The sequence below is a fragment of the Triticum urartu genome, chromosome 2A (assembly GCF_056163025.1).
Source record: "Triticum urartu cultivar PI428250 chromosome 2A, HENAU_Tu73, whole genome shotgun sequence".
Classification (NCBI taxonomy): Eukaryota; Viridiplantae; Streptophyta; class Magnoliopsida; order Poales; family Poaceae; genus Triticum; species Triticum urartu.
This window is the reverse complement of record NC_141874.1, coordinates 615307565-615379653: the sequence shown is the minus strand read 5'-3', so window position 1 is coordinate 615379653 and position 72089 is coordinate 615307565. Positions and strand designations below refer to the sequence as shown.

General features: G+C 45.5%; 2 protein-coding genes and 1 pseudogene across 5 annotated transcripts; 1 reads left to right on the top strand and 2 right to left on the bottom strand.

Moving 5' to 3' along the window:
• The first annotated feature begins 25629 nt into the window (after nt 1-25629).
• LOC125539206 (uncharacterized) lies at nt 25630-32020 on the top strand. 3 transcript variants are annotated; one of them, XR_015617111.1, is made up of 8 exons: nt 25631-26524; nt 26615-26761; nt 26858-26998; nt 27094-27249; nt 29223-29454; nt 30737-30877; nt 31000-31082; nt 31744-31760. XR_015617111.1 is itself a non-coding variant. In XM_048702576.2 (7 exons), the coding sequence occupies exons 1-7, from the start codon at nt 25724-25726 to the stop codon at nt 31810-31812; spliced, it is 1629 nt and encodes a 542-aa protein (XP_048558533.1). In that variant the 5' UTR covers nt 25632-25723; the 3' UTR covers nt 31813-32020. The 3 variants fall into 3 exon arrangements, 2 of the variants coding, with proteins under 2 accessions (XP_087400689.1, XP_048558533.1); XM_048702576.2 differs by lacking the exon at nt 30737-30877 and having other exon boundaries at nt 25632-26524; nt 31744-32020; XM_087544563.1 differs by lacking the exons at nt 29223-29454; nt 30737-30877; nt 31000-31082; nt 31744-31760 and adding an exon at nt 28390-28677 and having other exon boundaries at nt 25630-26524.
• A 27-nt stretch (nt 32021-32047) lies between these two features.
• On the bottom strand, nt 32048-35596 carry LOC125537519 (NAD(P)H-quinone oxidoreductase subunit M, chloroplastic-like; annotated as a pseudogene).
• Nucleotides 35597-38576: 2980 nt separating this feature from the next.
• Nucleotides 38577-40361, bottom strand: LOC125533790 (homeobox-leucine zipper protein HOX14). 2 transcript variants are annotated; one of them, XM_048697141.2, is made up of 3 exons: nt 40005-40357; nt 39523-39878; nt 38587-39444 (listed from the first exon to the last, which is right to left on the bottom strand). In XM_048697141.2, exons 1-3 carry the CDS (start codon nt 40063-40065, stop codon nt 39205-39207), a joined length of 657 nt encoding a protein of 218 aa, XP_048553098.1. In that variant the 5' UTR covers nt 40066-40357; the 3' UTR covers nt 38587-39204. The 2 variants fall into 2 exon arrangements, with proteins under 2 accessions (XP_087396132.1, XP_048553098.1); XM_087540006.1 differs by having other exon boundaries at nt 38577-39878; nt 40005-40361.
• Between the last annotated feature and the right edge of the window lie 31728 nt (nt 40362-72089).

Below are 72089 nucleotides of genomic sequence, written 5' to 3'. Positions count from 1 at the left end.
GCACGTACACATGTTCCATTCCACAGCTGTAAGAGTTCTTCAACTAATGGCCTTAGGTACACATCAATGTCGTTACCGGGTTGCTTAGGGCCTTGGATGAGCACTGGCATCATAATGAACTTCCACTTCATGCACAACCAAGGAGGAAGGTTATACAAACATAGAGTCACGGGCCAGGTGTTATGGTTGCTGCTCTGCTCCCCAAAAGGATTAATGCCATCTTAGACCAAACCATACGTTCCTTGTGTCATCTGCAAACTCCTTTCCGTACTTTCTCTTGATTTTTCTCCACTGCGACCCGTCAGCGGGTACTCTCAACTTTCTGTCTTTCTTACGGTCTTCTCTGTGCCATCGCATCGCCTTGGCATGCTCTTTGTTTTGGAACAAATGTTTCAACCATGGTATTATAGGAGCATACCACATCACCTTGGCAGGAATCTTCTTCCTGGGGCGCTCGCCCTCGACATCACCAGGGTCATCGCGCCTGATCTTATAGCACAATGCACCGCATACCGAGCAAGCGTTCAAATCCTCGTACTCACCGCGGTAGAGGATGTAGTCATTAGGGCATGCATGTATCTTCTGCACCTCTAACCCTAGAGGGCAGACAACCTTCTTTGCTTCGTACGTGCTCTCGGGCAATTTGTTGTCCTTTGGAAGCATATTCTTTATCATTACCAGCAACTTTCCAAATCCCTTGTCAGATACACCATTCTCTACCTTCCATTGCAGCAATTCCAGTGTGGTGCCCAACTTTTTCTTGTCAGCTTCACAATTCGGGTACAACAATTTCTTGTGATCCTCTAACATGCGCTGGAACTTCTTCTTCTCCAAATCACTTGCGCAGTTTCTCTTTGCATCAGCAATGGCCCGACCTAGATCATCAGCGGGCTCATCTAATGCCTCTTCTTCAGCTTCTTCCCGCATTGCCGGCTCAGCTTCTTCCCCCATTGTTGTATCATCGTATTCAGGGAACCCATCATGGCTAGGATAGCTGTCGTCGCCCTCTTCTTCTTCATTTTGTTCCATCATAACCCCTCTTTCTCTGTGCTTGATCCAAACATTATAGTGGGGCATGAAACCGTATCAAACAGGTGGACATGAATGGTTCTTGACTTAGAGTAATTGTTATCATTCTTACAGCCAACACATGGACAAGGCATAAAACCATTCGCCCACTTGTTTGCCTCAGCCGCAAGCAGAAAAGTTTGCATGCCATTAATGAACTCGGGAGAGCATCGGTCATCGTACATCCATTGTCAGCTCATCTTCATTACACAACACCGAAAAGACCAAATTAATACAAGTTCATACATAAAGTTCATACAACACTTAAATGCAACAAACAAATAACTCTCTAGCTAATGAATTTAAATGCAACAACAAATGCGATCAAGATCGCAACTAAGGTAACAATTGATCCAACAGCATAATGATACCAAGCCTCACTATGAATGGCATATTTTCTAATCTTTCTAATCTTCAAGCGCATTTTCTCCATCTTAATCGTGTGATCATCAACGACATCAGCAACATGCAACTCCAATTCCATCTTCTCCCCCTCAATTATTTTCAATTTTTATTTCAAATCCCCATTTTCTCTTTCAACTAAATTTAACCTCTCGACAATAGGCTCGGTTGGAATTTCCGGTTCACATACCTCCTACATACAAATATCTATGTCGCTTGATGGGCATAATTTGTCAAAAACACGAAATGCAACAAATAGTTTTAAAAGAGAATATACCACATCCGAATCATAACCCGGACGAGGGCCGACGGGGACGGATATCAAAACCATGGCACTATGTATAACAAACAACGTACGGGTAAGATAATTATATGATTAACTATATATCCAAATCATACAAACATCAATTTTTTTATATAAAACCTTCATGAACAAGAGGCTCACCACAAGGTGGTGCCGGCGACAGGACGGTGCGGGCGATCGACGGTGGTTACGACGGAGATTTAGAAGGCACTAAGTAAACCACACCTACATATGCAAACTAAGTGTTATTTTTTACCTCAAATTGCATATAAATCAAATACTAGCACATATATATAATTCCTCCCAAACTACTAAACTCACAAATCAATCACTATATAAAGCATTGCAAGAGCTAATCTAGCAATGAGAGATGAAAGGACAAAGTTGCTAACCTTTGTGATCATTTGAATGTATGGGGGCCTTCAAATCTTGACAATTTTTGGGCAAAATGTGTGATGAGCTTGAGAGGAAGAGGGGAAGAACAGAGAGGAGAGGGGAAAGGGGAAGAACAGAGCGAGCTCGGGTGGACGAAGGGTGTATGTAGGACAACCTTTAGTACCGGTTCATGATACGACCCGGTACTAAAGGTGCTGGAGGGGCCCCGAACTGACAACATCCTGCCACCACTCACTTTAGTACTGGTTCATGGAACGAACCGGTGCTAAAGGTTCACCACGAACCGGTACTAATGAGAGCAGACGGCTAGCCGTTGGAACCGGCACTAATGCACACATTAGTGCCGGCTCAAAACCAAACCGGCACTAATGTGCTTCACAATTGATCCTTTTTCTACTAGTGGAAATACTTACACTGCTTTACTGCATTACCCTTTCCTCTTCAAGGGAAAACCAATGCAGTGCTCAAGAGGTAGCAATAAGTATTTCGGGTGTCGTTGCCGGGGAGATCTATGCCAAGTCAAGACATACCAAGTAGCCATCACAACTCTTATCCTTTGCATTACATTATTTGCCATTTGCCTCTCGTTTTCCTCTCCCCCCACTTCACCCTTGCCGTTTTATTCGCCCTCTGTTCCTTTCGCCCTCTCTTTCCGTTTGCCTCTTTTTCGCTTGCCTCTTGTTGCTTGTTGCCTTTATGGCTTTACCAAAAGGAGTTGACCCTCACCTTAGAAGGTTGGAAGAAATCGAAAACAACGTTAGAAGTTTTATGTCCTTGCAGTTTGAGCATAATAATTTCTTTAGAAACAAGCTAAAAGAACAAAAAAGTTTTATCGGTTTCATGAATAAAGAGCTCGATGATATGTCTAAGGAATTTTACGGTTTAAAATCTCAGCTTGCTCATCTTGAAAAATTAGTGGCTGAAATCTCGGATAAGCAGGCCACCTTAGTTAATAAGATGGCCGCTAAACCGGGAAGTTTTCATGACAATAAAGATGAAGATTTAAAAGTAATTGATGCATCCCCTATTAAATCCTTGTTTTGCAATTTGAATCTTGATAATGATGGGACTGGAGATGAGTCAACTTAGTTAGAAGGCGTCCCAAAAATTCGGAGTTTTTAGATCTAGATGCAAAAATTGGTAAAAGTGGGGTTGAAGAGGTTAGCAATGAACCCACTATCCTGGATTTCAAGGAATTTAATTATGATAATTTCTCTTTGATAGATTGTATTTACTTGTTGCAACCCGTGCTAAATTCTCCTCATGCTTATAGTCAAAATAAAGCTTTTACTAAACATATCGTTGATGCTTTGATGCAATCTTATGAAGAAAAACTTGAGTTGGAAGTTTCTATCCCTAGAAAACTTTATGATGAGTGGGAACCTACTGTTAAAATTAAAATTAAATATCATGAATGCTATGCTTTGTGTAATTTGGGTGCTAGTGTTTCCATGATTCCAAAAACTTTGTGTGATTTGCTAGGTTTCCGTGAATTTGATGTTTGTTCTCTAAACTTGCACCTTGCGGATTCCACTATTAAGAAACCTATGGGAAAGATTAATGATGTTCTTATTGTTGCAAATAGGAATTATGTGCCCTTAGATTTCATTGTTCTTGATATAGATTGCAATCCTTCATGTCCTATTATTCTTGGTAGACCTTTCCTTAGAACGATTGGTGCAATTATTGATATGAAGGAAGGGAATATTAAATTCCAATTTCCATTAAGGAAAGTCATGTAACACTTCCCTAGAAATAAATTTAAATTACCATATGAATCTATTATGAGAGCCACTTATGGATTGCCTACCAAAGATGGCAATACTTAGATCTATCCTCGCTTTTATGCCTAGCTAAGGGCGTTAAACGATAGCGCTTGTTGGGAGGCAACCCAATTTTATTTTTATTCCATGCTTTTTGCTCCTTTTAGTAATAAATAATTTATCTAGCCTCTGTTTTGGTTGTTTTTTTGTGTTTAATTAGTGTTTGTGCCAAGTAGAACCGTTGGGAAGACTTGGGGAAAGTCTTTTTGATCTTGCTGTAAAAAACAGAAACTTTAGCGCTCACGAGAATTGCTGCCATTTTTTATTGGAGAGTGATATTTAGTTAATTATTTTTGAAGATGATTAATAAATAAATTCCTCACGTCCAGGAATTTATTTTAGAATTTTTGGGGTCCCAGAAGTGGTCGAAACCTACATATTACTACATACTTTTCTGTTTTTGACAGATTCTGTTTTTCGCGTGTTGTTTGCTTATTTTGATGAATCTATGGCTAGTAATAGAGTTTATGAACCATAGAAAATTTGGAATAAAGTTGGTTTAACACACCAATATAAATCAATAATGAGTTAATTACAGTACCTTGAAGTGGTGGTTTTTTTCTTTTACTAACGGAGCTCACGAAGATTTTCTTTTAAGTTTTGTGTTGTGAAGTTTTCAAGTTTTGGGTAAGGATTTGATGGATTATGGAATAAGGAGTGGCAAGAGCCTAAGCTTGGGGATGCCGAAGGCGCCCCAAGGTAAAATCCAAGGACACCTAAAAGCCTAAGCTTGGGGATGCCCCGGAAGGCATCCCCTCTTTCGTCTTCGTCTATCGGTAACTTTACTTGGAGCTATATTTTTATCCGCCACATGATATGTGTTTTGCTTGGAGCGTCTTGTATGATTTGAGTCTTTGATTTTTAGTTTACCACAATCATCCTTGTTGTACACACCTTTTGGGAGAGACACACATGAATTGGAATTTATTAGAATACTCTATGTTCTTCACTTATATCTTTTGTGCTATATAGTTTTTCTCTAGTGCTTCGCTTATATCTTTTAGAGCACGGCGGTGGTTTTGTTTTATAGAAATAATTGATATCTCATGCTTCACTTATATCATTTTGAGAGTCCTTTAGAAAAGCATGGTAATTCACTTTGGTTATAAATTTTGAATGCTAAGAGAAGTTGGATGCTTGATAGATGGTTTTGAGATATAAAGGTGGTAATATTATAAGTGAGCTAGTTGAGTAGTTGTGAAATTGATGAATACTTGTGTTGAAGTTGGCAAGTCCCATAGCATGCACGTATGGTGAACGTTATGTGACCAATTTGAAGCATGGGGTGTTCTTTGATTGCTTTCCTTATGAGTGGCGGTCGGGGACGAGCGATGGTCTTTTCCTACCAATCTATTCCCCTAGGAGCATGCGCGCAGTGCTTGGTTTTGATGACTTGTAGATTTTTGCAATAAGTATGTGAGTTTTTTATGACTAATGTTGAGTCCATGGATTATACGCACTCTCACCCTTCCACCATTGCTAGCCTCTTTGGTACCGTGCATTGCCCTTTCTCACCTTGAGAGTTGGTGCAAACTTCGCTGGTGCATCCAAACCCCGTGATATGATATGCTCTATCACACATAAGCCTCCTTATATCTTCCTCAAAACAGCCACCATACCTACCTATTATGGCATTTCCATAGCCATTCTGAGATATATTGCCATGCGACTTTCCACCGTTCCATTTATTATGACACGCATCATCATTGTCATATTGCTTTGCATGATCATGTAGTTGACATTGTATTTGTGGCAAAGCCACCGTTCATAATTTTTTCATACATGTCACTCTTGATTTATCGCAATCCCAGTACATCGCCGGAGGCATTCACATAGAGTCATATTTTGTTCTAAGTATTGAGTTGTAATTCTTGAGTTGTAAGAAAATAAAAGTGTGATGATCATTATTAGAGCATTGTCCCATGTGAGGAAAGGATGATGGAGACTATGATTCCCCCACAAGTCGGGATGAGACTCCGGACGAAAAATAAAAAATAAAAAGAAAGAAAAGAGGCCAAAAGAAAAAAAAAGGGGGGAAAGAAGGCCCAAATAAAAAAATGAGAGAAAAAGAGAGAAGGGACAATGTTACTATCCTTTTTCCACACTTGTGCTTCAAAGTAGCACCATGATCTTCATGATAGAGAGTCTCTTATTTTATCACTTTCATATACTAGTGGGAATTTTTCATTATAGAAGTTGGCTTGTATATTCCAATGATGGGCTTCCTCAAATGCCCTAGGTCTTCGTGAGCAAGCGAGTTGGATGCACACCCACTTAGTTTCGTTGATGAGCTTTCATATATTTATAGCTCTAGTGCATCCGTTGCATGGCAATCCCTACTCCTTGCAATGACATCAATCGGTGGGCATCTCCATAGCCCATTGATTAGCCGCGTCAATGTGAGACTTTATCCCTTTTTGTCTTCTCACATAACCTCAATCATCATATTCTATTCCACCCATAGTGCTATGTCCATGGCTCGCGCTCACATATTGCGTGAAAGTTGAAAGAGTTTGAAAAGGATAAGTATGAAACAATTGCTTGGCTTGTCACCGGGGTTGTGCATGATGAGAGCATTTTGTGTGACGAAAATGAAGCATGGCCAAACTATATGACTTTGTAGGGATAAGTTTTCTTTGGCTATGGTATTTTGATAAGACATAATTGCTTGATTAGCATACTTGGAGTATTACTATTTTTATGTCAACAATAAACTTTTTATCTTGAATCTTTTGGATCTGAACATTCATGCCACAATAGAGGAAAATACATTAAAGAATATTCTAGAAAGCATTCCACATCAAAAATTCTGTTTTTATCATTTACCTACTCGAGGACGAGCAGGAATTAAGCTTGGGGATGCTAATACGTCTCCAACGTATCTATAATTTTTGATTGTTCCATGCTATTATATTATCTGTTTTGGATGATAATGGGCTTTATTTTACACTTTTATATTATTTTTGGGACTAACCTATTAACCGGAGGCCCAGCCCAAATTGTTGTTTTTTGCCTATTTCAGTGTTTCGTATAAAAGAAATATCAAACGGAGTCCAAACGGAATGAAACCTTCGGGAACGTGATTTTTGGAACAAACGTGATCCAGAGAACTTGGAGTGGACGTCAAGCAATCAATGATGTGGCCACGAGGCAGGGGGGCGCGCCTACCCCCAGGGCGCACCCTTCACCCTCGTGGGCCCCTTGTTGCTCCGCTGACCTACTTCTTCCTCCTATATACATCCATATACCCCGCAAACATCCAGGAGCACCACGAAACCCTATTTCCACCGCCGCAACCTTCTGTACCCAAGAGATCCCATCTTGGGGCCTTTTCCGGAGCTCCGCCGGAGGGGGCATTGATCACGCAGGGCCTCTACATCAACTCCATGGCCCCACCGATGATGTGTGAGTAGTTTACCTCAGACCTTCGGGTCCATAGCTAGTAGCTAGATGGCTTTTTCTCTCTCTTTGGATCTCAATACAAAGTTCTCCTCGATTTTCTTGGAGATCTATTCGATGTAATCTTATTTTGCGGTGCGCTTGTCGAGATCCGATGAATTGTTGGTTTATGATCAAGTCTATCTGTGAACAATATTTGAATCTTCTCTGAATTCTTTTATGTATGATTGGTTTATATTTGCAAGTCTCTTCGAATTACCAGTTTGGTTTGACCTACTAGATTGATCTTTCTTGCAATGGGAGAAGTGCTTAGCTTTGGGTTCAATCTTGCGGTGCTCGATCCTAGTGAAAGAAAGGGAAACGACACGTATTGTATTGTTGCCATCGAGGATAAAAAGATGGGGTTTATATCATATTGCATGAGTTTATCCCTCTACATCATGTCATCTTGATTAAGGCGTTACTCTGTTCTTATGAACTTAATACTCTAGATGCATGCTGGATAGCGGTCGATGTGTGGAGTAATAGTAGTAGATGCAGAATCGTTTCAGTCTACTTGTCTCGGACGTGATGCCTATATACATGATCATGCCTAGATATTCTCATAATTATTCGCTTTTCTATCAATTGCTCGACAGTAATTTGTTCACCAACCGTAATACTTATGCTATCTTGAGAGAAGCCACTAGTGAAACCTATGGCCCCGGGTCTATCTTCCATCATACTAATCTACCGTTATTTCCATTACTGTTTATTTTGCAATCTTTACTTTCAATCTATATCAAAAATACCAAAAATATTTATCTTATTATTATCATCTCTATGAGATCTCACTCTTGCAAGTGGCCGTGAAGGGATTGACAACCCCTTTATCGCGTTGGTTGTGAGGTTCTTATTTGTTTGTGTAGGTATGATGTGACTCGTGCGTGGTCTCCTACTGGATTGATACCTTGGTTCTCAAAAACCGAGGGAAATACTTTCGCTGCTTTCCTGCATCACCCTTTCCTCTTCAAGGGAAAACCAACGCAGTGCTCAAGAGGTAGCAGTTGGTATTCGGCGTAAGTAGCCGCTTTGTCTCGCCCACGTGGTGGCCGGTCTGGTTCATCAACGCGGTCATATCTTGACGGTATTGTCTCAAGGGCCTCGTTGTCGAATTGTGGCAGTAGTCGACGCTTCGGATAACTCTTTGTTGGGCGCTCGAGGCCATATTCTTCGCTAGCTAGGACCTGGGTCCATTTGTCATTGCGTGTATCTTGTTCGGCCTGAAGCTGTTGTTGTTTCTTTTTTAGGCTCCTTGCAGTTGTGATGAGCTGTCGCTTCAAGCGTTCTTGTTCGAGGGGTTCCTCTGGCACGAGGAAATCATTGTTGCCGAGGCTAACATCCTCCTCGGAGATTGGTAGATAGTTACTATCTTTCGAATCCTCGTTCCCGACCAGATCGTCGGGGTTAACTTGTCCCTCCTCCCATTCATCCGCTCGGATGCAGGCTCGACCGGGTCTTCGGGGTCTTCAGCATCGGCTGGAGTGTTATTATCTCCGGTGATGGTATTGCTTTCTTTTTCGTGGCGCGATTTTCAACGGTGCTGCTAACGCCGATGTTTTGGTGGTGCCTCGACGGGCTTGTCTTTGCTTGTATCCTTCCTGCCGTCGTCTTCGTCCTTTTTGGGTGTATCCACCATATACACATAATATGTGGAGGTGGTCATCCAACACCCGGTAAAGGGCGGGTCTTGGCCTAGTTTGTCTCTGGCGTCGTCGTCCATGCCGTCGATGTCTTCGGAGGCATAGTCGAGCATGCCGGTTAAGTCTTTGACAGTGGCTACAAAGTGGGTGGTGGGTGGGATGCAAAATTCCCTGTGCTCAGCCCCTAGTTTGGGCTGGACATGGCTCGGAAGTGATGCTTCTGTAATGGCAAGGGATTGCATTACGTCCAAGGCCTCGCTTAAGAGAGAAGGCCGGACGGGGAACCGAGGACCCGCGGGGCTAGGCATGGCGGATTCTACCAGGCTGTGCTCAGTAGACGCAAGCCTTGAGAGTTCGGAGTTGGCATCCAGAGGCGAGTTCGGCTCTCTGATGACAGGGAGAGTCCTGCTTAACTCCAGGTTTGCCGAAGACATAGTTGCCTCTGGGCCTTTGGAAAAGAGCTCCGTAGAAGGAGAGAGTTCGGTGGGTTTCAGACACCCATCTTCAGATGAAGTGATCTTCTCTAGATCTAAGGCTAGGGCAGGGATGATAGTTGGTCTTTGAGCGGTGCCTGATGACGGATCCGATGAATTTCCTTCTTAGAGATGAGGAATAGTGGTCGAGGTCGTGAACCCTTCGAAGATCAAGTCTCCTCAGATATCGGCAATATAATTCAGGCTCCCAAATCTGATCTGATGACCAGGGGCGTAGTTGTCGACCTGTTCAAGGTGACCAACTAAATTGGCACACGGAGCGAAGCCGCCGAACACAAAAAGCTGACAGGGGAGGAAGATTTCCCCGGAAACAGCATCGTTGTTGATAATCGAATGAGCCATCGAACCTTCTGTCGACGACACAGTGGAACTCTCAATGAAAGCACCAATATCGATGTCAAAACCGGCCGATCTCAGGTAGGGGGTCCCGAACTGTGCGTCTAAGGATCGAAAATAACAGGGGACACAGTAAACACAATGTTTACCGAGGTTCAGGCCCTCTTAACGGTGGTAAAACCCTACGTCCTTCTTGATTGTATTTGGTGAGTATAGGGGTTACAAGAGTCGATCTACCTCGAGATCATAATGGCTAAACCCTAGATGTCTAGCCTATATGAATTCTGATGATCCCTATGGACTGACCCCTCTAGTTTATATAGACACTGGAGGGGCCTAGGGTTGTACAGATTCGGTTTACATACGAAGGAAACTACACATCCGGACGCCAATCTTGCCATCCACGCAAAGGAGAGTCCCATCCGGACACGGGGGAAGGCCTTCTACCTTGTATCTTCACGGCCCATCAGTCCAGCCCATAACACACAGGACGGACACCCAAGGACCCCTTAATCCAGGACTCCCTCAGCTGGCCCATTTAATATTTATGGGCCACTTTTCAGTCGGTCCACGTGTAAACATATCACAGGTCGTGGCATCTGTGCCAACGCAGAGCTGACGCGTGATTCCGTCCGCCAATGGGAATTTTACACGTGGAAAATCGCCATTGGTCGTCACTGTTAGCGGGTTATCGGATCCAAAACCGGACCTGATAGCTTAACGTGACTCGTTTACGGTGGATGCCACGTGTCGGTTACCCTTGACGAAATCACTTTGATAACGTGCCATTTATCTTCATGAAAATGGACACTTCCGTGATGATAATTTTGATAATGTCATGGAACACTTCTACGACAGCACAGGTATGACTATCTTCATTCTGTCACAAAATCGTCATGGATGTACATGCATGATAGAAAACGTGACCTACTGTGACAAACACGTATCATCACGGAAGTGTATTTTTTTTTGTAGTGTGCGCAAAAACAGAAACTTTTGCTTCCAGTAAAAGAATTTTGTAAATTCACTGGAACGTGATAAAATTCTGAATTTTTGACACATGATTGATATACAAATTTCTTACGTTGTCCTAATTTTTCAGAATTTTTGTAATTATAGAAGCATGGTCATTGTCAAGATCATTACAAACTATTCTGTTTTTAATAGTTTGCTTGTTTTCTAGTTTCCATAGCTTATATTAAGTTATATAAATTGTGGAAATTATAAGTTACAGTAGGAATTGTGTGAGAACAATTATGAATCTTGTCTTTGACAGTAACAAAGTGAATGATTTGTCTTTATCATACTAACCTATCTCACGAAGTTTTGTTGAGTTTTGTCTGATTGAAGTTTTCAAGTTTTGGGTGAGATATCGATATGAGGAGAATAAGGAGTGACAAGATCCTAATATTTGGGATGTCCAAGGCACACCCAAGGTAATATTCAAGGAAGATCCAAGCAACTAAGCTTGGGAATGCCCTAGAAGGCATCCCCTCTTTCGTCTTCAACATTATCGGTAACCTCACTTGGAGCTATATTTTTATTCGTCACATGATATGAGTTTTGCTTGGAGCGTCATTTTATTTTATTTGTAGTTTCTTGTTGCTATTTATAATAATGTTTTGTATCTTTTACTTCAATAAAAATTTCAAGTATAGCCTTTACCATGCTTATTTTGCAAGTCTATATGTTGTTGTTTTGAAAACAGGATTTTTTCTGTCATTGTCTGAATTTTGAAAAATGTCAGAAAGTGATAAAATCTTGAAATTTTTACACAGTAAGATGTGTTAAATTTTCTACAATGTGGTAATTTTCAGAATTTTTGGAGTTAAAGAAGTATGAATCTTCTTACATCCTTTACACATTGTTTTGTTTAGACTGATTGCTATTATGATTGCATTGCTTGCATATGTTTGCTTGTTTAATGATTCTATTTGAGGACATGAGAATTAAATATGCAGAGCCATTTAGTATGCAATGTTAAATAATAATTTTAGTGATTTGCTATGGTAGAGAATGTTAAGTTTATTGCATTGATTTATACTAACTTATCTCACGAGTTTTCGTTGAGTTTTGTGTGGATGAAGTTTTTTAAGATTTAGGGAAATCGTGATATAAAAGGAATTAAGGAGACATAAAAGCTCAGGCTTGGGGATGACCAAGGCATCCCAAGATAATATTTCAAGAAGTCTCAAGCATCTAAGCTTGGGGATGCCCCGGTAGGCATCCCACCTTTCTTCATCAACAATTATTGGTTAGTATCGGTTGAGCCTAAGTTTTTGCTTCTTCACATGATTTGTGCTATCCTTTGAATGTCATTTTATTTTATTTTACCTTTTGTTTTAATAAAATACTTAGATATGAAATTTTTAAATGTGAGAGTCCTCAAATAGCTACCTATTTACTTAACTACTCACTTGATCTTCACTTATATCTTTTTGGAGTAGTTGTCGAACACTCTCATGCTTCACTTATATTATTTTGAGAGTTTATAATAGTGATGACAATTTGCACAAGCTATGAAATTGGAACTGATATGATGAATATCCAAGAAGGGTATAATAAAAACTTTCATCTAGATCACTTGATATGATAAGTTTGATTCCTTGCAATAGTTTTGAGATATGGAGAGAGTAATATGTGAGTCATGTTGGTGAGTAATTATGCTTTAGTAGGAATATTGGTGTTAAGGTTTGTGATTCCCTATGCAAGTACAAAAGTCAATGGTTATGCAATGAAGTTATATCCTACTTGTGGTGCATTATTCGGTGCTAGTTATGTTTAATGCTCGTTTATGATCGTTTTTGTTTCTTGGTTGGTCGCTGCTCAATCTATTTGCTAGCCTACATTTGTACTAAGTCAGAATACTACTTGTGCATAAAAATTCCTTAAACCAAGTTGTGCCATATGAGTCCACCATACCTACCTATATGCGGTATTTCCATGTCGTTCCAAGTAAATTTGTATGTGCCAACTATAATTTTTGAAATGATTTTCCTTTTTGTGTGCTTGTACTGCTCATGAAGTGGCAGGGGGTGGACAATATTTTTCCATGCTAGATGTGTTATTCTCAAGATGAGTGTTTATTCACTTGTCATTACACGAGAGTGTGGCGGTAATAGGGATGCTCAGTCCTGAAATGAAAAAGAAATTTACTTTATATTGTGAAATAATATTCCTTGGAAAGTGTTGGTATGGAAGGCACCCATGGATACGGCTAGCCATGGATTGTGAAAGAATGGTGGAAAAAGGAATAAACTTTATTTTATGTTTGGGAACCGCCTATCATGTATCCAGCATGGAAAGTATTGGGAATTCTCGGTCGTTTTCGTTGACAGGAACAACATGCATCTCAAAACAATTTTATATCTCGATTTAAGCTTTGAGCTCTGGCACCTCTAAAAATCTCTGCTTCTCTCTACGAAGGGCCTATCTATTTACCTTATGAAATTTTTATTTTTATTGAGTCTCCATGTTCTCTTATAAAGCACCAACTAGAAAACACTATTGTCATACTTGTGCATTGGGCATACTTAATATTCGAGTGTGTTTCATGAATGGATCAATGATTGAACATAATGGGCTAGGGATAGCTTTCTTTAGCGTTGATATTTTGGAAGACATGGTTGCTTGTTAGTATGCTTGAGTATTGATGTCTTCATGTCAAATTATAGAATATTGCTTTGAATCATTCAAGTCCAAATGTCCATGCTACAAAAGAAAAGAGTATATGATGAATATGATAGGTAGCATTCCACAACAAAAAATCTGTTTTCAATTGCTACTTTATAATGATGAGTTTTATGAGAAAGACTTACTATTATGATGTAAGGAAAAGTGATTGAAATTATCATTTATCAAACTTATGCACTATGCTAGCATTCACATTTCATAAATTATTTCTTTTTTCATTTACCTACTCAAGGACGAGTAGGAATTAAGCTTGGGGATGCTCATACGTCTCCAATGTATCTATAATTTATGAAGTATTCATGCCATGTTTACAAGAATTTTATATGGTTTTGCTATGATTTGCATGGAACTAACCCGGACTGACGTTGTTTTTAGCAGAACTCCCGTGGTGGTGTTTTTTGTGCAGAAATGAAAGTTCTCCAAACGCAACAAAACATTTTGACGATTTTTTGGAACAAAAGAAGCACTAGAAGCTTCGTGGGAGGGACAGAAGAGACATGAGATGGAGACAACCCACCAGGGCGGCCCACCCCCTCCGGCGCGCCCTGGTGTCTTGTGGGCCCCTCGTGTCCCATCTTCGCATGAAACCGACGCCAAAAAGTCCTATAAATACAGAAACTCCCAGAAATAACCCTAGATCAGAAGTTCCGCGACCGCAAGCCTCTGTAGCCATGAAAAACCAATCTAGACCCTGTTCCGGCACCCTGCCGGAGGGGGAAATCATCACCAATGGCCATATTCATCATCTCGGTGACCACCATGATGAGGAGGGAGTAGTCCACCCTCCGGGCCGAGGGTTTGTACAAGTAGCTATGTGTTTAATCTCTCTCTCGTGTTCTTCATTTGGCACGATCTCGATGTATCACGGGCTTTGTTAATATAGTTGGATTATATGTTGTTTTCCCCTCTCTATCTTGTTGTGATGAATTGAGTTTTTCCTTTGAGATTTTGTTATTATCGGATTGAATACTTTTATAGATTTGGGAGCACTTGATGTATGTCCTGCTATTAATACCCATGGTGACAATGGCGTATCATATTGATTCACTTGATATGTGTTTTGGCACTCAACTCGTGGATTCCCGAGGTGACATTGGGGTAATATATGCATAGGGGTTGATGCACGTTATCGGCCTTGTTTCTCCGGTAGAAATCTTGGGGAACTCTTTGAAGTTCTTTGTGTTGGATTGAGTATTATGAATCTGAAATTGTTTGATGCATATCGCATAATCAACTCACGGATACTCGCGGTGACATTGGAGTACCTAGATGACATTAGAGTTGGTTGATGTGTATCATATGGTATTATTTTAGTATGAACTCTTAGATAGATCGGTCGGAAAGGATAACTTGGTGTTATTTTAGTACGAACTCTTGGATAGATCGATCGAAAAGGATAACTTTGAGGTGGTTTCGTACCCTACAAACAATTTCGTCTTATGTTCTCCGCTAGATAAGAACTTTAGAGTGATTTTTCATCGCACATTGAGGAATGGTTATATGATCCAATTATATTAGCATTGTTGAGAGATTGCACTAGCGAAAGTACATACCCTAGGCCTCATTTTCAAGCATTGCAATACCGTTTGTTCTCCAATTTATCAATTGCTACCTTGCTGTTTTTTATTGTTCCCATTACAAAAATCAATATCCACTATCATTACTACACTTGTATCACCATCCACTACTGCAGGATGCTGCTAACGTGACACTACGATCAGAGACCCTTCGAGAAACTGTGTGCGATGCAATAATCGCAAACGGTGCTGTATGAAAACCGTCAGAAATGTATAAAACGTTTGCGATGACGGATGCATCAAACAAGGTTCAGGTTTTAGTTGCGGGTGCGATGAAGGGCATACGGTTCAGTTCAATTAACTGTTTGCGATGAGGAGGAACAAAAGAAACGGGTAGCCAGATGAAGGCATGTGCGATACACAGCATACCGTTCACTCGGATGAACTGTTTGTGATTAGGCAACACAAAAGAAACGGTCAGCCAGATCAAGGTGTGTGTGATTGAGGGCATACGCTTCAGAAGGATTAACTGTTTACGATTAGGCAACAGAACAGAAACGGGTCAGCCAGATCAAAGTGTCTGTGATTGATGGTATACACTTCACATGGATGAACTATTTTGCGATTAGCCACAACAAACTGAAACAGTTAGATAGATCAATGTGTGTGCGCTAGACGAGCACACACATTCTAATTAAAAGAACCGTGCACGATGGCGCTGACATTGCCTATTGCGGTGCACCCTATGGTGCAAATGCCACGTGCGCGGTCGAGAAGGCATACGTGCCCATGTTACGCCTTCCAGGAATAGTGCCGCACTTCTAACCGTCAATAAATTTTGAGCATGTGTCCCGTCACATTCCAAATTGCAAACCTGTTCACAACGATCAAAACCTAAACAGTTTCCCACTTAGGAGCGTATTACTACGCGATTATAAATACTACTACTCCAATATGACTGCACATTCCTCCTCAACTCCTCATCCACAAAAAGTCAAAAACAAACAAGTCATTCATCATCGTTCCCTTGCATCCGCCATGGCTAGCGTGAGTTCTGCGTCGAGAGATTGCCACCAGGAAGAGGCGAGCCTGGAAGCGGGAGCACGAGAGATGTCCCACCTCGCCACGAAAGCAGCAAACATGTCCCGCTGTATGACTGTAGCAGCAGAGAGGTCCCGCCGCACCGCCGAAGCAGCACGGAGGACCCGCCGCGCCGTCGATGCAGCAGACTGGTCCGGCCATGCCGCGGAAGCAGAAGAGATGTCCCGCCACACCGCGAATGCAGCAGAGATGTCCTCCCACGCCGCGACGGCCTGGGAAATTGCCTTGCGGGCAGGCGAGGACTCTTACAGGGGCATGTGTGCCCTCGTCCTTAGGCAGATGGATCAGATCTCCAGGTGGGCGAGGTTGCATGATGACCTGCAAGCCTCGTTTGAACAGTCTACCGACGTCATCTGACAACTAAATGAGAGCAATGCGAAGCTTCGGGCCGAGCGCGACCTGCTGAGGGTGAAGATCGTCGGAAGTGCGGAGGAGCAGGAGCAGACCACTGCCTTGTTGAAGAGGACCGGCGTCATCGTTGCAAAACTTATGAACGAGAATTCCATGCTGCGAATCGAGCACAGAAGGCTGGTGGAGGAATCCGTGGATGCTCTCAACCAGCATCTCGAGGACAAGAAAGAGCTCGTCGCCGCCCGCCGCGGAGACTAGTGCCTACTGTGGCTTCCTTCTTCTTTTGCCCTTATGTATATCAGGCATTACCTCATGTGGCTTTCTTAATTATGCTTATAAATATGTAAGACAATTATTATCCAATGTCATCGTCCTTATATTCATCATGCTTGCTATAAGTCATAGTCGATGCTATATAGGTCCGTCAGATCTTACATCAAGATCCGTGCAAAACTTTCTTTTCAGATTTTTATTTTTCTCTCTTAAATCTCAGTCCAGTGAGACATATAGCCACGCCGTAGAACAGGTGCTCGGGCACCATTAGTGGAGACGTTGGGAGGGAGGTGCGCGGCGGATAGTGCTCAAAAGGGCTCTCCTCCCGATGAGCACGCGCAGGGGTCTGATCGCATGCCTCCCATACTCAAATAGCTACCCCGCACGACACCTCCTAGCCAAAAAAAGGGGGATGTGTGGCCACACGTAATTGGTAAGTCGAATGCCCATGGTTTCAATAATACTTGCATTTCCGATTTGTAACGTGACAACACTTGTTCTAAAATGACTTTGTTGATTGTTAATGTGTGCGCCTTTCGCAAATCGGACAAAAAAATTACCACAATATGTTGGTGCTACCTCATGAGACCATGCCAAGTTTCATGATTTTTAGGCATGTTTTGGAATTACAGGAATAAAAATGAAGTTCCTCAATCTTTCCGGCCGAGCCACGATGCCCAAATGTTTAAATTTCACTCTCATCTCTTGCATGGGACCTAGAAATTCACCCAAGGACACACATGTGATTTTTCAAACAACTTTGGTGCACTGGAGCATGTGCTTGAAGTTCAAATTTGAATTATGCACATTAAATGCCCAGAAACTCAATTAATGTATAAAAAGGCCAAACGAATCCGGAATAATTCCAAAATTTAGCACGGTACTTCTATTTGGTCTAATCTGGCTGTGTAAAAAAATTAAGGCGGAAGAAGGCAATGTACATATGTTGTTTTGCACACGGAGGTGACATGTTCCCTCTCGGAACCACGGGCCTTCTTGAGGGAAGCTCCGGTTTGCAAGAAGTTTACACCAAAGCTTGTCCCAATTCGGCCAAAAATATTACCACAGCATGTTGGTGCCATGTCATGACACCATGCCAAGTTTCATGATTTTCAGGCGTGTTTTGAAATTATAGGAATTAAAAAACCAAGTTTCTCAATCTTTCCGGCCGAGCCACGACGCCAAGATGTTTGAATTTCACTCCAATCTCTTGCATGGGACCTAGAAATTCACCCAAGGACACACATGTGATTTTTGAAACAACTTTGGTGCACTGGAGCCTGTGCTTGTAGTTTAAATTTGAATTATGCTCATTAAATGCCTAGAAAATCAATTAACGTATAAAAAAGGCGAAATAAGCCCGGAATAATTCCAAAATTTAGCACAGTACTTCTATTTGGTCTAATCTGGCTGTGTAAAAAAATTAAGGCGGAAGAAGGCAGTGTACGTATGTCGTTTCGCACACGGAGGTGACACATTCCCTCTCGGAACCATGAGCCTTCTTGAGGGAAGCTCCGATTTGCAAGAAGCTTAGACCAAAGCTTGTCCCAATTCGGCCAAAAAAAATACCACAGCATGTTCGTGCCATGTCATGAAACCATGTCAAGTTTCATGATTTTCAGGCGTGTTTTGAAATTACAGGAATTAAAAAACCAAGTTTCTCAATCTTTTCGGCCGAGCCACGATGCCTAGATGTTTGGATTTCACTCCCATCTCTCGCATGGAACCTAGAAATTCACCCAAGGACACACATGTGATTTTTTAAACAGCTTTGGTGCACTGGAGCACGTGCTTGTAGTTCAAATTTGAATTATATACATTAAATGCGGAGAAACTCAATTAATGTATAAAAAAGGCCAAACAAACACGGAATAATTCCAAAATTTATCACGATACTTCTATTTGGTCCAATCTGACCGTGTAAAAAAATTAAGGCAGGAGAAGGCAATGTACGTATGTCGTTTCGCACACGAGGGTGACACGTTCCCTCTCGAAACCAGGAGCCTTCTTGAGGAAAGCTCTAGTTTGCAAGAAGCTTACACCAAAGCTTGTCCCAATTCGGCCAAAAAAATTACTGCAGCATGTTGGTGCCATGTCATGAAACCATGCCAAGTTTCATGATTTTCAGCCGTGTTTTTAATTTACAGGAATTAAAAAACCAAGTTTCTCAATCATTTCGGTCGAGCCACGACACCCAGATGTTTGAATTTTATTCCCATTTCTTGCATGGGACCTATAAATTCACCCAAAGACACACATGTGATTTTTCAGCAAACTTTGGTGCATTGGAGCATGTGCTTGTAGTTCAAATTTGAATTATGCACATTAAATGCCTAGAAACTCAATTAATGCATAAAAATACCAAACGAACCCGGAATATTTCCAAATTTAAACACGACGCTCATGTACTAGTTGCATGTTCACTGTACGTAAATGTTCTAGCAATTCAAACACCATCCTTTCCCTCTGTAACACCATTTTGTCTTTCAAAACATAATGAAAAAAATCAGGTATACCATAAACAGTTTACTAGAAAGAATCATGTGGGATGCGATATAAAATATCTTGGCGCACCGTCTTGTCTGGCTTACGTAGGAAGCTTCGTCGTATACAGTCCACCACCCTCGCTTGAACCACACTTGCGCGCCAGTTTCTCGCGGCACCGAGCGAAATTGTTTTGCCACCGCGGAAATATCTATCTCCCCGCCCCCTCCCTCCTACCAAAAGCCACATTTCCACTATTCCTCCTTGCTTTCCAAGTTCAAACCTTCATTGCTGCTTACTGGCAGCTCAGCCTCCTCGCCGGCGACCCTTCTTCTTGAAGCTTCGCCTCCTCGCCAGCTACTCTTCTTCTTGTAGCGCCGCCTCCTCGTCGGCGACCCTTCTTCTTGTAGCGCCGCCTTCTCGCTGGCGACCCTTCTTCTTGCTGCGCGGCCTCCTCGCCGCCGACCCTTCTTCTTGCTGCGCGGCCTCGTTGATATGGTCAGGTAATCCACACCCCGCCCACACCATCCTCCTCCTTTCCCGTCCCACATGCCCCGACTGACGGAGTGAAACCTTCCATCGAAATGACTGCCCCCTCCTCTAATTAAGCGCCGCACACAACCATTTTACACGCAGTATAACGTGGAGCTGAGTAGCATGCAGTCGCACGCGTGAACGAGGTCGCTGTGATTGACATGCGTGTCGACCGCCAGATCTTGGAGGAGCACCTCATCTTCGAGGCCACTGTCGACACCGCCGTGCGGTTGTCTACTTTAAAATACAGTTTGTGATGTTTTCTCGAGGCCACCGCCAGTGCCTTCTAGTGATTTGTTCTCTGTAATGTTAATATGCAATCTGATGTTCAGTTAACATTTTGGTCCTCTGAAATGTAATGTTCAGTTAACACTTTGGTCCAACAATTGCTGCATTTCGTAGTACTGTTCTCAATCATTCTTTGTTTTGTTAACTGTCTTATCTTCTAGTACATGTTTCTATTCTGCAATGTCGTGCTTAGTTAACTTTTTTGGTTCATTTGGTCTGCTATCCATTTCTATTTGGTTTCGTTCTACAATTTGATTTTCATTTGCTGTGGGTACAATTTTGTATTGTTATGCATGTGACACCAATCGAATTTGGCCGTACTCAATACATATTCTACTGGTAGTATGGCAACTCTTAGTCAACCTGATCAAGATCTTCCTTATGTGTGTTGCAGGGAAACAATGGGAGACATTGTTGTTTACCATTGAGGTTTGTTCAAGCAGGGTCCTTTGGCTAATAGAACATTATTGTGCAGTTGTAGGAATCATTCTAATATTTAGGTTTCTTACAATTTGGTCTTGCACATGTAGGTCCTGCTATCAGAGGCTTAGACCCACTGTTCGACCCATTTTGCATATGGGGAAATGAGATGTCCATGAATATCAGTCAAATCAAGAAACTCAGAAAGATTGTTAGGATGAAGAAACTTGCGATGAATAACAGCAAGATCTTTGTTTGCACAATGAAGAAGACATCATTCAACTATAGGATGGTACCAACTCTTTTACCTTGTTTTTACCCCTTGCACCATTTCAAAATTTACAACAGCGATTTATGCATAGCTTTGTTTTCAGTACTTTTCAAAGCAGTTCACCGATAATTACCTCTCAAACCACCTGCATGGTCAAGAGGCGAGGAAGGTATTCATTCAACACCCACGATACAATATTGAAGTCTTGCTGAAGAGGACGAAGGTTGGGCGGGCAATTATCCATAGCCATTGGCCTAAAGTTGCAAGGATATTCAACATCACTGAAGGCTCAATATTTTCCTTCCGCTTCTGCAGTTTCCCAGATGAGATTCATCTGTCTATTTACCGTGTATGATGCTACTTTCCAAAGGTTTTTGATGCTGCATGTGAAACTTGGTGTTGTTGTGTAATGGCGTAACTGAGTGCCGAAGCTATCTGATGTAATTCGATTATGAAACCCTGGTTGCTTTTATACGGATATGAAATATCTGGCGTGTTTTATAAGAAATATCAGTTTGATTAGTACATGGATTATCAATAATAGGCTAATTACCCTTCTTATTGGGGTTTTCTATTGCAAACAGTTACTCAGACAGCACCGTGGGCGATGAACTCAAACAACCCGCACGGTTTCTAGAAAGTAGGCGTGTTCGATCAACTAATAATCATACACGGCTTCCGGCAGCGAACTGTTTGCGTTAGGCCACCTTGCACAAACGTTTCCACACAAAGAACTGTGTGGGATGTACATACCTACGAAAATGTTTTTCTGGGATTCACTGTGTGGGATGTACATACCTACGGAAATGATTTCTAAGATTCACCGTGTGGGATGTACATACCTACGAAAATGATTTCTGGGATTCACCGTGTGGGATGTACATACCTACGGAAATGATTTATGGGATTCGCCGTGTGGGATGTACATACCTATGGAAATGATTGGGTTTCGATGCCTCGCCCGATCGCACACGACCCCAGCCTGGGTCCCAGGAGGGTCTATCCCCGACAATTTCTGGGTCGTGTGGGAAGGACACCCTATCACACACACTCACTTGGCGACTGTTCCAAATGCCGCCGCGGAAAGGGGTTTTAAACCGTGTTTTAGGACGTCACTGTACTAGTGATCTCTTCGCCGAACTAGTGCACTTATACAATTTACCATTGTATTTGGTTTGTTGGGGACACAAGAGACTTTTTATTATTTGGTTACAGGGTTGTTTGAGAGAGATCATCTTCATCCTACACCTCCCACAGATTGATAAACCTCGGGTCATCCACTCGAGAGAAATTTGCTACTCTCCTACAAAACTCTACAATTGGAGGCCCAACACGAGTCTACAAGAACAAATTATGTAGTAGACATCGCAGGGGGGGGCACAAGCTTGCAGGCCCCCCATAGGGCGCGCCCTGTGAGCTCGTGGCCATCCCGTGGCCCTTCTGGCCTCCTCCTGAAGCTTCAAGGGTGTTTGTGGTCCAAGAAAAATCATCAAAAAGATTCATTCTGTTTGGACTACGTTTAGTATTGATTTCCTGTAAAGGCAAAAATAAGGTAAAAACAGCAATTGGCACTGGGCACTAGGTTAATAGGTTAGTCCCAAAAATGATATAAAACAGCATAATAATGCATATAAAACATCCAAGATAGATAATATAATAGCATAGAACAATAAAAAATTATAGATACGTTGGAGACATATTAGTTGGCTCTCTATTGATTTGGGAATATTTGAGAATTTATGGAGTTAGAATTAGGTTAAACGGAGCTGTATGGGACCCACAAGCTCAGGGGGCGTGCCCCCCTAGGGCGCGTCAGGTGAGTTTGTTGCTCTCCCGAGATCTTATGGCCTCCTGCTAAACGTTCTAGTGTCCCTTCTGGTCCATAAAAAATCACTATAAATTTTCATCGTGTTTGGATTTCGTTTGATTCTGATTTTCTGAAAAGCCAAGAAAAGCAAAAAAACAACAACTCGCACTGGACACTGAGTTAATAGGTTAGTCACAAAAAATGATATAAAATTGCATATGAAGTATCTAAGATTGGTAATATAATAGTATGAACCAATAATATATATATAGACACACACACACACACACATTGAAGACGTATCACAAGGGTTGTCTGTGTCCCGTTGTCCTCGTAGTTAGAGGTCGGCAATGAGGTTGTCATATAGCTTGATGCGTACGACCAACCATCGGTCTCCTGGTCGATCTGGTCATGAAGGCGCTCAGTGAGGTCTGCTGGTATGTGGCTTCCCGGGGCCCGGGCGAGTGCGACAGTCTTCAAGTTGGTGGCGAAGATGCCATGGTTGATGATGGATGTGCCAAAATGATCAGGAGGCACATGCGGGATTGTCGTCGTCATTGATGACGAAGTTCATGACGCCGGCGTAGAGCGTGCGAACAGGGTGCGTCGGTGGGTTGATGTTGACCCGACCCGCCCCATCGACGATGAAGGTGAGGGATCCAAAGGTGAGGCTCTCCCCTAGTGGGAGCCCGCCGGAGGCTGGGGAAGATCCGATCTAAGATTTGTCTCCAACTGACGCGGCCCGTGCCTGGCACACTAACTGACAGTGCAAAAAATTGTCAAATCCTTCGGTAGCGGTCCTAGTGTAGCTGGAAGTCTCGGAACGGAGGTCGCACGGGGAATTTACATAGGTTCGGGACTCCGAAGAGTAATACCCTATATCCTGCTCATGTTTGTTATTTATGGTTGAGGCATACCTCGTGTGAGGGGTTACAAGAGCATATATGAGATTTCTACCAAGAGTTGTTCCTACCAGAGTAGATGGGAATGAGAGGTCCCTAGCCTCCCTTAGTTATATAAACGGTAGAGGCTAGGGTTTTATAGAGGAGGAGATGCGATCTAGGGTAGCCGCTGCCATAGCTAGAGGTTAAGTTGGTCGCTAGGAGCTTATCCTCCTCTTCGGGCTCCCATCTATTGCTAGGACTTGTGGGCCCTCTGACAGGTATTCTGTTGGGCTACCCTCGGACAGCCACCCCCATGTATGACACCGTCACAAGGAAGTTAAGAGGCTCTTTGATAAAAGGGATGTTTCTATTATTCATGCATGTAGGAATTAGAATGTTGTTAGTCATGCTCTTGTTGCTTTCGGTTGTACGGAAGGCTGGACGCTGTGTGGTTGTGCTTTGGACCCGCAGATGTTCCTTTACTTCGTAGGAACAAACTTGTCATTCGTTGAGCAATGAAATCCCTTTTAACCATGCAAAAAAAGAGAATGGATTCTTCATTTGATAAAATTGCTAGTGGTCGAGTCATAATATTTTTGTTGTCAGGAACATGACTTCACCTATTTATTTGGTTATAATTCCACTGGGAGATACATGCATTTTTTTATCAATGTTCTAACCATGAACAAAATATACAATGACCATATATCACTTTGCTATTATTATCATATAAATAGTATTGTCATTACCTGTTTCTTTTGTATGGTACATTTGACCGAGACTAATATCTCATTACATGACGTGTTTTGGTGTGCGAATAATCCTAACCTCCAAGATTTCATGAAATGTGTTTCATACGTGTATTGGATGCCGGAGTTTTGAAAAATGTTTGGCTAGGTCTCGCGAGCCTTCATGCAAGATCTCACGTGTATAGCATCGACCGAGACATAAATTCTAGCTCCACTCAGATTTAGGGGGTGTTTGTTTCCAGGGACTTTTCTATGTAGGGACTATAAAAAGTCTCTCTTAAAGACTTTTTTTACCAAAGGGGGGGGGGGACTTTTTAGGGACTAAACTAGGCATTTGGGACTAAATGAAGAAGACTCTCAAGGTGAGTCTTTTTTGGGACTTTTCCAACAATGCTCCTCCATGCATTTATTGGCCCGCCACCCCATGATGTTGTTTGATTGTTATTTCTCTATATACTAGGGCAACATGGTCATTTAATAACATCTAGGAAGGGACTAGGGACTTTTTAGTCTCTGGAAACAAACAAGGAGGGACTTTTTAGGGACTAGAGACTTTTTAGTTGGGACTAGAAAAGTCTTAGGCTGGTCATAGTGGGGAGTAACTTAGACTAGTGTCATATGCATGACACTAGTCTAAGTTACTACCCCCATAGTGCAAAGTATCGTAGTAGTAGTGTCATAGTTTGTTTCATTTATTGTCTTATACTCATTTTACCTCGGGAAGCGCTATGTTACAGTAACATATTAGGTTGGCCGTAATGGTAGTATCATAGCTAGTATCATGCATGCCAACTAGGCAATTTTGATGATGTGTCATAACATTAAATGAAGAAAAAGAGGGTGTAGTATCATATCATGATACCGTATCATATTAAATGCGATGCTACTTTGTGTCATGCATGGCAATAAATAGAGTACTACATGATACTAATATATGATACTATGCATTAGGGAGGTAGTATCATATACTAGTATCATATGCATGATACTAGTATATGATACTCCCCATTACAACCAGCCTTATGTTACTCCAAGCACCTTTCTTCTTATTAAATACTTGCCACATAAGCAAAATTGTCTTGAGATGTGTTAAGTTACTACGTAAGTTACCTCCGCTATGACTAGCCTTAGGACTTATGAACCAAACAAGGCCTTAGCAACACTGTTTCGGAAAATTATGAGTTGCTCCAAACCCAACTGAAGTGTCAAGTGTGCGCTCCACCATTGTTCATCAGCCAACCAGGCGCCGTTGGATGGTTTCCCAAAGCGGCATGTTTCGCTCCCCTGTCCAGCTGTCCCTGTGGCGTCTCTTCGCTTTCGCGGAGTACTCCACTGTGTCACGAGCGAGCCTCCAATTAATCGCCTGCGTTCCCACTTAGCTTATGCGTCTCTTCGCATTCACGGCCTAGAGGCTTAGAGTACCAACCCAGTCCCAAAAACCCCAACCATGCCGCGGCCACGCGCTCCGGCTTCCGCCGCCGACTTGGTCGCCGCCAAGCTCGCCGCCCAAGGAATCAGCGCCCATCAGGTTGACCCCGACTACCTCAGCCACCTCCAGCACCTCCACCCCAACGGCGATTCCTCCGCCGACTTGGTCGCCGCCAGGCTCGCCGCCCAAGGAATCAGCGCCCATCAGGTCGACCCCGACTACCTCAGCCACCTCCAGCACCTCCACCCCGACGGCGATTCCTCCGCCGACTTGGTCGCCGCCAAGCTCGCCGCCCAAGGAATCAGCGCCTATCAGGTCGACCCCGACTACCTCAGCCACCTCCAGCACCTTCACCCCGGCGGCCATTCCTCCGCCCTCGAGCGCCCTGCCCGCGGCCGTCCCGGCACCCCTCCCCACGCAAACAAGTGCGAGCAGCCCGAGGATGGCGAAGCCCGAAGCGCCCCCCTCCCCTCCCCAGCCCCGGAAGGAGGCGACCGCCCGGTGGAGGAGAAGAAACTCCCCGCGGAGATCCCTGGGAACGAAACCGCGGACATGGATGAGCACTACAGCACATTCTGGAGGCACACGCGGGTGGTTGACGACATGCTGGTGTTCGAGATGGACGGCGAGGTTCTCAGCTACGGACAGGTGGACAGGGCTGCTGGGACAGACAAGAAGGATGGGGAGGAAGCGGCTGCCTGGGCTGCTTCAGGGGAGAACGGCGGCGGCGTTAGGAAGGAGAAGGGGAAGGGGAAGAGGAAGGTGGGCAGGCCTGCGCTGAAGGCTCGTGTGCACGATTCCCCTCCGCATTGGCAAAAGGTAAAATCGTTTCCATTTCCCCCCTTCAGTTAAATGCTGCCGCCTGCCTAAAGCAGAGTAAGCGCATGTTGCATACACCTGTGCGAACAGGGCCGGAAGGAGAAGAAAGGAGCAAAAAATGGTGGTAAGAAGATCAAAGTGATGGAGGAAGAAGAAGATCAAGGTAGAGGAGTTAAAAATCGTGCTCAGAAGAACAAGTCTCGTATGCGCGATTATTCCCCTGCGCATCGGCAGAAGGTAAAATCGTGTGCATTTCCCCTCTGCAGTTAAATGCTACCGCGTGCCTAAAGCAGAGTAAGCTCATGTTACACACTTGTGCTAACGGTCGAACAGAGTAAGGGAGAGAAGGACGGAGGAGAAAATGGTGCTGAGAAGATCAAGGAGGAGGAGGAAGAGGAGAAGGTGCCAGTGATTAGCACGGGTAGGCCTCCGCTGAACGCTCGTGTTCTCGATTCCCCTGCGCATTGGCAACAGGTAAAGAAAAAATTGTCTCCATTTCCCCTCTCCTCCAGTTAAATACTGCCTACTGCCTAAAGCAGAGTAAGCCCATGGCATACCTGTGCGAACAGGGTTGGAAGGAGAAGAAGGGGGTGAAAAATGGTGCTAAGAAGATCAAGTTGGAGGATGATGAAGAGAAGCCGTCGAGGGGCCTGCCTGTGAAAACACTGAATACTGTGAACAGAGAAAGGAATTCAAGACATGATGCTGAGCCTCACGTTGCTTCGGTGAGGATTTGATTTCCTATGCCTTTTATTTTTGTCCCCAGTCTGCACTGTTGGTTAATAGTATAGTAGAAAGAGCAAATATGTGTTCAGCAGTGAGGAATGAATTTTCTGTGGTTTATACTTGTGGTCATCGGCAGATACGCGACATAAGAGTCTATCGACATGCTAGAACAGTATTATGTCTTGTACCAATGTGCCTAGTTGATGTTGATGTTGATGCTTCCTATAGCATGCCTGAAAACTACAATGCTGCATTTTGCATCACATTAGTTCTGAATAAATGAATGTGGTGTATAGTACTTGTTAAATATGGAGGGGCATTCATTGCATCTGTAACCATTCAATTTGAGCCGATATGATCAACTGTAGTTCCTCCAACTTACCTGTTTGAGAAAATGCCAGTTCGCTCGCCTTATTTCTTGATTGAAATGACATGCTGTTTACAAAATTTTGGTGGTACAGTGTCCTGGGGGGCAATACATGGCACTTCCTGATTATGACTTAATAAACTATTTAATGCACACCTCTCTTTAACATTCAGAACACACTTATTTTAGAGTGAATTCAATTATTTTTGTTTGTCTCCTTTGGCTCTACTTGTATTTTTTTTCTTGCATATATACACGCATTACAACCCTCTCCTAATATAAAAAAAGTACAGAAATTGGCATCAATGATCTGTTCAATAATGTTTTCGTTTGCTGCCTTTAGTGCAATTACGGCCCGTTATTATACCTCAAGCAAGTGGCCTAGGGAGGGAGGATTGGCATGAGCCATGGCATGCTTTGATCTGCCTCGAATAAATATCACGCAACCACGTCTGTGCTAATTTGGATGGAGCAAAATAGCATGCAACCAAGCCCAAGGAAGACTGCACGCTTGGTTTCATCACCTTTTGCTGTTTAGTGATCCAACAGGGGATCACTCTAGTATCCAAGTGAACATTCTGAGTTCATGGTGCTTTGCTTCTTTCAGCACACTTTGACTACACAAATACAGCAAATTGAATTTTTGAGACAAATCAAATATAGAGTTGTATTTCTTATGGAATTCTAAAACATGTTACATGTCTGTTTCTGACCAATCTGGACTTTTATAACATATAGTTGTGTGTGTGGTTTCCTTTTTCTTCTCTTAAAGTTTCAAGTAATGTTTGGCGATGCATCCATTTATGAGCGGATATCTCTACTACTTAAAAAGAACGTAAGGTTCCCATTTCACCTTTCTTTCGTCTAACCCTCCATATATACGTCCCACTCTTTCCTTATCCTCTTTGATTTTTTCCTCCCATATTTGATTTTTCTCTCATCCATTCAATTGTCTCATGTTTATTGTCTTACCAAAATAAACACATATTTTGTTGGCCAGTCATTAAATTCTTACCAAATAAGTGTTTAACAATAAAATGGCAGATAAATTATGGCGATTGCATACAAAGATTTGGTAAGATTTTAGCGTATCAATATAATAATATACGTGGATTCTCAAAAACAATAATACAATAATAGACGTGCAATCAGGGGCTAATCTACTAGAATGTTTATACTCCCGTTGCAACGCACGGGCAATTGTCTAGTACATATTAAAGACAGGATAGTTATCCGTTGACTACGGAAATCTGGACATATACCACCACCAGATATCCACAACATTTCTCTCATGTTAGGCTTCAGCTCAAGTTTGGGTAGCCTAGCCCAGGTCAATTTGGGGATAGCAAAAAGGAAAGAAAGTATGACGATGGTAGAGATGAGCACAGTAACATTAAGATTGACAAAATAAAGGAAAATTATCCACTTACCATATTATGCATGGCAGGTTTGCTCAAAAAGCCTATATGATCCAGTTAAAAATCTTTAGGTTTGAACTGATCATTCAAATATTTTGTTAGATTTTTCCTTATTATAAAAGTTTTTTAAACTATATTTCTCATATTCTACATACTCGTGAGTCGTGATAAGTTCATTTTTTCACAGGGCTTAGATGGTGTTGTATGGCCTACACATATCATGGAGAGGCCAGATTCAGAATTCAAGGAAAGGTTGATCCGTGTTCTCCGCAAACCATTTAGCCAGGGAGAATACGATATGCTGCTTGGCAATGCTAGAATTCGCCTTCCGGCAACAAAGAAAAGGCAGACGCGCAGCGGTGTGAAGTACTACGACTCTACACATGAAAGGGTGCAATCATATTTTGATTGTCACCCAGGTATGCTTGCTTTCATATTATGTGCATACTTTTTTTTGGTTCTTTGGATTTTTGTTACGTAATATTTTCCTTCTTGCTTTCATTGTTGAAGTATTTTCTGACAATTATTTCAATCACCTGGCTGAAGTAACTTTATGCATTGCATAGGATCAGAATCGCTTTTCCATGCTTACCGAACAGTCTGTCTTGTTATTTATTACACACTTGTGGTTGTCTTTGCTTGCAATTGTCATTTTCCTTTTGAACATTGTACCATTGCGCTTTTTCCGTGATTTGGCTTATACGGTTGTTAAATCTATGCCCAGAATAGCTTGCTGACGTTTTGCTTGAATCTATGGTGGACATACACTTTCTATAGATACACTTTAAACCCCTGTAAGCCTAGCTTAATTAGCAGGACTTTAAAACAAAAAGGGCTGTGGCATTTTCATAATTTTGTTGCACAAATTGTCATGTAATGCTTATTGTCTTCTTTGAGAAAATGCAAAGCTTGCATCTCGATGAATTTATAGAAAAGAAGTATCTGTACTAACCTTAGAGAGGCCACAGCTTAGCAACACAATTACGTTATGCACAATGACTGCATGATGCAGAGGCCGGGGGTGATCCTCCTTTTAAAAAAAAATAAAAAAAATCATCAGAAGTCCAGCTGCTGCTGCCCTGGCAGACACCTATGACCTTGCCTTAGACACGATGATTGAGAAAAGATCGCGCACACATTCCGTTGCTTCTGGGCTTGTCATGGGGCAAGCTGGATCTGCAAGGAGACCCCCTTCTGCTGAAGTTAAGGTGTCCTCATGACCATTTTCTTCGGGCAGTCGACGAAATCTCTGCTGACCAGTGGCCACTGAAGGTGTCAGGACCAAGCCACCAACCTTTATCCTGTAATGTTAGCATTCCAATGCTGAGTGTCCTCTGTATTCGTTTATGCCTAATATACGTGAGTAATGTGGTGCATTCATAACAAATGGCTCGTGGAGGGGTGATGACAGATGGCACTCCGCGACAACCTCAACAATGTTTTTCTTCTCAGTGCCGTGTGTGTCTTTGTGTAGGTGGTCAGGTCGGCAGGCCGATGTTTCCTGTGTGGGCTGTTGTGACGTTTTTAGCTCAGTTTTCCCTATGTTAATCGGACAACTCGGTTCTTCTTTTTTAATGAATCGAGATCCTCCAGGGCCGACTAAAAAAACAAATGCCTGAAGTAGTTTGTTGTGGAGTAATATATACTGATAACGAATGTGCTGTGTGGACTTAACAATTGAGTAACTTAATGAACTTTCAGCACATGTCCAAAGGTCCGTGGGAGTGCAAAGATAAATTCCCAACAGATTCATTATATTTGCTACAGAGTATAATAAATGGCTGTTTTGCTTGAGAAGTTGTCTTTCCCAATAAGACGAGAAAGTAGTAGCAAATCATATTGGTACGTACCTGGTTTGAAGTAATGTGGTATTTGGCTGTTTAATAAACACTGCTTATGTTCTCTAACGTGATGGATTACATGTTGTAGTATTAATTAACACGTTGTTTAATATTTAACTCCAGATCTTGCGAAACAAGTACGTGTAGAAAGCACCAGCAAACCCAATCAGCTAGCTCTGTTGCGTGGATTTTTCTTCTGGATGGAGGTAACCTCATTCATACCATTTCTTTGATTTTTTCGTAATAACCCTTTTTGCATGCCTGCATAGTATCAAGCCTCTAACAATAATGGCTCCACCGGTTGTTAAAGAACTGAGTTGTAATAGTAGTATCTTTTACCTGTTCCCAGTTAGAGCAAATCTATTTATTTTGTGTTTAGGTTACTTCTTTGTTAATGGATACAGCCCAATATTGACCTGTTAAATATCACGCCAGTATGGTACAAATCATTGCTAATGGTACAAATCATTCTTAATGATTTTATTTGCAGCATTAATCTGTCTTATCTTACTGGCATGGAGTTGCAAAGTACTAGCAGCCACGGTGCATCAGTATGGGTTTTTCCTGTTGCTAATTTTGAAAAGTTATGGTACAAACCTAGTTCACAACAGGGTAACTAGCGTGATGAGGATGGCCAGGACGGCACGGCATTGTGAATGAGAAGGACTTGGGAGGATTAGGAAACGATAAGGAAGAACTTTGGAAGACACAAAATTGATTCCTTCATATTGCTTAATTGTTAACAGCATGTGGCAGCTTCCTGTTCTTCTCATATAGTGCATTTTCTCTTAGTGGGTTATTAGATTAGATAGGGCTGACTACCCACTAACTTGTGTGTCCCTAACAATTTATTCTATTCCTCTGCAGAATATTACGAATGAGGACCAATTCAGGCCATGGAGTGACGATTTCAAACTTTACAAGATCATGGAATGAGAAACTGAGGTTTTCCCGTGGTATTGTTATTTGTCAGCGCAACTCGTAGAAGTGATGCTACGAGAAACTAGTAGTCTATCTTGGTACTCAGTCACGACCCTGTTTGCTCAGCATCTCTTTCAGATAGAAGGTTTATGGACGGCAAGATGTTGTCTGACAGACAATGTATTGTTTTGTAGTATAATGTGCATCAAGTGCGTAGATACAACCCGTCAGCTAGCATAGTTGTATGTATCTATTTCACATCAGGGATCTGGCTGCTGTTGAATTTGACGCGGGGTTTGCCCATGCTGAAGTTGAGCACTCTGGATCTCATGTTGTACTTGATCTCCCCGTCATAGAGCAGCTTGCGGATGTAGTGCTCAAGATCAGAGCCGATCAGACGAAGCGTGTACTCCGACAGTGGAGCTCCCTAACAACAGCAGAATTCAACTCAGTACAGTCCGACACTCCCACTAGTTTTTTTTAAATCAACATGGCACGACTAGTATATACCCCAGCATTTCTTGCTACCATGCTAGAAAATTCTGCTACATGAAGCTGGTTTCCAAATTTTTGGTAGATTTAATGTATCAGAAGTAGATGAACATGAAAATGTTCATTTTGCCACGTAGTGCACGAATGGTGGTATGGTTAGTTAGTTTACCTTGTAGTGGTCGACGAGGTCCTGGAACTCGTTGTAGACCATCTGGTAGGTCTCGTCGGTCCAGACGAACCATGAGCGTGAGCTTGTCCGTCTGCGTCTGGTCGAAGGCGTTGGTCTCCATGTGGATGTACGCGTCGTAGATACGCACGTGCCGCGTCGTGCAGCTCAGCCACTGGCTGCCGTACTCCCGCCCCATGTTCCTGCTCTCCGCCAGCGGCTGCCGCGGCAGCGACTGCGCGGGCCCCTAAACCGCAGCCGTCGCCGCCGCCGCCTACTCCTCCTGCAGCGGCGGCACCGTTGCCGCGGCCCGTGGGCTCCTCCTCTTTCACCTCCTGCTGGGCTCGCACCGGGAGGAACCGGACGCTTGGGTGTCTTTTGTTACACTATTAGATGTCTTTTTTGAACTACAAATTATATCTTTTATCTGCGGATTATCATAATTTGTAATTCTTGGAAGTTCATCATATGTCCTCCGACCAGTAAGAACTTGATTGTCAATGAAAAAGATTGGCACAAAGATAAATCTAAATATGATTTTATTTTTTACTCCCTCTGTCCCATAATATAAGAGCGTTTTTGACACTAGTGTAGTGTTAAAAACGCTCTTATATTACGGGACGGAGGGAGTACCTCTTAACCATTTTTAAAATGCTATTTATAGTGCAACCTTAATCCATAGCGCACAAACAAATTGGAGACGAAATAAATGTAGTAAGAGAAAAACCTTATCTTATGCCACGAGAGAGACGGCTTACGATTGACCAGATTTAAGGACGTTGTGGTTCTGTAAGCACTATGATCATCGTATGCGAGATTGTAATGATGGACAAATGGCAACAAGATGGGATGTCATGTTGAAATAAAGAACATGAACCTATTGGTTTCTTGACTTGTGATTATTTGGGTTAGAGGCATGTGGTATCTTTTTCTTCTGTTACAACGCACGGGCTGTTTTGCTAGTACTAGCAATATGTCATTTCAAATATCATGAATCACAAGATAACTTACTTGCAAAAACTGATGACAATCACGGAAAAAAATATAACATGACTATTTGAATTCATCTGTTGCTTTGGGTCGCTAATAGCACCAACACGAAAGTTCATTGCACACTCACACCAATTATAATCAGTTGTGTATTCACTCCTATAAAGAGCTGACCAATAGTCAACAATTGTGTAGACGATTCTGATGATGGGGTTATCAAGTGTCTCGTAATAAATATAACACTTGTTGCCTTTAACAATGTATTTTCAGCTTGACTCGATTTTATTGTTAACTCCATTCCCAAAAAGTTCTCAACTTATTCAAGACTATGACTATAATTTCCAATCATACCAATATTATCCTCGAAAGAATCGACATATATATGTCTAATCATCATGTGCATTGATCTATCTTTGTTCACAAGGATTTTTTTAACACTTTTTCCAAATCATTGCCATAAAGATTGACTTCCCTATCTTCTGACAAATTGCAACACTGTTCCCTTATATCAGTCACATTGAAGATATTTAATGTACTTAAGGTCAACATCTGTCAGGCAACTTCAACAATCCATCAAAGTTGATATATGTAACCATCGACTTTTGTACTCTGAACACCCATCCAAAACAGCTCGTACATGATCAACGTCTAATGTAGATTTTCAACTACACTCCTGATCTTTATTATCTGGAATGGAAACTTTAGTTTGGCTGACATCACTGTATCGTAATGACATGTTGTGTGAACAAGCTAACAAAAAGTAACCAAAACCATAAATTGATCAATTAAGTTTTGTTAAAGAGAACTCAAAATAGGTCATTAATACTGATATTTCTCCTAATTTGTTAGAACAATTACTAAATTGATCATAACAATGTGATACAAACTACACTTAGTAAATAAATATTTATATGTATCATGTGATAGAAGTAAATTTATTAATACACGGACATAACACTAAGTTTCAAGTTAAGACGATGATGATTACATTTGTGGATTAGTCCAATCAATTTCATTCCAATAGGGTAATTCCATGGCAGCATTTTTAAAATATTATTTGTCATGGAGTCAGATGAATAAATTAACTAAAAATTTCGTAAGTTTCATTGATAGAACTAGTAACTTAATACTAAAACTTTAAGTGTCACCCTCTATAACTTAATACAACTTTGATTTACATAGATAACTATAGGCCTAGCAGTTGTATTGCCGTTGTAAGTTTCAAGATTGTAATATTTCATAGTAGAGAGAATTAATATGTCGAACAGATAGATACTACAAACTAAACAAGCGAGTACACTGTAATCTTAGTAGTCATGAATTCAAACCAATAAACTAACTAAAATTTGAATAGATTAAGTTTCATCAAGACAAAATGGATGGTATGACTCCAAATATTATGTTTCAGTCTCTGTAACTTACCACAATTTGTTTTTAGATACATAATAACACGCGTAGCAGTATTATTCCCCTTGTAAGATACAATATCGCAGTACTTCACAGCACAACGAATTAATGTATCCAACATATTTGTACTACAAACTAAACAAGCGAGTTGAGTCATACATACCCAAAAGAAAAACATTAACGACAAGATTCGACCAGTATTATTCACTTCAAACTGCTATACAAGAACAAGCAGTTATGGACAGGAAATATACAAGCAGAACAAAGCCTTTTTAGCAAAATCTTCGGATAGAAGTCCACTCGTGTTGTTGATACCCTTAATGTACTTCAGTAGATGCGAAGAATAACAAATCTTGCTCCAGGGTGGTATTTCTTATAGGATGAGAGTGAACTAGAAGGACAGACATGAAAGGATGAATGGTCCGAATGAATGGTTTTGCTTTCGCTGTTATTTGTCTATGTTAGATTCACTTATTGTATATTAGACTACCCGATGTTGAGTAATGTGATTGTATTAGAAAATATAGGATAAACTAGAAATATTCTGGCTTGTCTTGTACTCCAAATAGATCATGTACTCCTATATATATGCCCACGAGGTTCAAGCAATACAACGAACTATTGCACCAATCCTCTCTCTCTCTTCTAACATGGTATCTATCGCAAGTCGATCCTAAACCATAGCCGCCGCCGCTTCCGCACCCGCGCGCTGCCCCTGGGGCGGTCGGCCTTCATGACCGCCATCGGGGGCCGTGCCGCCCGTACCTAGGGTTCGTCCGCCGGTCGTGTTGGCCAGCTGCCCTAGAGAGTCTTTTTTCCTAATCTTTTGATCCGGATTTTCTCTCTCGCCGGTCGCTTTGATCGGCGTCTCTTTTTTGGTTTTCTGGTCCATGTGATCCGGTTTGCGTCGCCCACCGTCGTCGTCGACCCCGTGCGCCTCTACTCCAACACCGGCGCGATCGGCCGGCTTCTTGACCGACCCGGCGGCCTCGCGCGTCGTCCGCGCGCGTCGTCCACGCGTCTGCCCGTCGGTCGCCCCGACCCGGCGGCCTCGCGCGCCGTCCTTGCGTCGGCCCGCCGGTCCCCCCGACCCGGCGGCCTCGCGTCATGCGGCGGCCCTTCACCGCCGCCGTTCGCGCGACAGCCCGCCCGTCGATCTACGACGGCCGTCACCGCCCTGCTCCGACCGGGACTCCTGCATCACCCCGACCCGGCGGCCTCGCGCCATGTGGCGGCCAGTCATAGCCGCCCTGCCGCCCGCCGCCGCCGGCTTCATCTCGGACTCCGCTGCCACCGCGCCTCCACCGAGCGGCGTCCCCGACCTCGCGCGCGATCGGATTGATCACCCGCCCGCCGCCGCGATCCGCCTCATCTACGCCGTGCGACCGACCTGGCCCGTTGGTTGCGCGCGCCTCCGCAGGCCCCGTGAAGACCATCCCGAGTTCAGCGCGCCCCTCTACCGATCGAGCAATGGGCTGCCGCTGTGTCGCCCCGTCGGGCCGCAGCGCCGCCGCCCCGTGGTTCTTCTCCTAGCTGCACCGACCCACGTCACCGATGCGTCGCCCCTTCGGGCCATAGTACCGCGGCCCGCGGTCCACTGCCGCCCAGAGACCGTCCGCTCCAGGTCGTCCCCGTGGCGGCACCGACCCTCGCGCTGCCACTGCATCGCCCCGTCGGGCCGTAGCGAGCATGGCACGCGGTCCACACCGCCATCCAGAGGCCGTCCTCGTGGTTGCACCGACGAACCGCACTCCTCTGCTGTGCCGCCCATTCGGGCTATCGGGCCGTGGCCCGCGGTCCCTGCCGCCGCCCCGAGGTCTTCCCGCCGTCACCCCGACCTGCCCGCCGCCGTTGCGTCGCCCCTTCGGGCCGTAGCGCAGCGGCCCACGGTCCCCTTCGTCGTCCACGCGCGTTGACTTCCCGTGGTATGTCTCGCGCCGCCTCCCTTGGCGCGGGAACGCCACCTCCGCGCCGGTCTCTGTCATGCTGTTGGGTTCTTCGCCTACTTCGAGCACCGCCGCCGCGCTCTTCTTCGGCCGCCGCCGCCGCAGCCGCCCGTCCACCCCCTTCGTCTTCGTCTAGCACCAGCCCGTCGCCAGCGTCGCCGTCATCTACCCCGACCGCTTCATCTACTCCGACAACTGCGGGCGACATTGGACCTGCGCCGATTGGCGCCGCAACTGTCGTCGAGTCCTTCTCTGCTGGCCTCTCCGACTTCTTCGACATGGCATACAGCTTGTGCAGGTCCCAGTCTACGCATGCCCGGTGCTGGCAACACCGCCGCGTGCCTTCATCCACGACGTGTCCCCGGGCCTGGCAAGCCTGGTCGGCGCTTCGTCAACTTCGTCTTCGTCCGTCTACGCATTCCCGGTGCTGGCAACACCGGTGCGTGCCTTCGTCCACGATGTGTCCCCGGGCTTGGCAAACCCGCTGCAACGCGTCGTCAACAACATTTTCTTCCCGGCGCACCCCTACTTCGACACCACTGCACCCATGCTAACTCGGCGCCCTCTTGCGCCCGCGGCTCCACGGCGACTTCCTCGACACCGGCTACCCAGACTCGACATCGACCACGGCATTCTTCGCACGGCTACCTCGACCACGGCTACACCACCCACGCTCTCGGCTACATCGACAAACGGCACAAAGGGCTACCGCCTGCTTGAGCAACCTCGTTGGTTTCCACTCCAGCCACGACTCCGCGATGCGTCGACCGTTAGGACTGTGGGGTTGTGTCCGTCGGCTTGCCTTCGGATTCTTCTCCAGTCTCACCGTCTACGTCGCTACCGTTGTGACTGCGGGGGATGTTGAGTAACGTGATTGTATTAGGAAATATATGATAAACTAGGAATATTCTGTCTTGTCTTGTACTCCAAGTAGATCATGTACTATATATATGCCCACGAGGCTCAAGCAGTACAACGAACCATTCCACCAATCCTCTCTCTCTCTTCTAACACCCGACACGAACAGTTACACAACCCCAAAAGGACAGGTATACGGCTTCGCTATACAATGCATTACACACATATATCAAATCTTATACTAGACAAAAATGCTATATACACAAACAGATTTATCAATCTCTGCGTGCCCCCGTCCCTGTTGCCACAAATCCCCTCCCCATCTCAAGCTTCACATCACCATAAACTCTCTTAAGTTTTTACTAAAATTTGATGCACAAACATTTCAAATTCAGCAAAATGCAACTTAATTACTCATTCGGTCTTGGGTTAGAAGAGTATTTTATGACAGCTGTTGTCTAATATTCTCCGTCTAGCTAGGGTTAAAGTCATAATAATCTGAGTTCCATATATTTTGCGACCAGTTCTTAATTACACTTGAATTTGTTGAAGTTAATCCATGTAAGCTCTACAGTCGCGCACTTAACTGTACCAAAGAGTTGGAGTATAAGTACGTACATAGGAGCGAAAGCACCATGTAGCCAGTAGTATGGGGAAATGAACTGATATAAATAAATTTCATGTTTTACAAAGTTATATTAGAACACAAGGGCTAATTAACACACAAAACTTTGTACGTTAGAGCATATAATCATCATTGGCCGTGAAAAATGTCATCCTTTTGGATTTTACATTGATTTTACCAAAACCAACAAATAATCATCATTTTAATATGTTATTACTGGACAGATTGAAATTGTATATTGTACTAACCAGTCACCACCAACAACATCATCATCAATATTTAGAGCTTCATTTGCAAAGATGATTGCCAACTTGTACATACATAGTGCTTCACTAAGAAGACAATTTACGGCTGAAGTAAAATATATATCAAATGATAACATATACACATCATCTCTGATCTTCAAGAGAGCGACCAGTACTACACTTGCTAGCTTGCAAGCTTTTGCCATTAATCAACACTCTCCATACATAATTAAACAGCACGCACGCATAGAGATCGTCCCAACTTAATTAATAATTAAAACTATGGCTAACTAGAATAGTAATCGATCAGCATGTAGTTGATGTCCAGCTCGTGTCAATTTCAAATCACCCCATATATACAGACTAAAAACCAAAGATTAAAATCGCCGGAGAAAGGATTTAGGGGCGGCCACTCTCAGCAGCTATAGCGGCCGCATAGCAGACAATCGCGGCAAATAGCAACAACTTTTCCGGCGGGACAGATGATTTCTAGAGGTTTTTGCTGATTCTGAAGCCCTTTGGAGGGATTTGTGGAGGATTTGGCGGCGGCAGCCATAGCGTAGCGGCGAGGCTCCCGAGCAGCTATAGCGCCTATTTTGTGGGAGATTTTATTTCATGCTAATTAAAAAACACTCGAACACGCTGCTATCGGCATAGCCACCATAAACTCTAGCTAATTCATGCGAAAAACCACTCGGGGACGCACATCATCAGGTCATCGTCCCGCCCCAGCACGTCTGCCCCGCTGAAACCCGGATGCTGCTGGCAGGTTCCCGTCGAGAAGGATGAGCCCGGGCTCCCGCCGCACACGCTAACGGCGCCAGCGGAGTCTCCGCCATTGGCGTGGATCCCAGCTGCCGACCTGAGGCGCTGCACCTCCTCCGCAGTCGCTCTCAGCTTCTCCTTCAGCCTCAGCACCTGGCTGGCAGTCAGCTTGTGCAAGAACGAAGAGGAATTTGTATGTACGCCAGTGTGAGTGTGTATGAGCAAGCTTACCTCGTTCTCGAGGTGGCATTTGTGGAGGATGGCTGCGTCGTGGGCGTGCTTGAGCCTGGCGAACTCCTGCTCGAGCGTCTTGCTCTTGTGGCGCGCCCGGCGGTTCTGGAACCACACGGCGACCTGCTTGGGGTCGAGCCCGAGCTCGGCGGCCAGATACACCTTCCGGCCGGTCTCCAGCTTGCGTTCCTCCCGGAAGCTCAGCTCCAGCATCTCCGCCTGCTCATCGGTGAGCCGCCGCTTCTTGGGGTCCCCTCCTCCGTCCATCTCCCAGCCGTTACCATCCCCTCCGCCGCATCTCGCGGCCCTCCGCCGCCTGCGCCGAGCCTTCGGCTGGCTCTCCCGCTGCGCCGTGCCTGCACACACACAACAACGACATGGAAAAAAGGGCATCACATGCGTGTCCTGGCCGGTGAAAATGAAGCTACTGCAGCTGCATCATCGCATGCGCAAACACCGGGGGCGCGCGGCGTCGTACGTACCATTGGCCGCGAAGAAACGCGTGTCCACGTAGGAGGAACCAAAGAGCTGCTGGTTGTCCATGCCTGCTGTTCGGAGCTGAGGAGGGGAGAGAAGGGATGGTTGGAATTGGAAGATTAGAGGAAGGGGAGACGCGGTGGGTTGCGCTCTTGGTGTGGTGAGGTGAGGAACTGGATCGAGGGGAGGACCAACGGCCGCAAAGCGCTAGTTGAAGGAGGGGAGAGTGCGTGTCTGGAGGGAGAGAGACCTAGGCGTACGTGATATAAATAGGTGGCAGAGGTGCCCAGCGGCAAGCGCCGGTGGGGCTCCGGCCGGCTAGGTGCTTTCCGAGCCAGGCCGTCTGGCCGGGGAGATGTGAGAGTGATCGGGGGCAAACGTTGGATCCAGCCAAGTACTTTACTGTTGCACACTCACACTCACTAGCTTCCTCACTCGCCCGCGCCATTATCTGCTCATTGCTGACGCACTCTATGCCACTTAATTTTGGAGACTCTGGATTTCTTTGGAGTACATAATTCTCTTTTTTCACAAATACGCATGTTGCGTATGAGGCTAGACATTACATTTGTAACATCGTCGTATAGCATACGCTAGAAGGCGCATACGGGAACACATTTGAGCAAAGAGAGAGGGTTGCTCATTCCCAAGTAGCAATGAAAATTTGATTACAGAGATAACGATTCTTAGAGCATCTCTAATAGGTGCCTTATAATAGGGCCTAACCGCTTTTTACATTGCCGGGGGACAAAAACGGTGCTTCAATAGATGCCCTATACACAAATTCTTTTACTCAAAATTTACAACACCTAAAATACAACACCAATTTGCAACACTTGGGTGGCTGGAGCAAAACAAAGTCGGTCACGCACGAGTCGCCAACCGTCACGCTGAAAGTTCCCGCGCCATGCGCATCCCCACCTGTTGCCGCTCGCATGACAACTGATGGAGCCCAGCCCATGGATGACCCCTCGAACCCCGCAGCCACCGAGCCGCTCTGGCTCTTCTGACCATGGCGGCATCGCCCTCTCCTGATACACCCTTCGCCGGCGCCGCCATGTCCCCCTAATCGGCACGGTGGATTTGCGTCCCCATGACCCACCGCCCCCACCGAGAAGGAGCTGCCGGTGCAGAAGAAGACCGCCGCGACCAATCAATGAGGCGGCGGCGGTGGGAAAGAGGCCTCCGCATGAACCCTTCATCCCGTCACCATGCCCCCTCCCCTCCCGCTCCATCGCCTACTGCGACTTCTTCGGTGGCGGCTGTTTCTTTTGGACTCCCCCCCCCACCTCCAGCCGTGGAGAACGAGCTGTCAACGCTCATCGCCGTCTTCGGTAACATGTTCGACGAAATGTCGGAGAGGTAAAACAATCCCTTGTTTTTCATTTTTTTTGTCAATTGGAGATGAGTGCAATGATGATGTGCATATGTGCTTATATTAAGTTTTGTGTGTGCATTTGTAGTGCTGATGATGATACATTTTTAACTTCACAAATGTTGTAAATAAAGAAAAAAAAGGCTTTTGAAAATGAAAGAAATGGGGTAGAGGGCGGCAGCCAAGCGGCGCAAGGCGGCGGCAGAGGAGAAGAGGCTGCAGAGGAGCGGACGGTGGAGCTCGAGGAGAGGAAGGTGGTTGTTGACGAACTTAAGGGCGCCAAGGAAAAAGCGAAAAGACTTATGTTCATGGACATAAGTTGTCTTGGCGTGAAGCAAGAGGCATACATGTTGATCTTCGTCGCGATGAAATGTTGGCAAAGGAGGCCATGCTATGAGCAACATGATGGGGGGCGACATGGTAGGAGGAATGGGTGGCAACATGGGAGGATTCACGGGTGGTTTGATGAACATGATGCATGGGAGGTGGCTTTGGTAAAAATGATAGGTGCCATGGGAGGTGCCTATGGTGGTGCGATGGGTGCTATAGGAGGTGGATTTTGTGGTACGATGGGTGGAGGCATAATGGGTGTCTTGGTGGAACAATGGGTGCCATGGGAGATGGCTTTGGTAACACCATGGGTGCCATGAGAGCTGGCTTCGGTCAAGGTCAAGGTGACGGCATCGATGGTGCACCATGTGACATGAACATGAAAAAGCCAGTGATGGCCATGAGGCCAATGTTCACAACGAGACCATTGTCGACACTGTGGCAAGTGACAACGGAGAAGAGGAAATTTGAAAGGCTATGATACCTTTATGTTTATGTGCACTTTTGTTTGCTTCTACGATGAACTATGTTTGATACGATGCACTAGACGCTATGGTTTGCATTTCAAATTAATATGTGGATTCGTTGGTTAATTTGATATTTTTTGAGTTATGTGTGATGATTTTGAAAAGTTCAAATTAGTCATAGCTCATATATTGGTGTATATATGCATTTGAAGACAAAAAAATTGTGGTGTGACTACCGCTTTCACTTTTATTTTAGGCCATCAATTGGACTTGAAGGGTTTTAGAGTTGTAAAAATGCACTTTATGGTGTTGCAAAGTTGCTCCAACCACCTTTTGGTGCCCTATTATAGGCCACCTATTGGAGATTCTTTTAGCCCTCTAGCAGTCAGTTTTGCTAAGTCAGTTTTGCTCAGCTGTGAGCTTCCTCCTGTATGGTGTGGACTAGGTGTGTATGTGATGGTGTGGCACCGTCAAAGATGCAGGCATTGCGATGCTTCTAGATTGTTCAAGCGGTAGGAGAAACAAGTGTCCCGAGGACCTTGCGATGGTGAGCCGGGTAGTCTTGCATGGCCAAGGACAACCATTCGAAGAGGCTAGCAGTGTCGCTGGGTAGCTGGATGGTGAGACGGAACCAGTTGAGGATATCCTGCACCCATTTATCAGTATGATCTAAGCCGATCGACCAGTGTAAGCCAAGTGCAGCACTCGACTTATGTGGTTAAAAGGCTCTTCGTTCAATATTTATCATGTATTTTCGTGTACTGTTTCTCTTACTTTATTGAAGTAGGGGTCCGAGGGGGGGGGGCACATATGACAGTCGTTAATTTCGAGGTTAGGGCATCTCTAGCAGATCCCGTAAACCGGGCCACCCGCAAAATAATCGCCGATTTACGGGATGCATACCATTTTGCCGGCCCGAATAGATGTCGTATATTCGACCATCCCAGAATTTTTTTGCGGGATCCTAGATACACCGGCCCATTTCCTCCATATATGTGGGATTTGAGCTCTTTTTTAGAGGGACCTGTAAAACATAGAAACTATTGGCGGGAGGGAAGTTTCAGCTCCCCGCCTTCCATCCTCGCCCAACCGCCACCGTCAGAGCTCTATTCCGGCCATCCTCGCCGCCGGTTCGCCCCCACGTGCAGCCCGTCATGGCGTCCGACAAGGCACGGGCGGAGCTCGACGCCCTCCGCCATCGTGCGTGCAGCCCGTCACGGTTTTGATGAGGCGTGGGCGGAGCTCGACGCTCTCCTCCGCGTGTGTGTAGCCCGTCACAGCATCTGACAAGGAGTGTGGCGGCATGGGGGAGGGGGAGAAGCAGAGCCTCCGACCGGCGAGGATGGGAGGAGGGGAGCTGCCAAGGGGAGCCGCCGCCACCACTGTGCGCCAGTCCGCTCGAACTGCTCCTGTACGTGGGCCGGCCAGCGATGGAGAGGAGTTGCTGGACACTGGCATCTTGAGGACCCAATTGTAATTTATATTCTGTGGTTCGGGTCTGTTGTGTTGTTTTGCATGGATTTATAAGGGATCTGTTCTAGCGAAACAAAAATCATACTATAAAAACATGAAAAAAAAGTTTTATAGTATTCTGCAAACCGATTTTTAAGTACAGGATATACCGGATCTGCTATAAATGCTTTTAGAGATGCGGCGTTGTTTGGATCGTGAGTTTTTAGGGAACCAGTTAGCTAAAAACGTGTTTCAGATTCTAACCAAGTAAAACTTTGTTTGGTTAATCTATCTATTCTTGGATAAGAAAAACTTGGTTCTCGTAACACTCATATTTTGCGTTTTTGGAAAAACGACTCAGAGACGTTTTTGCACAAACGCGTTTTGGAAAAAACAGGTTTCACCTCCGGTGTGTGGCGTGTTGTGGAGCTCCTGGATAAGAATGTCTTCCACCACGAGGCCGAGCGCCGGCGCCGACGTCGGGGACCTGCGGCAGCGAGGACGGACGGTGGCGGCCGACGGCTGTGCTGCAGGATGAAGCGGCGGCTGCGCCGTGTACGGCCATGGTGACGGCGACCTCGTGGTCCTCCCGGACGGCACAACATTGCCTGTTTCCGTCAAGAACCTCGAGCGTGCCGTCCCAGCGCTTGTAGTCTAGCCCCGGCATGGCCGTCGCCATGTGGTTGACTGCAATGGGTACGCACGACACCGTGACAACGGTGGTCTTGCCCGGCACTGAAATGCAGCAGCTTGGAGTAGAGTCTTCGTGTGGATGACGACCTCGACGACCAGGGGAAACGCCCTGCCGGCGGACGGACATGGAGTTGTGTTGGCCGGATGGAAGGTGAGCATCAGCCCAGGGCAGATTCTATGTCAGGGGCGATGACCTCGGCGACCAGGGAGGTCCGCTGGCATCTGCGAACGGGATCAGTGTGGCCGGAGCGGGACGTGAGCAGCAGCCACGAAGGAGTGCTAGGCTGGAGCTCGAAAGATTCATCAATGGTGGACGAGCGGGGAAAGTAGGAAGAGGTCTGCGTGACGTATGATAGGCTAATCATTGTATATCCAAACAAAGAATTATACAATGCCAATCAATTAGTTTTCGAACCCAAACACAATTTTCCATAGACCCGTCTTGATAAAACCCACTTGGAAAACGGATTTGGCTAAAAATCGGCTAAAAACTGATTTTCTATATACCCGTGGCTAACGCTCCTAATCCAAACCCTCCGAGGCAAAAACAAGAGAGCGGCTCGACAGGTGACCATTGCTACTCAATGAGCTTGCTCCAGGAAAGGGCTGTCGCTTTCATAGATCGGCCCTCCGGTCTTAAACTCGCTCTAGTTTATACATGCATCTTGTTTTGAATTTGATGCCTGGTGTACTAGTCCATGAGCTAGTAGTATAGCGGACCCTTCACTCTCCATGCATCAGCTATACAAAGCTGCTCGAAGTCAAATCTGTTCTGTCCGTTCGCAAAAAAGATGGGGGTGAGAACTCAACTCACATCTGTGTACGAGAACGTACACATGCACGCTCTGCGTTTGCATGATACATCAGATCGATCAGTACGGATAAGGGATAGTATCTACTCTGTATCCAATCTAGATGAAGTGCAAGAAGAGATCATTGGCAATTCGGCCATGACACACGCATGCGGTAACCTGCCTGCAGAATTTGCTAACCCATCACTTGAGCAAAATAAATTAGCTACCCCGCACGCCTGCACTCTGCAGGATACGTTGAACAAGGAGAGATATCCATGCATTTATGATTGTGCAGGGGCGAGCCTCGGAGATGAGCTGGGATGATCTTTAGTGGCCGGCGAGCGAGGAAGGAAGGAAGAAAGGGAAAGAAAGAGATCAAATCAAGGTCATGCAGCGAGAGGCGCAGGCGAGAGGGGGAGCTCAGCTGGACAGCGGGTGTAGCCCGGGAGACGAGGGGCCTAGGCACATGGCGCGCGGGCCGAGTAGGGCTAGGCGGAATCCCCCACGCGTCGACCAGCGGCTGGCTCCGGACTCCCCACAGCGGGACCATCCGGCCCCTGCCACCGTCTACGTGTCGGCACCCGCTAGGCGCGCGCCACCCTCCGACTCCTCCGTCCGCCCATCCATCCTTTACCCTAGTTTTCTCTAGGGCGGACCGTCATCTCTGCAAATTGAGATGCAAAGATGACAGACACACCAGGCACCAGGGACTCACTTCCTTCACACCCTGTGAGCTACTAGTATTTCTAGTCTCCGCACTGTCACTGACGGTGCCGCCACCATTCCTTTGTATCTCAACTGCAAAGCTGGCGGCCGGTGTAACTCGGCCGGATCCTGGATCGATTTGTTTGTTCGAATCCAACTCATTCACGACAGCCAATAATCTCCTCACGCATGCACATACACACTGCCCATGAAACCATTTCCCAATAAGGCTTATCTACGTACGCCTCCCTGTTTCGAATCTCAGGCCCGGCCGCGAAGCTGCGAGAAACATGTTAGCCTCCATGGACGTTCTTGGCTGCAAGTGTCAAGTATCAACACGTACACTTCCGGATCCGTGTGTGATCCGTATGCGTTGTCAATACAGCGTATGTTTCTTGCATGCATGCTCTCTCTACGTAGAAGATGGACACGCATCGATTCTGCAGGTTAGCACGAGAACTACGTACGTAAGCTGTAGAGTGCAGTTGTATGATACTGCCTAATTAGATTAAAGCCAAGAATTAAAGCAAGAGAACACAAGCTCAACTTCTGTCCAAACGAAGTACATAATTACAAGTATTAACTGAAGGGTGGGTAATTCCTGCTACTGGCTAAGTAGATTATACACTTGTATCTGTAGGATAGTATATGCATGGTTCAAGGTTTTCAAGGAGACAGTTGCTAAAGAATGGGTATCTTGCGACTTACATGTAAGGGCAGCTCATCAATGGGTATCTTAAATTGCCATCTTTCGACACTCGACTAATGTTAGCGATATGTATGCCTAATGTCAGCTTCAAGATTGTCACAGAAGTTGGTACGAACCGTCTGACACAGATCACTCATTCTGTGGTTCAACTATCTCAAGTTTCCTTCATGCATAGGTGGCACATACTCGAGGGAGTTTTCGTCCTCCATGAAATCCATTCGAAGAAACTTGATGGTGTGGTCTTCAACGTGGATTTCGAAAAGGCTTATGATAAAGTGAAGTGGCCATTCTTACACCAAGCCTTGTGTATGAAAGGGTTGGATGTGTCCTGGCGAAGGTAGGTTGAATCTTTTGTACAGGTAGGCAACATTGGAATCAAGGTTAATGATGATATAGGTCATTACTTCCAAACACAAAAAGGATTGAGATAGGGAGATCTGATGTCTCCTACCCTTTTTAATGTTGTCCTTGATATGTTGGCCGCTCTCATCAATAGAGTGAAAGAAGACGGCCAGGTAGGTGGTCATATCCTACATCTGGTGGATGGTGCGGTATCCATTCTACAATATGCACATTATTTTCATGGAACATGATCTAGCCAAGGCAAGGAATATGAAATTAGTTTTATGCCTTTTTGAACAACTGTCCAGGCCGAAAATTAATTTCAACAAGAGTAAATTATTCTGTTTTGGATGCGCCAAAGAAGAACAGAATAACTATAAACTGTTGATTGGTTGCGAGCTAGGTTCTTTACCTACCTGGGAATCCCAATGCAGAGTGAAAATGTATTGAAGATCGATTGGAAAAGAAATTGAGTTGCTGGAAGGGAAAACTCTTATCTTATGGGGGGCGGTTGGTCCTTATAAACTCGGTACTCACGAGCATGTCGATGTTTCTTCTTTCCTTCTTTGAGGTACCCGTAGGAGTACATAAAAAACTGGATTTCTATCGATCTCGAGTTTTCTGTCAAATTGACAAGAACAAAACCAAATATAGGTATGCCAAATGGGATATTATTTGTAGGCCGAAGGACCAAGGTGGCTTGGGCATTGAAAATCTCGAAGTAAAAAATAAGTGCCTGCTTAGCAAATGGCTATATAAACTGCGGGTGAAGACGGATGGGGTATGGATACAGCTCTTGCGTAATAAATACTTAGATTCTAAAACACTTGCACAAGTTATGGCACAACCGTCTGACTCTCCTTTTTGGAAGGGGCTTATGATAACAAAGAATTCCTTCTTTAACAGGAGCAAATTCATTGTAGGGAATGGACAAGATACCGGTATTTTGGGAGACATCTGGTTGGGTGATACCCCACTAGTCATGCAGTATCCTTCCCTCTATAACATTGTGCAACGGAAAGAGGTTTTTGTTTGTACGGTGTTGGGGTTTGTTCCTCTTAACATTAAGTTCAGACAATCATTAATAGGTGAATGATGGGATAGATGGCTGCATCTCGTGCGCAAGTTAATAGAGTTAACCTTTCTGATGCAGCAGACTCCTTTCATTGGAAATTGTCCGTGTCACGAGTCTTCTCAGTTAAGTCTACGTATAGAGACTTGATAAACACTGGGATCATCCCGAGGTCGATCCACATTTGGAAAATTAAGGTTTTGTTGAAAATCAAGGTGCTTATGCGGTTTATGCATAAGGGAGTCATTTTGGCAAAGGATAACTTGGCAACGCATAGCTGGGAAGGTATTAAACGTTGTTGTTTTTGTGATTAGGATGAAACAATAGAACACTCTTTTTCCCATTTGCTAAGTTACTGCGGCGGACCATTCATGTATCCTTTAACGTTGCTCCGCCCGTCTCGGTTACACATTTATTTCGGACTTGGTTGACTGGAATTGAGCCTAAAACTACCACACATATTCGAGTAGGAGCGTGTGTATTACTTTGACACATGCTCCGTGAACTACACTTGCACTAATTATAGTTATATTGCAATGTTTGCATTGACTTAAAAAGGTGTTTAACTAATGGAAGCGCCCTTACTCCTGGACAAGTCACGCTCCTGCTTCCCAACTTCCAACTGATCTCCATGGATCTGACAAAAATATGCAACTCAAAGTCTTGAATGGAGATGTAATCAAAGCCCTAAGGTCAAATCTTTTTCTTCTGAATGTCCAACGATATGGTATGGGCCTCTTGAGAAGGAAATTGAAAACAAAATTAGTAATAAGAATAACATAGGACTAAGATATTATATCTACTATGAATGTCTTGAAACAGGCTCTCCTCCCGGTTTATATATAAAGCACCGAACCAAATAGAGAGTACACGCCCGAACGATACAAAATGGTGAGGTAGCCCTCTTACAAAGAAGATTCTAAGATACTAGGTGCACGTAGAACGTAGGCAACTATGTTACCGACAGAAAATACAGGATGGTCTGAGTACAAAGCCACGGTACACCCAAGGACACCTAAGTTCTTGACAACGCCCTCGGGGAGGGAAATGAAGGAAATATGCCCTAGAGGCAATAACAAAGTTGTTATTTATATTTCCTTATATCATGATAAATATTTATTATTCATGCTAGAATTGTATTAACCAGAAACTTAGTACATGTGTGAATACATAGACAAACAGAGTGTCCCTAGTATGCCTCTACTTGACTAGCTCGTTAATCAAAAATGGTTAAGTTTCCTAACCATATACATGTGTTGTCATTTGATGAACGTGATCACATTATTAGAGAATGATGTGATGGACATGACCCATCCGTTAGCTTAGCATAAATGATTGTTTAGTTTTATTGCTATTGCTTTCATCATGACTTATACATGTTCCTCTAACTATGAGATTATGCAACTCCCGAATACCGGAGGAACACCTTGTGTGCTATCAAATGTCACAACGTAACTGGGTGATTATAAAGATGCTCTAAAGATGTCTCCAATGGTGTTTGTTGAGTTCGCATAGATCGATATTAGGATTTGTCACTCCGTGTATCGGAGAGGTATCTCTGGACCCTCTCGGTAATGCACATCACTATGAGCCTTGCAAGGAATGTGAGTAATGAGTTAGTCACGGGATGATGCATTACAGAATGAGTAAAGAGACTTGCCGGTGACAAGATTGAACTGGGTATGATGATACCGACGATCGAATCTCGGGCAAGTAACATACCGATGACAAAGGGAACAACGTATGTTGTTATGTGGTTTGACCGATAAAGATCTTTGTAGAATATGTAGGAACCAATATGAGCATCCAGGTTCCAATATTGGTTATTGACCGGAGATGAGTCTCGGTCATTTCTACACAGTTCTCGAACCCGTAGGGTCCGCATGCTTAACGTTTGATGTACCCGTAGGGTCTGCACGCTTAACGTATGCCTTTATGAGTTATGTGATTTGATGTACCGAAGGTTGTTCGGAGTCCTGGATGTGATCACGGACATGACGAGGAGTCTCGAAATGGTCGAGACATAAAGATTGATATATTGGAAGACTATATTCGGACAGCGGAATAGTTCCAAGGTGTATTGGGTATTTTTTGGAGTACCGGGGGGTTACTGGAACCTCCCGGGGGTTTATTGGGCCTCATGGGCCTATTGGTGGAAGAGAGGAGGCTGGCCAAGGCAGGGCGCGCGCCCCCCTAGCCCTAATCGAATTGGACTAGGGGGTCGGCCCCCCTTTCGTTCTCTCCTCCCTCACCTTCCCCCTTCTCCTTGTTGGAATAGGAAAGGGGGGTTGAATCCTACTTGGAGTAGGATTGCCCCCCCTGGCGCGCCTCCTCCCCTTGGCCGGCCTCCTCCTCCCTCCCCCTTTATATACATGGGAGGGGGGGCACCCCAAAGGCACCCGAAAGTTTCTCTTAGTCGTGTGCGGTGCCCCCCTCCACAGAAACACACCTTGGTCATATCGTTGTAGTGCTTAGGAGAAGCCCTGCGCCGGTAACTTCATCATCACCGTCACCACGCCGTCGTGCTGATGAAACTCTCCCTCGACATCAGTTGGATCAAGAGTTCGAGGCACATCACCGAGCTGAACGTGTCCAGATCACGGAGGTGTCGTACGTTCGGTACTTGATCGGTTGGATAGCGAAGACGTTCGACTACATCAACCGCGTTGCTTAACGCTTCCACTTTTGGTCTACGAGGGTACATAGACACACTCTCCCCTCTCGTTGCTATGCATCTCCTAGATAGATCTTGGGTGATCGTAGGAATTTTTTTAAAATACTGCATTCCCCAACAGTGGCATCCGAGTCAGGTCTATGCGTAGATGTTATATGCATGAGTAGAACACAAAGAGTTGTGGGCGATAATAGTCATACTGCTTACCAGCATGTCATACTTTGATTTGGCGTTATTGTTGGATGAAGCGGCCCAGACCGACATTACATGACCGCGTTCATGAGACTAGTTCTACCGACGTGCTTCGCACACAGGTGGCTAGTGGGTGTATGTTTCTCCAGCTTTAGATGAATCGAGTGTGACTACGCCCGGTCCTTGTTAACGATTAAAACAGCAAACTTGACGAAAAATCATTGTGGTTTTTGATCCGTTGGTAAGAACGGTTCTTGCTAAGCCCGTAGCAGCCACGTAAAACTTGCAACAACAAAGTAGAGGATGTCTAACTTGTTTTTGAGGACATGTTGTGATGTGATATGGTCAAGACATGATGAGGTATAAATTGTTTATAAGATGATCATGTTTTGTTAAAGTTATTGACAACTGGCAGGAGCCTTATGGTTGTCTCTTTATTGCATAAGATGCAAGCGCCATATAATTGCTTTACTTTATCGCTATGTGATAGCAATAGTTGCAAAAGAAATAGTTGGCGAGACGACCATGTGAAGACACGTTGATAAAGATCAAGATGATGGAGATCATGGTGTCGTGCCGGTGATGATAGAAATCATGACGGTACTTTGGAGATGGAGATCAAAGGCACAAGATGATGATGGCCATATCATGTCACATATTTTGATTGCATGTGATGTTTATCTTTTATGTATCTTATTTTCCTTAGTACGACGATAGAATTATGAGATGATCCCTTACTTCAAGGTATAAGTGTTCTCCCTGAGTATGCACCGTTGCGACAGTTCTTCGTGCTGAGACACCACGTGATGATCGGGTGTGATAAGCTCTACGTTCACATACAACGGGTGCAAGCCAGTTTTGCACATGCAGAATACTCGGGTTAAACTTGACGAGCCTAGAATATGCAGATATGGCCTCGGAACACTGAGAACGAAAGGTCGAACGTGAATCATATAGTAGATATGATCAACATAGTGATGTTCACCATTGAAAACTACTCCATCTCACGTGACGATCGGACATGGTTTAGTTGATATGGATCACGTGATCACTTAGAGGATTAGAGGGATGTTTATCTAAGTGGGGGTTCTTAAGTAATATGAGTAATTAAACTTAAATTTATCATGAACTTAGTCCTGATAGTACTTGCATATCTATGTTGTAGATCAATTGCTCGCGTATAGCTTCCCCATTTTATTTATGATATGTTGCTAGAGAAAACTATGTTGAAAGATTTTAGTAGCAATGATGCGGACAAGCTCTGTGATCTGAGGATTATCCTCATTGCTGCACAGAAGAATTATGTCCTTGATGAACCGCTAGGTGACGGACCTATTGCAGGAGCAGATGCAGATGTTATGAACGTTTGGCAAGCTCGGTACGATGACTACTTGATAGTTTAGTGCGCCATGCTTTACGGCTTAGAACCGGGACTTCAAAAACGTTTTGAATGCCATAGAGCATAAAAGATGTTCCAAGAGTTGAAATTAGTATTTCAGACTCATGCCCGTGTCGAGAGGTATGAGACCTCTGACAATACTTTGCCTACAAGATGGAGGGGAATAGCTCAACCAGTGAGCATGTGCTCAGATTGTCTGGGTACTACAATTGCTTGAGTCAAGTGGGAGTTAATCTTCTAGATAAGATAGTGATTGACAGAGTTCTCTAGTCACTATCACCAAGTTACTGGAACTTAGTGATGAACTATAATATGCAAGGGATGATGTAAAACCATTCCCGAGCTCTTCGCAATGCTAAAATCGACGAAGGTAGAAATCAAGAAAAGCATCAAGTGTTGATGGTTGACAAGACCACTAGTTTCAAGTAAAAGGGCAAGGGAAAGAAAGGGAACTTCAAGAAAAATGGCAAGCAAGTTGGCACTCCCATGAAGAAGCCCAAAGCTAGACCCAGGCCTGAAACTGAGTGCTTCTACTGCAAAGGAAATGGTCACTGGAAGTGGAACTGCCCCAACTACTTGCGGATAAGAAGGATGGCAAAGTGAACAAAAGTATATATGATATACATGTTATTGATGTGTACTTTACTAGTGTTCATAGTAGCCCCTGGGTATTTGACACTGGTTTGCTATGATTAGCAACTTGAAACTGGAGTTACAAAATGAACAGAGACTAGTCGTGAAGGAAATATGCCCTAGAGGCAATAATAAAGTTATTATTTATTTCCTTATTTCATGATAAATGTTTATTATTCATGCTAGAATTGTATTAACCGGAAACATAATACATGTGTGAATACATAGACAAACAGAGTGTCACTAGTATGCCTCTACTTGACTAGCTCGTTGATCAAAGATGGTTAAGTTTCCTAACCATAGACATGAGTTGTCATTTGATTAACGGGATCAAATCATTAGGAGAATGATGTGATTGACTTGACCCATTCCGTTAGCTTAGCACTTGATCGTTTAGTTTGTTGCTATTGCTTTCTTCATGACTTATACATGTTCCTATGACTATGAGATTATGCAACTCCCGTTTACCAGAGGAACACTTTGTGTGCCACCAAACATCACAACGTAACTGGGTGATTATAAAGGTGCTCTACAGGTGTCTCCAAAGGTACTTGTTGGGTTGGCGTATTTCGAGATTAGGATTTGTCACTCCGATTGTCGGAGAGGTATATCTGGGCCCACTCGGTAATGCACATCACTATAAGCCTTGCAAGCATTGCAACTAATGAGTTAGTTGCGGGATGATGTATTACGAAATGAGTAAGAGACTTGCCGGTAACGAGATTGAACTAGGTATTGAGATACCGACGATCGAATCTCGGGCAAGTAACATACCGATGACAAAGGGAACAACGTATGTTGTTATGCGGTCTGACCGATAAAGATCTTCGTATAATATGTAGGAGCCAATATGGGCATCCAGGTCCCGCTATTGGTTATTGACAAGAGAGGTGTCTCGGTCATGTCTACATAGTTCTCGAACCCGTAGGGTCCGCACGCTTAACGTTCGTTGACGATATAGTACTATGAGTATGAGTTATGTATGTTGGTGACCGAATGTTTTTCGGAGTTTTGGATGAGATCACAGATATGACGAGGAACTCCGGAATGGTCCCGAAGTAAAGATTGATATGTGGATAGTAGTGTTTGATCTCCGGAAGGGTTCCGGAATTCACCGGAAGGGGTTCCGGATGTTCCGCGAAATGTTTGGGCACGAGAACACTTTATCTGGGCCAAAGGGGAAAGCCCACGAGGCTTTTGGAAAGTGCAAAAGGAAGTTTTGCGGAGACCAGAGGCTAGACGCCAGGAACCCTGACGTCTAGGGGGTAGACGCCGGGAACCCTGGCGTCTAGCCCTGGAGTTCAAGAAGGACTCTTGCCTTTCGGGTGAAACCGACTTTGAGGAGGCTTTTACTCCAAGTTTCGACCCCAGGGCTCAACATATAAATAGAGGGGTAGGGCTAGCACCAAAGACACATCAAGAAACACTAATCCGTGTGCCGGCAACCCCGTCCCCTCTAGTTTATCCTCCGTCATAGTTTTCATAGTGCTTAGGTGAAGCCCTGCGGAGATTGTTCTTCACCAACACCGTCACCACACCGTCGTGCTGCCGGAACTCATCTACTACTTCGCCCCTCTTGCTGGATCGAGAAGGCGAGGACGTCACCGAGCCGAACGTGTGCAGAACTCGGAGGTGCCGTGCTTTCGGTACTTGGATCGGTCGGACGTGAAGACGTACGACTACATCAACCGCGTTGATATAACGCTTCTGCGAACGGTCTACGAGGGTACGTAGACAACACTCTCCCCTCTCGTTGCTATGCATCACCATGATCTTGCGTGTGCGTAGGATTTTTTTTGAAATTGCTACGTTCCCCAACAGTGGCATCCGAGCCTAGGTTTTATGCGTTGATGTTGTGCACGAGTAGAACACAAGTGAGTTGTGGGCAATATAAGTCATACTTCTTACCAGCATGTCATACTTTGGTTCGACGGTATTGTTGGATGAAGCGGCCCGGACCGACATTACGCGTACGCTTACGCGAGACTGGTTCTACCGACATGTTTTGCACACAGGTGGCTGGCGGGTGTCAGTTTCTCCAACTTTAGTTGAACGAAGTGTGGCTACGCCCGGTCCTTGCGAAGGTTAAAACAACACCAACTTGACAAACTATCGTTGTGGTTTTGATGCATAGGTAAGAACGGTTCTTGCTAAGCCCGTAGCAGCCACGTAAAACTTGCAACAACAAAGTAGAGGACGTCTAACTTTTTTTTGCAGGGCATGTTGTGATGTGATATGGTCAAGACATGATGCTAAATTTTATTGTATGAGATGATCATGTTTTGTAACCGAGTTATCGGCAACTGGCAGGAGCCATATGGTTGTTGCTTTATTGTATGCAATGCAATTGCGCTGTAATGCTTTACTTTATCACTAAGCGGTAGCGATAGTCGTGGAAGCATAAGATTGGCGAGACGACAACGATGCTACGATGGAGATCAAGGTGTCACACCAGTGACAATGGTGATCATGACGGTGCTTCGGAGATGGAGATCACAAGCACAAGATGATGATGGCCATATCATATCACTTATATTGATTGCATGTGATGTTTATCTTTTATGCATCTTATCTTGCTTTGATTGACGGTAGCATTATAAGATGATCTCTCACTAAATTTCAAGATAAAAGTGTTCTCCCTGAGTATGCACCGTTGCCAAAGTTCGTCGTGCCCAGACACCACGTGATGATCGGGTGTGATAAGCTCTACGTCCATCTACAATGGGTGCAAGCCAGTTTTGCACATGCAGAATACTCAGGTTAAACTTGACGAGCCTAGCATATGCAGATATGGCCTCGGAACACTGAGACCGAAAGGTTGAGCGTGAATCATATAGTAGATATGATCAACATAATGATGTTCACCATTGAAAGCTACTCCATTTCACGTGATGATCGGTTATGGTTTAGTTGATTTGGATCACGTGATCACTTAGAAGATTAGAGGGATGTCTTTCTAAGTGGGAGTTCTTAAGTAATATGATTAATTGAACTTAAATTTATCATGAACTTAGTCCTGGTAGTATTAGCTTATCTATGTTGTAGATAAATAGCTCGCGTTTAGCTCCCCTGTTTTATTTTGATATGTTCCTAGAGAAAACCAAGTTGAAAGATGCTAGTAGCAATGATGCGGATTGGATCCGTGATCTGAGGTTTATCGTCATTGCTGCACAGAAGAATTATGTCCTTAATGCACCGCTAGGTGACAGACCTATTGCAGGAGCAGATGCAGACGTCATGAACGTTTGGCTAGCTCAATATGATGACTACTTGATAGTTTAGTGCACCATGCTTAACAGCTTAGAATCGGGACTTCAAAGACGTTTTGAACGTCATGGATCATATGGATGTCCCAGGAGTTGAAGTTAATATTTCAAGCAAATACCCGAGTTGAGAGATATGAAGTCTCCAACAAGTTCTATAGCTAAAAGATGGAGGAGAATAGCTCAAGCAGTGAGCATGTGCTCAGATTGTCTGGGTACTACAATCGCTTGAATCAAGTGGGAGTTAATCTTCCAGATAAAATAGTGATTGATAGAATTCTCTAGTCACCATCACCAAGTTAGCAGAACTTCGTGATGAACTATAATATGCAAGGAATAACGGAAACGATTCCCAAGCTCTTCGTGATGCTAAAATCGACGAAGGTAGAAATCAAGAAAAGCATCAAGTGTTGATGGTAAAACCACTAGTTTCAAGTAAAGGGACAAAGGGAAGAAAGGGGAACTTCAAGGAGAACGGCAAACAAGTTGCTGCTCAAGTGAAAAAACCCAAGTCTGGACCTAAGCCTGAAACTTAGTGCTTCTACTGCAAAGGGATTGGTCACTGGAAGCGGAACTACCCCAAGTAATTGGCGGATAAGAAGGATGGCAAAGTGAACAAAGGTATATTTGATATACAAATTATTGATGTGTACTTTACTAGTGTTCATAGCAACCCCTCGGTATTTGATACTGGTTCAGTTGCTAAGAGTAGTAACTCAAAACGGGAGTTGCAGAATGAACAGAGACTAGTCAACGGTGAAGTGATGATGTGTGTTGGAAGTGGTTCCAAGATTGATATGATCATCATCGCGCACTCCCTATACTTTCGGGATTAGTGTCGAACCTAAATAAGTGTTATTTGGTGTTTGCGTTGAGCATGAATATTACTTGATCATGTTTATTGCAATACGGTTATTCATTTAAGTAAGAGAATAAATTGTTGTTCTGTTTACATGAATAAAACCTCCTATGGTCATACACCCAATGAAAATGGTTTGTTGGATCTCGATCGTGGTGATACACATTCTCATAATATTGAAGCCAAAAGATGCAAAGTTAATAATGATAGTGCAACTTATTTGTGGCACTACCGTTTAGGTCATATTGGTGTAAAGCGCATGAAGAAAATCCATGTTGATGGGCTTTTGGAATCACTTGATTATGAATCAATTGATGCTTGTGAACCGTGCCTCATGGGCAAGATGACTAAGACTCCACTCTCCGGAACAATGGAGCAAGCAACTGACTTATTGGAAATAATACATACTGATGTATGCAGTCCGATGAATGTTGAGGCTCGCGGCGGGTATCGTTATTTTCTGACCTTTACAGATGATTTGAGCAGATATGGGTATATCTACTTAATGAAACACAAGTCTGAAACATTTGAAAAGTTCAAAGAATTTCAGAGTGAAGTGGAGAATCATCGTAACAAGAAAATAAAAGTTTCTACGATATGATCGCAGAGGTAAAATATTTGAGTTAAGAGTTTGGCCTTCATTTAAAACAATGTGAAATAGTTTCACTACTCACGCCACCTGGAACACCACAGTGTAATGGTGTGTCCGACCGTCATAACCGTACTTTATTAGATATGGTGCGATCTATGATGTCTCTTACCGATCTACCACTATCGTTTTGGGGTTATGCATTAGAGACAACTGCATTCACGTTAAATAGGGCACCATCTAAACCCTTTAAGACGACATCGTATGAACTATGGTTTGGCAAGAAACCTAGGCTGTCGTTTCTTAAAGTTTGGGACTGCCATGCTTATGTGAAAAAGTTTCAACATGATAAGCTCGAACCCAAATCGGAGAAGTAAATCTTCATAGGATACCCAAAAGAAACTGTTGGGTACACCTTCTATCACAGATCCGAAGGAAAGACATTCGTTGCTGAGAATGGATCCTTTCTAGAGAAGGAGTTTCTCTCGAAAGAAGTGAGTGGGAGGAAAGTGGAACTTGATAAAGTAACTGTACCTTCTCCCGAATTGGAAAATAGTTCATCACAGAAATCAGTTCCAGTGATGTCTACACCAATTAGTGAGGAAGCTAATGATGAAGATCATGTAACTTCAGATCAAGTTACTACCGAAACCTCATAGGTAAACCAGAGCGAGATCCGCACTAGAGTGGTACGGTAATCCTGTTCTGAAGGTCATGTTACTTGACCATGACGAACCTACGAACTATGAGGAAGCGATGATGAGCCCAGATTCCGCGAAATGGCTTGAGGCCATGAAATCTGAGATGAGATCCATGTATGAGAACAAAGTATGGACTTTGATTGACTTGCCCATTGATCGGCGAGCCATTGAGATTAAATGGATCTTCAAGAGGAAGACGGACACTGATAGTGGTGTTACTATCTACAAAGCTAGAATTGTCGCAAAAGGTTTTCGACAAGTTCAAGGTGTTGACTACGATGAGAGTTTCTCACTCGTATCTATGCTTAAGTCTGTCTGAATCATGTTAGCAATTGCCACATTTTATGAAATCTGGCAAATGGATAAACAAAACTACATTCCTTAATGGATTTATTAAAGAAGAGTTGTATATGATGCAACAAGAAAGTTTTGTCAATCCTAAAGGTGCTAACAAAATATGCAAGCTCCAGCGATCCATCTATGGACTGGTGCAAGCATCTCGGAGTTGGAATATACGCTTTGATAATTTGATCAAAGCATATAGTTTTATACAGACTTGCGGTGAAGCCTGTATTTACAAGAAAGTGAGTGGGAGCACTATAACATTTCTGATAACTATATGTGAATGACATATTGTTGGTCGGAGATAATGTAGAATTATTCTGCAAAGCATAAAGGAATGTTTGAAAGGAGTTTTTCAAAGAAAGACCTCGGTGAAGCTGCTTACATACTGAGCATCAAGATCTATAGAGATAGATCAAGACGCTTGATAAGTTTTTCAATGAGTACATACCTTGACAAGATTTTGAAATAGTTCAAAATGGAACAGTCAAAGAAAGAGTTCTTGACTGTGTTACAAGGTGTGAAATTGAGTAAGACTCAAAGCCCGACCACGGCAGAAGATAGAAAGAAAATGAAAGTCATTCCCTATGCCTCAGCCATAGGTTCTATAAAGTATGCCATGCTGTGTACCAGACCTATTGTATACCCTGCCCTGAGTTTGGCAAGGGAGTGCAATAGTGATCTAGGAGTAGATCACTGGACATTGGTCAAAATTATCCTTACCGGAGTAAGGATATGTTTCTCGATTATGGAGGTGAAAAAAGGTTCGTCGTAAAGGGTTACGACGATGCAAGTTTTGACACTGATCCAGATGACTCTAAGTCTGAATCTGGATACATATTGAAAGTGGGAGCAATTAGCTAGAGTAGCTCCGTGCAGAGCATTGTTGACATAGAAATTTGCAAAATACATACGGATCTGAATGTTGCAGACCCGTTGACTAAACTTCTCTCACAAGAAAAACATGATCACACCTTATTACTCTCTGGGTGTTAATCACATAGCGATGTGAACTAGATTATTGACTCTAGTAAACCCTTTGGGTGTTGGTCACATGACGATGTGAACTATTGATGTTAAATCACATGGCGATGTGATCTAGATTATTGACTCTAGTGCAAGTGGGAGACTGAAGGAAATATGCCCTAGAGGCAATAATAAAGTTATTATTTATTTCCTTATTTCATGATAAATGTTTATTATTCATGCTAGAATTGTATTAACCGGAAACATAATACATGTGTGAATACATAGACAAACAGAGTGTCACTAGTATGCCTCTACTTGACTAGCTCGTTGATCAAAGATGGTTAAGTTTCCTAACCATAGGCATGAGTTGTCATTTGATTAACATGATAACATCATTAGGAGAATGATGTGATTGACTTGACCCATTCTGTTAGCTTAGCACTTGATCGTTTAGTTTGTTGCTATTGCTTTCTTCATGACTTATACATGTTCCTACGACTATGAGATTATGCAACTCCCGTTTACCGGAGGAACACTTTGTGTGCCACCAAACGTCACAACGTAACTGGGTGATTATAAAGGTGCTCTACAGGTGTCTCCAAAGGTACTTGTTGGGTTGGCGTATTTCGAGATTAGGATTTGTCACTCCGATTGTCGGAGAGGTATCTTTGGGCCCTCTCGGTAATGCACATCACTTAAGCCTTGCAAGCATTGCAACTAATGAGTTAGTTGCGGCATGATGTATTACGGAACGAGTAAAGAGACTTGCCGGTAACGAGATTGAACTAGGTATTTAGATGCCGATGATCGAATCTCGGGCAAGTAACATACCGATGACAAAGGGAACAACGTATGTTGTTATGCGGTCTGACCGATAAAGATCTTCGTAGAATATGTAGGAGCCAATATGGGCATCCAGGTCCCGCTATTGGTTATTGACAAGAGAGGTGTCTCGGTCATGTGTACATAGTTCTCGAACCCGTAGGGTCTGCATGCTTAACGTTCGTTGACGATATAGTACTATGAGTTATGTATGTTGGTGACCGAATGTTGTTCGGAGTTTTGGATGAGATCACAGATATGACGAGGAACTCCGGAATGGTCCGGAAGTAAATATTGATATGTGGATAGTAGTGTTTGATCTCCGAAAGGGTTTCGGAATTCATCGGAAGGGGTTCCGGATGTTTCCCGAAATGTTTGGGCATGAGAACACTTTATCTGGGCCAAAGGGTAAAGCCCACGAGGCTTTTGGAAAGTGAAAAAGGAAGTTTTGCGGAGACCAGAGGGTAGACGCTAGGAACCCTGGCGTCTAGGGGGTAGACGCCGGGAACCCTGGCGTCTAGCCCTGGAGTCCGAGAAGGACTCTTGCCTTTTGTCGGAGTAATGGGCCACGGGTAGGCCAACCCGAGCCCCAGAACCTTTCAAGACATCGGGGCAGGCTGCGCCCCTCAAGGCCCCAGGACGAAGAGCCGCCTTCAAGAAGTCAATGGCAAGACGGCCGACTGACCACTCGTGGCCGAGTCCCAGGGACGACCGCAGGGAAAGCCGACTCCGGACTGGCGACTTCTGGAGAAGCCGGCTTTGGGGAGTCGGCCTGCGACTCCAACAAACCCCGTGACCTCATCAAGGGGGACGGGGCGGGAGAGTGGCTACAGTGAAGCCCACTCCCGCCCCTTACCAAGGGCGGGCATGGCCACAGCACGCCGTACCCCGGAAGATCTCCGTGCGGTGTGGCACTGTTGCCATGCCGGCCCTGACATCAGCACCGCAGGACCGAATCCTGCACCCACGACGGCTTGTCTGTACGGCTCAGAGGCAGCGGGTCCCACCAGTCGGTGAGACCCCAGGAGACGGCAAGAGGACCACTAGTCGGACCCGTCGGGAGTCGGCCCGGGGGAGTCGGCCGAGCCCTTCCCCGGGGCCCACGCACCATTAATCAAGATGTGATGGAGAGTGGCAATAGTGATCGCCCGCCAGGTGGCGAGGCTGTTGCCACAACCCCATGATCAAGCCCGCGTCATCAGAAGCATGGCATAGTAATCAGCAGCCGGCAAGACCCGCCCGCGGCGGACGCGGCCTGTCGGCTCCGTACCAGGCCAGTCGGCGGGGCCCGCCAGTCGGCGGGCCCCAGCGGTCGGCGGGGAAGACGGAGGCCAGAGGCGCTGACGGCTGGGCCCGCGTCCCGCCGGATTACCATTGTACCCCTGGGGGGTAGGCCTATATAAACCCCCCAGGGCACCCATACAAAGGGTTGGAACCCATTAGCTCTAGGCCAGATCATATAGAAGGGAGAGAGCTAGCCTTGCCCTCTCCTACCTCCAAGAAACAACTCAAGGAGCAACCGTGTAAACACTTTGCCATAGTGATCATGCGGAGACCCCGCAGAGCAGCAGTAGGGGTATTATCTCCCCGGAGAGCCCTGAAGCTAGGTAAGATTCGCCAGCGTGCATGCCTTCGCCTTATCCCGTTTCCAGGCACCGGCGACGTTCTACTCGCCCCCACCATGATAAGCCATCCTTTGGCATATGTCGCACCAAACCCCCGACACCTTTTGGGTGAAACCGACTTTGAGGAGGCTTTTACTCCAAGTTTCGACCCCAGGGCTCAACATATAAATAGAGGGGTAGGGCTAGCACCAAAGACACATCAAGACACACCAAGCCGTGTGCCGGCAACCCCGTCCCCTCTAGTTTATCCTCCGACATAGTTTTCGTAGTGCTTAGGTGAAGCCCTACGGAGATTGTTCTTCACCAACACCGTCACCACGCCGTCGTGCTGCCGGAACTCATCTACTACTTCGCCCCTCTTGCTGGATCGAGAAGGCGAGGACGCCACCGAGCCGAACGTGTGCAGAACTCGGAGGTGCCGTGCTTTCGGTACTTGGATCGGTCGGACGTGAAGACGAACGACTACATCAACCACGTTGATATAACGCTTCCGCGAATGGTCTACGATGGTACGTAGACAACACTCTCCCCTCTCGTCGCTATGCATCGCCATGATCTTGCGTGTGCGTAGGAATTTTTTTGAAATTACTATGTTCCCCAACAAGTCGAGAGCGCGGTGACGATGTGTGTTGGAAGTAATTCCAAGGTTGATAAGATCACCATCGCACACTCCCTTACCTTTGGGATTAGGGTTGATCCTAAAATAAATGTTATTTGGTGTTTGCTTTGAGCATAATATGATTGGATCATGTTTATTGCAATACGGTTATTCATTTAAGTCAAAGAATAATTGTTATTCTATTTACATGAATAAAACCTTCTGTGATCATACACCCAAGGTGAATGGTTTATTGAATCTTGATTGTAGTGATACACGTATTCATAATATTGAAGCCAAAAGATGCAAGGTTAATAATGATAGTGCAACTTATTTGTGGCACTACCGTTTAGGTCATATTGGTGTAAAGCGCATGAAGAAACTCCATGCTGATGGGCTTTTGGAATCACTTGATTATGAATCACTTGATGCGTGCGAACCATGCCTCATGGGCAAGATGACTAAGACTCCGTTCTCTGGAACAATGGAGCGAGCAACAGACTTATTAGAAATAATACATACTGACGTATGCGATCCAATGAGTGTTCAGGCTCGCGGCAGGTATCGTTATTTTCTGACCTTCACAGATGATTTGAGCAGATATGAGTATATCTACTTAATGAAACACAATTCTGAAACGTTTGAAAAGTTCAAAGAATTTCAGAGTGAAGAGGAGAACCATCGTAACAAGAAAATAAAGTTTCTACGATGTGATTCCGGAGACGAAATATTTGAGTTACGAGTTTGACCTTCAGTTGAAACAATGTCGAATAGTTTCGCAACTCACGCCACCTGGAACACCACATCGTAATGGTGTGTCTGAACGTCATAACCGTACTTTATTAGATATGGTGCGATCTATGATGTCTCTTACCGATTTACCACTATCGTTTTGGGGTTATGCATTAGAGACAGTTGCATTCACGTTAAATAGGGCACCGTCTAAAAGTCCGTTGAGATGACACCGTATGAACTGTGGTTTAGCAAGAAACCTAAGTTGTCGTTTCTTAAAGTTTGGGGTTGCGATGCTTATGTTAAAAAGTTTCAGCCTGATAAGCTCAAACCCAAATCGGAGAAGTGCGTCTTCATAGGATACCCAAAAGAAACTGTTGGTTACACCTTCTATCACAGATCCGAAGGCAAGATCTTTGTTGCTAAGAGTGGTTCCTTTCTAGAGAAGGAGTTTCTCTTGAAAGAAGTGAGTGGGAGAAAGTAGAACTTGATGAGTTAATTGTACCTTCTCCGGAATTGGAAAGTAGTTCATCACAGAAATCAGTTCCAGTGATGCCTACACCAATTAGTGAGGGAGTTAATGATGATTGAGGGAGTCCTGGATTAGGGGGTGTTCGGATGGCTGGACTATACCTTCAGCCGGACTCCTAGACTATGAAGATACAAGATTGAAGACTCCGTCCCGTGTGCGGAAGGGACTTTCCTTGGCGTGGAAGGCAAGCTTGGCGATACGGATATGTAGATCTCCTACCATTGTAACCGACTTTGTGTAACCCTAACCCTCTCCGGTGTCTATATAAACCGGAGGGTTTTAGTCCGTAGGACAACATACACAACAACAATCATACCATAGGCTAGCTTCTAGGGTTTAGCCTCTCCGATCTCGTGGTAGATCTACTCTTGTACTACCCATATCATCAATATTAATCAAGCAGGACGTAGGGTTTTACCTCCATCGAGAGGGCCCGAACCTGGGTAAAACTTCGTGTCCCTTGCCTCCTGTTACCATCTGGCCTAGACGCACAGTTCGGGACCCCCTACCCGAGATCTGCCGGTTTTGACACCGACATTGGTGCTTTCATTGAGAGTTCCTTTATGTCGTCACCGTCAGGCTTGATGGCTCCTACGATCATCAATGGCGAGGCAGTCCAGGGTGAGACCTTCCTCCCCGGACAGATCTTCGTCTTCGGCGGCTTCGCACTGCGGGCCAATTCACTTGGCCATCTGGAGCAGATCGAAAGCTATGCTCCTGGCCGTCAGGTCAGATTTGGAAGTTTAAACTACACGGCTGACATCCGCGGGGACTTGATCTTTGATGGATTCGAGCCACTGCCGAGCGCGCCACACTGTCACGACAAGCATGATCTAGCTCTGCCGCCGAACAGTGCCCTGGAGGCCGCACCCGCATCGGCTTCGACCCTTAATTCGGAGCCAACTGCGCCGATCGAGGATGGGTGGTTGGACGCCGCCTCGGGGGCTGCGATCCCAACAGCGATCGAGCTGAACACCAGCCCCGCACTCTGCGAGACTCGTGACTCCAAGGAGCCGGACTCCTCTCCAGACTCCGAACCCTCCGCGCCCCTGCCAATGGAATCCGATTGGGCGCCGATTATGGAGTTTACTACCGCGGACATCTTTCAGCACTCGCCTTTCGGCGATATTCTGAAGACATTGAAGTCTCTCTCTTTATCAGGAGAGCCCTGGCCGGACCACGGTCAGCAAGGTTGGGATTTGGACGATGAAGAAATTCAAAGCCCACCCACCACCCACTTTGTAGCCACTATCGACGACTTAACCGACATGCTCGAATTCGACTCCGAAGACATCGACGGTATGGACGCCGATGAAGGAGACGATGAAGAACCAGCATCTATCAGGCCCTGGAAAGCCACCTCGTCATATGACATATACATGGTGGACACCCCAAAAGAAGGAGATGATGATGGAGCAGCGGAGGATGACACCTCCAAGAGACAGCCTAAGCGCCGGCGTCAGCAGCGCCGCTCAAAATCCCGCCAAAACAAATACGGTGATTCCAGCATGGGAGATAATAATACTCCGGAAAGTGCCGAAGAAAACCCCCTCCAGCAAGATTTAGCACGGGAGGATGGAGAAACCATCCCTCATGAGAGAGCGGCAGACAGAGAGGTCGAGGACGATAATTATATTCCTCCCTCCGAAGATGAGGCAAGCCTCGACGACGATGAATTCGTCATGCCAGAGGAACCCGTCGAGCAAGAGCGTTTTCAACGCAGGCTTATGGCCATGGCAAGAAGCCTCAAGAAAAAATAGCAACAACTTAGAGCCGATCAAGATTTGCTAGTCGACAGATGGACTGAAGTCCTTGCGGCCGAAGAGCATAAACTCAAACGCCCCTCCAAGAGCTACCCAAAGCGCAGGTTGCTACCCCGATTAGAGGAGGAAGCACTTGATGCGGCCGACGGGCCACCTCGTGGCCGCGACAGAGAGGCCTCTCGGCCCTCCACTCAAGCCGCTCCTCGTATCAAGGCGCGGGAATATGCGCCGGACTTACGAGATATGTTGGAGGACAAGGCAAGGCAAACAAGATCGATCTACGGATCGCGTGGGCGCCCCACGGCTCGAGACGGTAACCGTCACGCCAGCCACAAATTCGGCAGGGCCAAACATAGTAGACAAAGCTCATTGGATCTACGTCGTGATATAGCCTAGTACAGAGGCGCCGTACACCCACTATGCTTCATAGACGAAATAATGGATCATCAAATCCCCGAGGGTTTCAAACCCGTAAATATCGAATCATATGATGGCACAATAGATCCTGCGGTATGGATCGGGGATTATCTCCTTCATATCCACATGGCCCGCGGCGATGATTTCCACGCCATCAAATACCTCCCACTCAAGCTTAAAGGACCAGCTCGGCATTGGCTTAACAGCTTGCCAACAGGATCAATCAGTTGTTGGGAGGACCTGGAAGCCGCATTCCTCGACAATTTCCAGGGCACTTATGTGCGACCCCCAGACGCTGATGACCTAAGTCACATAATTCAGCAGCCAGAGGAATTGGCCAGGCAATTCTGGACACAGTTCCTAACAAAGAAAAATCAAATAGTCGAATGTCCGGACGCTGAGGCCCTAGCAGCCTTCAAGCACAATATCCGTGACGAGTGGCTTGCCCGGCACCTTGGACAGGAAAAGCCGAAGTCTATGGCAGCACTCACGACACTCATGACCCACTTTTGCGTGGGAGAAGACAGCTGGCTTGCTCGTAACAACAATATGACCAAGAACCCTGGTAATTCGGATACTAGGGACAGTAGTGGCAGGTCGCGTCGCAACAAGCAGAAGCGCCGCATTAACAGCGACAATGCGGAGGATACAACAGTTAATGCTGGATTCAGAGGCTCTAAATCCGGTCAGCGGAAAAAGTCATTCAAAAGGAATCCTAGGGGCCCGTCCAGTTTGGACCGAATACTCGACCGCTTGCGCCAGATACATGGCACCCCCGAAAAGCCGGCCAATCACACCAATAGGGATTGTTGGGTGTTCAAGCAGGCAGGCAAGTTAAACGCCAAAAATGAAGACAAGGGGCTGCATAGCGATGACGACGAGGAGCCCCGGCCGCCGAACAACAGTGGAGAGAAGGGTTTTCCCCCACAAGTGCGGACGGTGAACATGATATACGCAACCCACGTCCCCAAAAGGGAGCGGAAGCGCGCGTTAAGGGACGTATACGAGGTAGAGCCAGTCGCCCCAAAGTTCAACCCATGGTCCTCCTGCCCGATCACCTTTTATCGATGGGACCATCCCACTAGCATCCGTCATGGCGGATTCGCTGCATTGGTTCTAGACCCAATTATTGACGGATTTCATCTCACAAGAGTCCTTAAGGACGGCGGCAGTAGCCTGAACCTGCTTTACCAGGATACAGTGCGGAAAAATGGGCATAGATCCCTTGAGGATTAAGCCCACCAAAACGACCTTTAAAGGCGTAATACTAGGTGTAGAAGCCAAATGTACAGGCTCAGTCACACTTGAAGTGGTCTTCGGATCTCCGGATAATTTCCGAAGCGAGGAGTTAATCTTCGACATAGTCCCATTCCGCAGTGGCTATCACGCAATGCTCGGGCGAACCGCATTCGCCAAGTTCAATGCGGTACCGCACTACGCATACCTTAAGCTCAAGATGCCAGGCCCTCGAGGAGCAATTATGATCAATGGAAACACCGAACGCTCCCTCCGAACGGAGGAGCACACGGCGGCCCTTGCAGTGGAAGTACAAAGCAGCCTCTCCAGGCAGTTCTCCAGTCCGGCCATTAAACGACCGGACACCGTCAAGCGCGCCCGGAGTAACCTACAACAAGACCGCCTGGCACAATCCGAGCAGGCATAGCAATGCGGCCCCAACCCCAGCCCTCGCAAAAATGCGACACCAGTACTTTGCGTACATAACTACGCTCTAGAAATAACATGGGTACAGGGGAAGGGGCACCATCACGGCACGCCCGAAACACGGCTTAAACTGCACCAGGGGCTGCCGATTTTTTAATTTTCTCTTACTTTCAGGACTCCACACTTCGGAAGGCCTGTTCGGCAGTTCAATTGCTGCACAAACGATGCAAGAACCAGGGAAGCAGACAAGCCACGCCGCATTACGGAACTCCCAGGTTGTCTCTATCATGAGCAGTATACCTGTTTCACATACTATTCCGCAGCTTGCCCCTGGAACGGACATGTTACATAGTCCAACCTTTTGCTTATCGCATTATTTGTATCGTTCTGCTTTGATCGCAACCATCTTTAATTAATAAACAATGCATAGCTTTTGTCTATTTTTGCATTACTCTTTTTTTAATATATGTTCCTTAATGACATGTTGCATCCGTACACTTTGGTACGACCAAAATACGCCAGGGGCTTTAGTACCCCTCAATATGGTGTGAGAAGTCCGAACACTTTAACAAGTGCGGCACCTCGAACTTATAGCATTATATGCATCGGCTCCGAATCATGTCTTGGGTCAATAGTTGGGTTTGCCCGGCTCCTATGTTTTGGTGCCTTACGTTCCGCTATATCGGCTAAGGTAGCACTAGGAGAACCACTGCGATTGTGCCCCAGTTGAGCTGGGTCGAGCACCTCAGTGGAGAAAGCTAAAACTGACTGTCATGATGAAGCGAGAGCTGGTCGCTGTTGGAGAGGTTTTTCGAGTCCCTAACGACTTATGCCACTTAGAGCGAGGAGCCGGCTCTGTCCGGTCAAGGCGTGGATAGCGCCCCGAACTCGGTCTTCCGAATACCAGGGGCTTCGCCGAAATTTAAAATTATAAAATTCTATGGCTAAGTGAGAGTGTTCACGCATTATAGTCTGATTGCCTTGTTCGTTGGGCTGAGCGCCTCCCTCGAAGGACCCAAACATGGGAAAAAGAGCGTTGAGGTTTATCCCCGAACACCCCAGCACTAGCGGCATGGAGGCAGAAGCCGACGACTTGCCATCTCTCAGAATTGATAAACAGCCGCCCAGAAGGTAATATTTTAAATTCCAAACAACATTCCTTAGCGCATATGAACAAGTTTTCAGCGCACAGGACAAAACGAGCAAGTTTCACTCAAAAATTACATCCCTAGAACACTCATCCGCCACAAGGCAGGCACCCTTCAGAACATCCTTATAATAATTCTCGGGCTTGCGATGCTCTTTCCCCGGCGGTGGCCCGTCCTTCACAAGCTTCTCAGCATCCAGCTTTCCCCAGTGCACCTTAGCACGGGCAAGGGCCCTACGGGCACCTTCAATGCAGACGGAGCGCTTGATGACTTCGAGCCTTGGACAGGCCTCCACCAGCCGCCGCACCAGCCCGAAATAGCTCCCAAGCAGAGCCCCTCCAAGCCACAGCCGAACTATGAGGCCCTTCATAGCCTGTTCGGCCGCCTTGTGGAGCTCGACCAGTTGCTTCAGCTGGTCGCTCAGGGGCACGGGGTGTCCGGCCTCAGCATACTGAGACCAGAACACATTCTCTATTGAGCTGCCCTCCTTGGCTCGATAGAATGCGGCGGCATCGGACACACTCCGGGGAAGATCTACGAACGCTCCTGGAGAGCTCCGGATTCGGGTAAGTAACAAGTAACTCATGTTTATGTGTTTGCTTTGCATAAAGAATGCCTTACCCGCCGCTATCTTCTTCACCTCATCCAACTCCTGGAGGGTCTTCTGGGATTCGACCTTGGCAGACTTGGCATTTTCAATAGCCATCGTGAGCTCGGACGCTCGCGTCTTTGAGTCAAGCTCCAAACTCTCATGTTTTTCCATGAGAGCCTGGAGCTCTTGCCGTACCTTGCCAATCTCGGCCTCATACTTCTCCCGCTCGGTGCGCTCCGTGGCCGCCCTCTTCTCGGCCTCGACCAGCGCTTGCTTAAAGGTCGCCACCTCAGACGTGGCCCCTACAATAGCCACGATAATTTTGTCATTTTTTGCAATTGCATCTTTTTATATATATTTAAACAAGGTATTTCTTACCTTCATTGTCCTCGAGCTGCTTCTTGGCATGCCCGAGCTCTTTCTCGGACCGCTCGAGGCTCTAGTGTGTCCACTTCCGTAGTAAGTGCGGCGGACGCAAGCAGAGAAGCCTACATACGCATATTGACTCCTTTTTGTTAGACTCCTACGAATTTTATTTGATCCTCTATTCGGCTTTTCTTCCCGAACGCCAAACAGAGCATCAGGGGCTACTGTCTATGCGGTAATATTATTTACACATTCTTTACTTACCTCAAAGCCTGTTAAAAGGCTAGTACAAGCTTCAGTCAGTCCGCTCTTGGCGGACTGAACCTTCTGGACCACCGCACTCATAATGGTGCGGTGCTCCTCGTCGATGGAGGCGCCTTGGAGCGCCTCCAACAGGTTGTCCGGCGCCTCCGGTTGGACGGGGGTCACCGGCACGGTGGGCTTGCTCCTCTTGGAAGGAGGTCCCCCGCCGGACTCTGGAACCTTTGAAGGTTCCGGAGCGGTGTCCGGCCTAGAGCCGGACTTGGAGCCCTGGGGGGTTTCATCCCCTTTACTCCTGGAGTCCGGGAGGTCGCCTTGCGGAGCCTCCAGGACCACCTCCTCCCGGCTGGGAACCTGTTGGGACAACACTTCGGTGTCGTCCGTAGGGCGGGGGGAGGAAGCCGTCGGAAGCGAGTTCACATCCGACGAGTCCAGTGAGCCGCTCGACGACGCGTCGAGCCAGTCTTTGGGTGGGCTGCATAAACATATTCAACATAAGGGAAAGTTGTGCAATAAACGAATACTATGAATTACTCTGGTATTCGGATACTTACGATTTTGCCAGGGGCTTGGCCCTGGGCAGCCACTCCTCTCCGCCGTCGTCGGCGTCGGTGGAGTAGTCCGGAGGAAGGGTTTTCCCCTTCTTGGACCCTTCGGCCTCCCCAGAGAGGTCGGCCTTCCTTTTCTTCTCTCCTCCCGCTGGAGGGGGAGAGGTCTCTTCTTCTTCCTCCTCATCTTCACGGGAGGAATGAGGCTCGGAACCGTCGGATGATGGATCCGACACCTCCTGGCGCCGGGCACTCTTTCGAGTCCCCGTGGCCTTTTTCGTGGCCTTCTTCTCCGGCACCACATAGGGTGCCGGAACCAGCAGCTTCGCCAAGCGAGCATCCGCTGGGCCTTCGGGCAAAGGAGCCGGACAGTTGATCTGTCCGTACGTCACCTGCCAATCCTGTCAAAGGTAAGGGAGCTTAGATCCCGCATGGAGTCAAACTATGAAAAACTGATACCCTGTAAAAGAAAAAACAGCTTACCGCATGAGCGTGACACTGCGTACTGAATCCGCGATCCTCGGTAGCGGATGCGGGGGCCTCGGTGCCCTTGAAAAGCACCTTCCAGGCATCTTCGTACGTTGTGTCGAAGAGCCTGCTCAGAGTTTGGTGCCGCGCCGGGTCGAACTCCCACAGGTTGAAAGCCCGTTGTTGACACGGGAGGATCAGGCGGATGAGCATAACCTGGACAACGTTGACAAGTTTGAGCTTCTTGTCCACCAGGGTTTGGATGCATGTTTGGAGTCCGGTCAGCTCTCCTTTTTTACCCCACGACAGGCCCGTCTCCTTCCAGGAGGTGAGCCGCGTAAGGGGTCCGGATCGAAACACAGGGGCTGCGATCCATTCGGGGTCGCGCGGCTCGATGATGTAAAACCACCCCGATTGCCACCCCTTCAGGGTCTCCACAAAGGAGCCCTCGAGCCATAAGATGTTGGCTATCTTGCCCACCATGGCGCCTCCGCACTCCGCCTGGTTGCCGCGCACCACCTTCGGCTTGACATTGAAAGTCTTGAGCCATAGGCCGAAATGGGGGCGGATGCAGAGGAAAGCCTCGCACACGACGATGGACGCCGAGATGTTGAGGACGAAGTTCGGGGCCAGATCGTGGAAATCCAGGCCATAGTAGAACATGAGCCCCCGGAAAAATGGGTGGAGGGGGAAGCCCAGTCCGCGAAGGAAATGGGGGAGGAACACCACCCTCTCATGGGGCCTAGGGGTGGGGATGAGCTGCCCCTTTTTGGGAAGCCGGTACGCAATGTCGTTAGACAAGTATCCGGCCTTCCTCAGTTTTTTGATGTGTCCCTCCGTGACGGAGGAGACCATCCACTTGCCTCCCGCTCCGGACATGGCTGGAGAAGGTTGAGGTGGGGAGTGCGGACTTGGGCGCTGGAGCTCGAGTGCGCGAGAATGGATAAGCAAGGGAAGAAGAAGGCATAGGTGAAAAGGTGGATCCTTGTCCCCTTA

Coding starts and splice junctions, on each gene's coding strand:
- LOC125533790 (XM_087540006.1), bottom strand. CDS start 40,065: ATGGACAACCAGCAGCTCTTTGGTTCCTCCTACGTGGACACGCGTTTC. Junction 39,879..40,004: donor GCGTTTCTTCGCGGCCAATG/GTACGTACGACG, acceptor GTGTGTGTGCAG/GCACGGCGCAGCGGGAGAGC.
- LOC125539206 (XM_048702576.2), top strand. CDS start 25,724: ATGCCGCGGCCACGCGCTCCGGCTTCCGCCGCCGACTTGGTCGCCGCC. Junction 26,525..26,614: donor CCCCTCCGCATTGGCAAAAG/GTAAAATCGTTT, acceptor CTGTGCGAACAG/GGCCGGAAGGAGAAGAAAGG. Junction 27,250..29,222: donor CTGAGCCTCACGTTGCTTCG/GTGAGGATTTGA, acceptor ATTTTTTCACAG/GGCTTAGATGGTGTTGTATG.